At 39.3% G+C, this 72,089-nt stretch overlaps 1 protein-coding gene and 1 pseudogene across 1 annotated transcript; both read left to right on the forward strand.

The window, feature by feature from the left end:
* Nucleotides 1-7,944: 7,944 nt before the first annotated feature.
* LOC149029317 (putative N-acetyltransferase HLS1-like) lies at nt 7,945-8,791 on the forward strand (annotated as a pseudogene).
* A 16,671-nt stretch (nt 8,792-25,462) lies between these two features.
* LOC149029318 (uncharacterized) lies at nt 25,463-26,750 on the forward strand. The gene is made up of 4 exons (XM_089142878.1): nt 25,463-25,575; nt 25,692-25,822; nt 25,961-26,167; nt 26,263-26,750. The coding sequence occupies exons 1-4, from the start codon at nt 25,463-25,465 to the stop codon at nt 26,748-26,750; spliced, it is 939 nt and encodes a 312-aa protein (XP_088999004.1).
* The last annotated feature ends 45,339 nt before the right edge of the window (nt 26,751-72,089 follow it).

Here is a 72,089-nt window from a genome sequence, read left to right on the forward strand (position 1 = left end):
AGTTATATGGTGCATCCACCAGTGTTGTGATGGGGCCGGTTTTAATCCATTTAGGAAGGAATAGTTTAATAAAATTTTATAAATTTTTTTGAAGCCACGTAGAAAGTTCTAGATAACGTTACGGAAGTACTAGCCATACAAGAGAGATGAAGGTAGTTGAGAAACATGTACCACCGCTTCAGTAGTAACCCGGCCATGCACCAATTAAGTTAATTAATAAATTATTAAATAATTAACTAAGCAATAATTATTATATAATACTTGAAGCATAGAATAAAATATTTTAAATTAACTATAATATATATGTTCCGTCACAATTGAAAATGATGCTCTATACTGAAATGCATGAAGGAAACCTGACTTATTAACAGGAGAAATAATTTATTATCATGCAAGAGTGGAAGAGAGAATATCTATCACATAGTCAACTCTTTTTTATGTATCTATCTATTATTGGGTCCAAAATTGAGTTTTCGGATAAATCAAGGATTCTCGTAATAGAAGAAATAATTTATTATCATGTAAGGATGTAAAAGAAACAAATATCTGTCACGTACTTAATTATTCATTTTTTTTTTTTTTTTTCTTCTAATGTATGTATGCATTTTTGCATCCAAAACTGATTCTCCAGGTGAATTAAGGATTGGTCCGAGAAAATTTATTGTCATGTAAGAGTGGAAAAACCAATTAATGTTTATCATGTATTTAATTTTTTTTTATGTGGACCGAAAGTGTACATCGGTTTATCCGGTTCGACCATCAGTTGAAGACCGAACGTGGAAACTACACAACTTATACGTACAATTAGTTAGTACTAGAATGAAATAAGCAAATATCATTTTATTACCCATTTATTTTAGATGAATTCGTATACAGTTATCTAAGATAGACGTCAGAAATGAGAGTTGACAATGCTTTTTTGCATTCAAAGAGCACCAGACATGACATTTTGAATATGTTTTTAGTAATACTAAACCTTTAGCCATGTAAGAGTTTGAGTCTCACTACACAACCATTCCCAAGAAATAAAACCGAAGCTGACATATAAGAAAGTTGACCTGCCTAAAAGTCAATGATCAACGTATTTACCGTTGACCACAGAAACGAAATCCAATTCAAGTGAGATCTTGGACTCGACCCATTACGTATCAGCCAAGTGTATGAATGTTCTTGTTTTGGTATAAGTGCCCAAATACGTATATCAGATATATACATAAAGCAGCTAGGGTTTTCTCAGGGAACGTGTTCAGCAAGGTCTTTGTGAGGTGGCTTACTGTCACCCATGCTTGCGTTTTGAAGGCACAAGAGCTTACGTTGATGATGGTCTCACCAAGAAACCCAGATAGACCTAGTTGTCGTCAGATGTGACCCCATGCTTACAGAGACGGGGAAAGACTCAACGTTACCCGACCAAATGAGAATATAATTTCATGATGTCATGACTCATGACTCATGAGTCACGGGGACCAGAAACCCACCGACCCAACAAAAATTCTTATAGGTTTACACACCTGACCCGGTTCTTGATGAGAGATTTTAGTTGGAACACAGCAAGTTATTGTTCAAATATCATACCTACCTAATGTTTGTGAAAAAGCCTAAGAGAAAATTTATTTCTTTTGACTAAAATTTCTTTTTCTTTTTTTAAAGCTTTTTAGCAAATCTTGAAAACTTATCCGTGCCAGCTGAAAACCGTTGAAAGTTGTTAGCTCTGAGAGCACTATATATAGAAAGTGAATTAAGAAACTCGCAGGAAGGAGAGTAATCCATCTTTTTATTCAGTTTTTTTTCACTTCAAATATAGTGCACCCGACATACTTTTATCAGCAGCTTCTTCGAAGTTTAACAATGTTTCTGTCTGCTCCAAGACTTCAAAACTGAATGCAGCTCTGGTTTTAGCTCCTGGTTTTCTTCAACAATTTGATGTCTTCACGACACCCTTGTAATGGATTTAAACTTTTAGGTCCTTCAGAGACAGCTTTTAATTTACAGATTTCCAATGCCTTTAGATGTTCGACAGCTGCTCTCTTTGAGATTTTTATATTCCTTTCTTAGGTGACAAGAATTTGGACTCGAAGCAGGATATATACATTGGATTGATGAAGTCTAAATAGAAATGTATTATTTATTAGATTAGGTAATGGTAGCAGAAGCCTGTGGAAGTAGTAGTTACAAATAAAGGAAGACAGTTCATAAGCATAAGAAGAGGATAATTCAGATTTTTTTAAATGGGAAAAAGACAGTGAAGCAACAACCCGTTGTGAACTAGTTAACAAGAATACACTTTCGGTTTAGTTAGGATGGACTAAAAAAAGGAGCAAGACAACAGCCCGTGAGAACCAATCGTGAGCTGCGAACTTGCTGGGAGACAGATTTGTCAACTCATTGACTACGAAAATCAAGATAGGATAAAGAGGTTAATTAAGTCAACATATAGCGTGGGACATGCATGGTGTTAGCACTGGATTGCATGTTAGGTGGAGCCCCAACTCTTTTAATTTAGGTTGTGGGTCCCGGAATCTAAGTCCCAAGAACGATGTTGGCACTGGAATCTACTTCTAAATTTCCGGGTTCATACATTTCTTTCTGAATCGAGGTTCACCTGAGCCAGACTATCCCCATCAGGTTTGGATGTTCTATTCATGAGATACTACCTTCACTGAGGTTCATCTGAGCCAGACTATCCCATCAAGTTTGGATGTTCCTGTGCCATCAAAATTTTCTCTTACAGCCTCCCTTGCAAAAGTGGGGCGAGATACTGTATGTCAGGTGAGCTATCATAAGGATTTTCTGGGGGTAAGGGACTAGTGGGGATAGAGGATCTGTTTTCTCTTGTAAATAATTATATATTTTTTTACTACACATTTAGGAGGGATTTTATTTTTAAATATTTACAGTATAATTAGTGATGGACCACTTTAATATGTGGTTGAGGTGGGTAAAGGAAACATACTTTAGCTTTGTAGATAAAGGATCTCAACTCACATCCACCTCCCTAGTCTTGGGAGGGGGGGGGGGGCATCCACCTCTTATGTTCAATTAATGAAGTTTTCAGCTTCTTACAAAAAAAAAAAAAAAAAGGATAATTACTTTTGCCCCCTGTACTTTGATTTATTACTACTGTATCTTCTGTATTTTTCAAAATTACTAATCCAACCTTTAACTTTGTCTACAATTACTATTGCCCCCTACCATTAAGCTCTGTTAGTTTACTGATGATGTGGCATCTTTATATTTTCTCAAAAACTCCAAAAATATCGTTATACTTATCGCTTTGTTTATTTACCATTTTGTCATGTAGTACCCTTAATTAACTCTTATAATCCGTTTTATTCTAAAAAAATAAAATAATAATAAATAATAAATAAAAAAACTACCAAATAAAGAAAGAATTATTGAATAAAACTCAAATAGAAACCAAAGAAGAAGGAAAATCGAATTCAACTCAAATTGGAAATTGAATATCACCTAAAATATTTTCAAAATAAATGAAGTTTAGTGAAGGTGAGAAACCAAATTGGATTTGGATTTGGATTTTGTCCATTTCTTTAATTCAAAATAAATGAAGCTAAGTGAAGGTGGGAAACCAAATCAGATTTGGATTTTGCCCATATTAATTAAAAATAAATGAAGTTTAGGGTAAATTGACATTTAATCTAGTTTATATAAATGGGATAGCAACGTCTTTTGATTTCTTAATTTTAATGAAGAGCAAATTACACATTACATATTCAAATTTTACGGCTATTTAACATAGTTATAAGGAAGGGGGGCAACAGTAATTTCGTAAAGAATAGGATTTTATTAGTAATAAAATCAAACTGCAGGGAGGCAACAGTAATTATCCCTTAAAAAAAAAAAGCTTCTTTCTCTAAAAGCTTTGAAGTAGACGGCTTTCTTTCTCACGTTGAGAACCGTTGACACTAAATCATGGTGGTCCGAAGAATAGTATCACTCATATAGAGCCAACACCATCTAGAATGATGACGATGATTGTTGTATACATGATGCATTTTTTTTCCGGTGAGATATATATGATGCATTGATTACATAGAAAATAGAAAAGAGGTCCATCTCCTTCCCCGGGCTACCTCAATCTCTTGAAAAATAAATTATAGATATTACTATTTCTAGCTCTCTTTTAAAATCCAGTACATCCAGTCCCCTTCACCCCGATTTTTTTAAAAAATTTCTCGAGAGAGACTAGCCCTCCTCCATAATTAAATTTTAAGGTATTGGAGAACTTTGTACAAACCAAGATGTACAATTCACCACTATTCGCCCAGTCGCCCTCCTTCTCATGATGTTAAATCCTGACTCCACCTTTGATTCGAACCCAAAGCTCCAACTCATATAACATATTTCAACCCCAATTTGCGAAAGTTGAAAAACAGTTCTAAATTTGAGGAAGAAAAAAAGAAAGGGTAAACCATAAGGAGTGTTGCTTAGGCCAGCATCTGTATGAGTATATTGCCCCAATAGGAGCAAACACACGAGGATCTGAATTTAATAAGAATTCTACTTTCTCATAAGGATAGATTATTACTTTTCAATTGAAGACATTCTTTTGGTAAACTTTCAACAAAGACATTATTATGGTAGTTTATGTTTTGGTGTAGAAACTACATTCTTTTAAACTCAGCCGTCATATGAGTAAAAAAAATATAAGCCAACATCCAATAGGACAGTGCCAACTGGCCCAGAAAGTTTCCTTCCGTCGGCTGGCGTAGAAAGTTTTTCCTGGACAGCTGGCGTAGAAAATTATTTTTTCGGCAGCAGGCGTAGAAAGTTGGTCTGAGCAGTCTAAAGCACTTTTCACCTCTTTATGGCCGGAGAAACCTTTTCACTTTAATTGAGAGTGGCTCTGGACTTACGTGGACCCAAACTGAGCCCACGGGTTTTTACCCCACTTTAATGGGCTGAACTCAATATATCTAATCATCCATAAGTACATGGTTTTAGACTTTTACGTATCGGTTACGTGTCGCCCCGTATCAATGTATACGACCGATACCGAATTGTTGAATAAATTAAAGACTCTTAGCGTTTTCCTTTTCTTTCGGTAGGAAAGGGTGGTTGTTGGCTCAAAATGCCACCCGAAGTTGGACTCACTGAAGCTTTTGGACCAACCGAGGACTTTAAAAGGATCAAAGTTAGACCTGTGGGGGCATCTGAAGAATACTGGAACCAGAGGAAGTCAGTTAAGAGCTTCTTCAGGACTTAACTCAAAACCAAAGCCAATAGAGTCAAGCAATCAAGGATCCGTTTGATAAACCATGAAGCGTTGCTGCTTCATGAACATCAGAAGCATTTTTGAGTATTTCTCGTTTAATAAAACTTGCTTCTAGAAGCAAAAACAGTACCGAATGCATTTTATTGTAATAATCAAAGATAGAGAAGTGTTCACCTGAAAAAGAAAGGAAAAAGAGAGGAATTTTGGTTACCAAAGACAGAAAATGAAGAACTGTATGGACCCATATTATTAGGGTTGAAAAAGCAACAAAATGTAAGAGTGTTTTGTCATAGTATGAGAGGGTTTTAGTGGGATTCTTGCACTTAGAAAGCCAAATTCCATGAACAACCTTCATTAAAATTGTTTTACTTAAACCCATTTTGCATCCAATTTTTGTTTTGTAAAATAGATGCAACAATTCTCTAAGAGGAAATTTTCCCAGAACTCACCAGAAACTAAACAAAATTTTATCATACATCTTTTGACTTTTTTTTTTTTCTCGAATCAAGAAATACTAGAAATTGCTTTTCAGTGACTTATCAAATGAGTCTTAAAGGTGACAACTTGTTTCAATTTACATTTTTTTTTTGGGTAATCAACAACACATATTGAATCAAACAGAAAACAAAAAGGAAGCATTCATACTCGAATGCAATTTGGTAGTGGAACTTGGCCAAACAATAGTGCTTGAAACCAATTGGGCATTTTGAGCTAGGAATACAAGAAAAAGATCGAGCATGAAATAAAGGCACACTAGAGGTGCTGGGTATCAGCCACAATGGTTGAAACATCAAGGGGTGGGGTAGAGTTCGACCGTAGGTTAAGAAACTTGACCAGGAATTGACAATTTGATTCCACCAATATATGTTCTATTCCTTCTGATATGGCATGCGATAAAGTGCATCCATATTTAACTTGTAGAAGCCTTGTGTAGGAGGAAACCACATCTGCGCCTACTGTATTTGGCCTTGGGCGCTCCTCCTCTCGGCTGACTACGACTCCATATGGATCGATAGATGGTTTTCTCTGGTGTAAAGCCTCTCTGGTAGGTAATCCTTCAGCTAGCACACGCTCTCCAAATAAAGTGCCTCACCTTAGGTAATGTATGGGATTTCTAAATTGTTCTCCACACTTGGTTTGACATTGACTTCTACTTTGGACGATGAGTGAGATGAAGAACATTGCTGTTGCTTTAGCTTCTCCTTTATTAGCATTAATCTGTGCATTGTAAGCCGACTTCACAGAAAATTTCCCAACCTTATCTGTCTCCCACACTTGCTAATACTCTTGGGGAAATAAAGATAGCTTTATTTTCTTTATGGCATCTGCTTCAATTGACTATATACCCTATTGTTATATAATAAGAAAAAAATATATGTATATTATTATTATTCTTATATAGCAATGTGTTACATGAAATTGATTAATTGTTTCCAAAGATCTATAAGTACTACTTTTGAAACAATTGCTAAGCCGACATGCAATGAACTTCGACAGATTCATTTGAATGACAGCAACAGTATTTAATTTGCCATACTTAATGTAAAAGTTTCCTTCTCTCTCTTTTATTAATTATTTATAATTAAAATATATATTCATTTATTTTTTGTCATTTTCCGTTGATGAGATGGGTTGCATGAACCAGTATCAAAAAGGGATCTAATGCATGGATATTATAACAAGGGAAAGAGTCATTTCTTGATTAATTACTTGGCAAGTTTGTCTCAATTTGATTAATTTAGTCATGCATAGCCTTAGATTGGTTAGTTTGGTACAAATGATTACCGATAAGTATATGAATTAAATAAATTATAATATTTTTAAAGAATATAAATGTTGTGAGAGGACCTCGAAGAGTCCTAATTGGAATAGGACTCACCTCTCCTTATAATTTTAGTTCCTATTTACTTTTGATTTCTTTTCTAATCTCAGTTGTACTCTTATTCTCTCTCTCTCTCTTTAAGTTGGTTTTAACTTACATGAAGATACGTCCATGGCCAAGCTCTGTGATGATTCCATTATAACGAAGAAAAACTGATGACCGGAAAAAAGATAGAAAACAATCAGCCTTACAGTTTGAATTGCGTCCCTTAGTTATCTCCTCAACCAACTATTCAAAATAAACAAATCCAATGTTTTTGTAACGCCTCAATTTCCATGTAGAGGAGAAAATCGTCACTTGTTAAGGATTGACATTACTAATGTAGTGAACTAAAACACATTGAGGGGTTTTATCCATAGGCAATGTAAATATGTAAAATCCACCAAAAAAATATATTAGGTTGCAATCAAAACTATTCAAACATAAATAGAAAACATTGCCATAAAAGATCTTATAGTTGTCTAAAATCCAAAATAAACTTCTATATCCCAAGAATTATAATCAATAAAAATTTTAAAAATTAAACTATCCTAAGAAATAAATTAAACATGTTCTTGGTCTTCATCCTCCAAGTATCCACTATGCCTCTAATCGAGTCCATCATCTCAAGTAAGGGGCAAGTTTTGGGAAGAAACTTAGCGATTACAACAAAATACAGATCAACAGTTTCTTTTTGTATTTATTTGTTTAACCTCATAATAATTCTTATATAAAATTAATTAATGACATGTAACAAAATAACCATGACATGCTCTATGACATCGAACAGACTCAATCATGCTAACAAAACATAAGTAAACCAACTCCCCAACGGTCTAAGGTAGATAAGATGTCCAATGTCATTACCTGGCCTAGACGACACGGCCCAACATCTGAAAAAGATAACCAAGCTTCAATGAAGCTATTTTCCGGCAAACTTGGGTATGTCAGGTTTCAACTCCAGCCATACTAGTCTACCTTGTGGGTTTGCGAAGGGTCCATATCTCACCAATAGTCAAAATTGCAAAACTGAAGATAGAAGATGCTGAACATCTCCACGGAAAATTCATGGGCACTACTGAGTTCTTTCTAGATGAAATCGATTGAGTCTTAAGACAAACAAAGTTTGGGGACTTGGGTTCATATCCACGTTGATATCAACTAGAGTTGACTCCCAAGTAACTAGGAAATGCTGAGTGTGTAGAATAATGGAGGTTTGTACAAGTTGAGGGTAGATAAAACACCTTTATCATGCCTCAAGTATGCCAAGAGCTCATGATTGATCGATCGAGCTTTCCCGTGCTTGAATAGTCCTATCTCCCCTAATGTGCTCCGGCCATTTGGGTTCGAATTCATGTATGTATTACACTAGCAAGGGCCAAGGTCAGGTGTGCTTGTTCATTCCTTGTGCATGTTAGTTTATAACATGGCTGAGAGATTGGAAGAGGACAATAGGCTAATCATGACGGAGGTTGTGAGTCATGACTCTGAGACTTCACATCTTACATTGGATGTTGTCCTACACACAAGACTTTTGGTGTATATAGGCCTTGAAGAAAGAAGCACAAGAAAGCTTGTTCGAGTTAACATTCGATAGGATGTCCCATGACACGTGGCTTGCATACGTTACACAGCCAACACCTGGTATCAAAGCTCAACACTTGGTTTATGACACTCTATCGACCCTAGACCACTAGGAAGTTGGTTTTACTTATGTTTTGTTAGCATGATTGAGTTTAATCCATATCATTAAGCATGTCATGGTTATTTTGTTATATGTCATTAATATATTGTTAAGGCAACCTAGAGGGGGTGAATAAGTTGCAACTAGTGGATTTGCCTAATTTTTCAGTTTAATTTTAAATTTCAATCAACCTCAAGACAAATATTTTATAGTGGTTCGACTTTGTAAGTCTACGTCCACTCCTCTCTTTGCCTCAAGAGAGTATTCCACTAGTGACTCTTTCTCAATACAATGTGTCACGCCCTCCCAGCCGGTACCATATCTGGCATACCCGAGAGTGTGATCCACAGCCCGAAGATCAGGTATCGAGTGATCAACCTCCCACATAAACAATAACATAATCATGAACAATCATAACAAAAGTGCGGAAGATAAACCATAGATCCAATAAAGAAAGAATGAATCATAAATGAATCAGAATAATAGATATAATCAGAGTATCAAACAGATAAGTAAAGTGAGGCAAAAATCCCACTTTACAACCAGCGGAAAAGTAGCTCTAAAGAGAATAAACTAAATAAAATCTAATCCCAGTAGCTAATACATTGGGTAACTAAATTGTTCTCCACTTTATAGACAACATCCTTATAAGTGTAAATCTCATAAATGGCACAAGGACGCTTCCACTCGATGGTCGGACTAAGCATCGTACGGAGCATAACCACTTGCGGGATCTTCAAAGTAATTGTGGTAACCGCAATCACCTTCCTGGAGATATGCCTCTTCGCCTTGCGCTTCTTCATAGGGACCGTCATAGTACTCAGTACCTGCAGGATAGTCTAACAAACATTGTACAATAAAGGAATGAGTTTCAAAGAAACTCGGTAAAGCGATTAAAATCCATAATAACATAAATGGCGGGATTCCGGAACAAACATAAATGCAATATGATATGAGACAAGCAATGAATGAATGAATCTAACTCTATGTATGCTGGTCTCTATTGGCAGACATGCTTTAAATCATAGCACCGTACTTCTTTAGGAAAGTCCACTCACATCCTCAACCATTTAAGATATCTTGGATTCTCTCACGGATCATTTCACCGGTCTTGAGCAGCCGATTGGTAATGGGTCCTTCATCCCTCGGGACAAACCATGGCGAGGGGGTTAAGTCAACACACTCTCTCACAACCATTTGGTATAAATCTTGGTGCATGTCGGGGTAAAACCTAGCCAAATGCAAGTCTTCTACTTAGTTACATCAAGTCGGATCCGGATACTTCCATTCCTCGTCCCTCGACGATCCTTTCCGGTATCCTTCACACTAGAGTCCTCATAGTCCCTGACTACAGACTCATCAACCCTATTGATCATCCACATATGGTAAATAGGAAGCTCTCACGTCCTCTCACGGGTTGGTTACCGGTCTTAAGCGCCCGTGAGCCCAAGTCTAACCATATGCAACCCTACCAATAAATGGCCCCCACAATGTGATTCCTGTCCTCTCACGGGTTGGTTACCGGTCTTGAGCACCCATGAATCCCCATTGCTACCACGGGTCGTTCGGTCTCAATACCCCTCCGATTAGGGTCTGACATAACAGGACATCCTAGCCAAACACTACTAGGCAATCCTAGATATGTCATCCAACAGTTTAGGAAGGTGTCCAGAGGGCATCTCCGGAAACATCCCATAATATTCCCGTAGTAGTCCAAGGACAGAAGTGTCAAAAGGACACCTCTCCTTTCCAAACCATACTTAAGCATACACATGCATCAATTCATATCATCACATATATGGTAACCTCATATATGGAAAGAAATCAATAATTGCAATCACCTTGTATATAATTGGTAAGTAAATCATACATGAGTCAATTCAATATGAATAAGTAATGCTACTGTAATCAAAGTTATGCAACAGTAGTATATCATTGTAAGAATCTAATTTAGGAATCATATCTATGATATTCAAATATAGAAACTAGATTCATGCTAGCTATGTAATTAAGGAAATAACCATCCTTACCTTTTATAACTCGCAAAGGAATCCTAAGAAATCAAGTAAGATCTTGGCAAACTTGAGAAGAAGGTCCTAAACAAGTATATACAACATATTAGGAAAGATCCCTAACAGAAAAGATACCAAAACATCCAACACGGACCAATTCTGGAGTTGCTTTGTACTCATTGGTCGAGTGGATTGGTCGATCTGGTCCAGTCGACCAATCGATCGACCAATGCGAGACGATAACCCTAAAAAACAGAGTTTTAAGATATGAAATCCGAATTTGGTGGTTCAAAAGGGTACTAATCAAGGGGTAAACTACATCAGTAGTATTCTAACATATAGGGGACCTCAAAACACCAATCAAATCAAGATATCAAGATCCAAATTAGGAAACAAAAAGTTACCATAATTAGATCAACCATGGATCTTGATGAATTTGAAATAGAAAACAAAGACAAGAACAATAGGAGGATGGATCATTGCTTCAGGTAAAGGTGTCATGAAAACATACTTAGATCTTCAAGGAACAAGGCTTAGAAGCATAAATCTAAATAAGGAAATAAAACCTACCATATATGTAACTACCATGCATCATGAAGAACACATAGTATGGTAGAAGAGAACAACTAGAAATTTATAGATTATGGATCATGGAAGGAAAACACAGTAATTAACTACTAATATGATCAATATAGAAGATCCAAAGAGATCGGAATTCAAATCAGAAGTTTAACAAAGATTAGATCATGGTTTGATCATGATTCCCTCAAAAGCTTGCAATGATCATAGTTAAGATCATTGTTCTAGCCTCAAATCCTTAGGATGATCATGAGAACATGTTCGGAGATGTTTGCAACGAGAGAATGCAGCATCTCTTCTACTGTCTCAACTCAAAAAGGAAAGAAAAACAAAGATGGAGGAGAAGAAAAGAGAGTAGACATACCTTTTGATGCAAAAAGAAGAGTTTCGACGAAGATCCGTCAAGAAAGCACCAAGGATGCAAGGGAGATGACTTGCAGAGGTCTTTGGTTCGTTCCAGAGAGTTTGGAGGCAGCAAATACGAAGTGGACTCGAGATTGGACTTAAATAGAGCAAGAACAACCTAATTGCCAAAGACATCACTCATTGGTCGAGTGGATTGGTCGATCGCCCCGATCGACCAATCGGTCGACCAATGCGACAAACAAGTCCAAAACAGGGAATTGAAGGCCCAAATCAAATCCAATCCTAAAGGGGTTTTGCACACAAGTCAAGTGACTTACCTAATAGGTAGAAATGCCTTCAAACCAAGATAGAGAGCACTCCAAGTCCATCAACTAATCGGATCTTCATCGGGATTCAGTTTCCATAAATAGAACTTCATCATCAACTTTCATGGATTCAAAGCCGGACACCAAGTCCTCCTTTGGGATGGCCCAAAGCTGACTTCTTACTTTACTTCGGGTCATCGGACCTACAAATAACAAGGTTTCCGGGTCAAGGTTAGGGCTGGGTTTTACATTCTCCCCCCTTAAAGAAATTTCGTCCCCGAAATTGAAAGCGTACCTGTGCTTCCAAAGAGGTAAGGAAACTTCTCCTTCATATCTTCTTCCTTCTCCCAAGAAGCTTCTTTAGGGGTATGGTTCTTCCACCGAATCTTCACCAAAGGAATGGTGCGATTCTGCAGCTGCTTGTCCTTCCTATCCAAGATTTCGGCCGGTTCTTCATCATAGGTCAAATCAGCACTAAGTCCTTCGGGTGCTTGCTGCAAAATGTGTTCCGGATTCTCTATGTATTTTCGGAGCATCGAAATATGAAACACATTGTGAACACCAGCAAGAGGCGGAGGTAATGCTAATCGATACGTAACAGGTCCAACCTTTTCCAAAATCTCGAAAGGTCCAATGTAACGAGGGCTAAGCTTTCCCTTAACATTGAATCTCATCACACCCTTCATTGGTGAAACCTTGAGAAAGACTTTCTCTCCAACTTGAAATTCCAAATCGGTCCTTCTCTTATCGGCATAAGATTTCTGTCTTGGTAGGCAGACTTAATCCTTTCTCTTATCATATCTACCATAGCACTCGTAGCTTCAATCATCTCGGGACCTAAGACTTTTCTTTCACCTATCTCGAGTCCAGTACAAAGGTGTCCTACAAGTACTTTGCCATACAAAGCCTTGAATGGAGCCATGCCTATTGTTGCTTGATAAGCTGTTGTTATAGGCAAACTCAACCAAAGCTAGGTGTTCATCCCAATTACCACCCATATCCACCACACAAGATCCGAGCATGTCTTCCAATGTCCGAATTGTCCGCTCGGATTGTCCATCAGCTTGTGGATGATGAGCTGTACTCAAGTTCAATTGGGTTCCCAAGGCCTTACGCAAACTATTCCAAAACCTTGAGGTGAACCTGGGATCACGATCCGAAACAATACTCAATGGCACACCATGCGGACGAACCACATTATCCACATAAAGCCTTGCTAGCTTATCCGAGTATGAGTGATCTTCATAGGAATGAAATGGGCTGATTTGGTCAACCTATCAACAATCACCCACACGGTGTCATTGCCTTTACTTGTCCGAGGCAAGCTAGCCACAAAGTCCATGGAGATATCCTCCCACTTCCAACTAGGAATAGGAAGAGGCTGAAGTAATCCAGATGGAGGTTGTCAAACGGCTTCCACACGTTGGCAAGTCTCACACTTGGCAACAAAATCATCAACATCCGCCTTGAGACCAATCCACCAAAAATGTTCCTTCAAGTCCTTGTACATCTTGGTGCTTCCGGGTGTATAGTAAAGACCGATTTGGTGTGCTTCCTTCAATATTTCTTTCCTAACTTCTTCATTTGCAGGCACACACAGTCTTCCTCTAAACAACAAAGCACCATCCATGGATATACCAAAGTCGGGGTCCAACTCAGGATTCGAAGAAATCTTCTCAACTTTGATCAAAAGCTCTTGATCAGAACTCTGCTGAGCAACAATCTTATCTCTAAGACCAGATCTTGCCGTCATGGCGAGAAAGAATAAAATCGAGAATTCTCGGGGACGATTTCCAAATCAAAACTCTCAATAGAAGACCACAATGGTAAACTCAAAGCATTCAAATCCAAAGTCTTCTTCGGTTCTTCCTACTAAGAGCATCAGCAACAACATTTGCTTTCCCAGGATGATCTTGAATATCACAATCATAATCGGAGACTAGTTCCAACCATCTCCTTTGCCTCATGTTCAACTCCTTTTGGGTAAAGAAGTATTTCAAACTCTTATGATTTGTGAAAATGGCAATCTTCTCACCGTAAAGATAATGTCTCCAAATCTTCAAAGCAAAGACAACGGCGGCAAGTTCTAGATCGTGAGTGGGGTAATTCCGCTCATAATCCTTCAATTGCCGAGAAGCATAGGCTACGACCTTGCCATGTTGCATCAGTACACAACCCAAACCAATCTTTGACGCATCGGTATAAACTTGTCATACCACCGGAACTATCGGGTATAGTCGAACCGGGGCACTTGTCAATCTATCTTTCAACTCTTGGAAATTCTTCTCACAAGCGTCAGACCAAACAAACTTCTCTTCTTTCCTGGTCAACTTAGTCATAGGAGCAGCCAACCGAGAAAAATTCTCAATAAACCTTCTGTAGTAACCCGCCAATCCAAGAAAACTTCTTATTTCCGTTACTGACTTCGGTCGTTCCCAATCAGCCACAGCTTGGACCTTTTCAGGATCGACACGAATACCTTCGGCTGAAACTACATGACCAAGGAATACCACTCTCTTAAGCCAGAAATCACACTTGCTAAACTTAGCGAACAACTTCTTTTCTCGCAACCTTTGCAAAGTGAAACTTAGATGACTCGCATGCTCTTCTTCGCTCTTCGAATAGATCAAGATGTCATCAATGAAAACAATCACAAACTTATCAAGCACATCATGAAATACTCGGTTCATGAGGTCCATGAACACCGCAGGAGCATTGGTCAATCCGAAGGGCATGACTCTAAACTCGTAGTGACCATACCGCATTCGGAAAGCTGTCTTGAAGATATCACTAGACTTCACTTTCAATTGGTGATATCCGGACCTTAAGTCAATCTTTGAGAACACAACTGCACCCTTCAACTGATCGAAAAGATCATCAATTCGGGCAGCGGATATCTATTCTTGATAGTCAACTTATTCAACTCACGGTAGTCGATGCACAAGCGCATACTACCGTCTTTCTTCTTGACGAACAAGACCGGAGCTCCCCAAGGTGACACACTAGGCTGTACGAAACCTCTATCAATGAGCTCATTCAACTGATTTTGCAACTCTTTCAACTCAGTAGGAGCCATCCTGTACGGAGCTTTAGATACCGGAGCGGCACCAGGGACGAGATCAATAGAAAATTCGACATCCCTGTCCGGAGGCACTCCGATAGATCATCGGGGAAGACATCAACAAAGTCGGAGACAACTCGACTTCATCGACTCTTTTCTCCACTATACCCTTGCCTTGAGATGAAGCATCATCCACTAGGGCATAGACTTGCATCGGTCCGAGACAGACACCTTCCTACAAACCCTTCTCTTTTCACCCTGAAATTCAAAGACCGGACTTCCACAAATATGGAACTGAATCTTCTTTGAGGAACAAAGGAACACAGCTTTGTGGGCTGTCAACCAATCAATTCCCAGAATAACATCGAAGTCCTTCATGTCAAGAATCACAAAATTGGCTTCCAAGTTCTTCTCACCAATCAACACGGGACATTTAGATAACCCCTTATCTAGTTTCTATGAGGACCAGTAGGTGTACTAATCAATAAACAACTAGACAACTTCTCGGGGATTAGGTTAGTCTTCTTGATGAATGCGAGATGACATGAACGAATGAGATGCACCCGTATCAAATAAGACAAATGCGAAATAGAAGCGACTAACAATGTACCTGTAATCACTTCATGGCTTGGATCCTGCTCAGCCTTGGAAATCTGAAAACTCTACCGGAGGGAGGAGCGGGAGCACTCTTCACCACCAGGGGCGGCTGCTTTGGGCGGGCCGCTCGGACGAGCACGAGCAAAATGACCAGCTTGCTTGCGGTAGAAACAAACGGGATTCTTTGGATCCAACGGGGGTGGCTGCAACGAGAGGGCTTCGAACAAAAGGCCTTGCACTTGCACTTGCACTTGCACTTGCTGGTGGTCGGTTTCCGCCATCTTGTCCTAAACTGGCCGGGCTGCTGAAAACCCATGTTCGACCTACACTCTTAGCACGAAAGGTAGGAGTGGGGTAGGGTGTAGGTCTCACAAAACGACGGTCATTACGATCCACCAAACCAGAATTCCTTGTTGCCAGGGGCTTTTGCACACGAGCACTTTCCTTCTCTGTTTCTTCCAACTTCTTCGAGTTCTGCACCACTTGAGCATAGCTCACTATAGGCTGGATTGTGAGGTAAGCTTTAATGGCGGGGAGCAGTCCTTTGAAGAACTTCTTTGCTTTCGCGAGGTCATCCTTCGGAGAATGCGGAGCAAAGAAATGAAGCTCCTCGAACTTCTGTTGGTACTCCAACACGGACGAGTTCCTTGAGTCGAGAATCATGAACTCGGCTTCCTTCGCATCTTTCACCGCCTCGGGAAAGTAGTTCATACAAAAAGCCTCTTTGAATAACTCCCAAGTTACAACTCCTGCATGCAAACCTTCCAAAACAGGCCGAGTGGAGATCCACCATGCATCGGCTTCTTGTTGCAACACGTTCAGCAAACAAAATCTTACGAGCTTCCGAGCATTGCGGATGTCGGAAAGCCTTCTCCAACTCACGAAGCCACTTGTTAGGAAACAAGGGGTCCTTGGTAACTCCGGTGAAAGTGGGTACTTGCATCTTGAGAAAACTCTCCATCGGGCGAGTATGAGGAGTTCCAGCTAAACCTCCCGCATTCGGGGGACTGCGGCATGAGGATTCACATTAGCACCAGCCCGGGTCTCATTATGCGAGTCATGAAACCCACCAACATCTAGTTGAATTGAGCTGCTTGCTGCTGCATCATATTGCCCATAATATTGGCAATATCTCGAAAACTTCCAACATTCGGGGCACCAGGGATCTCATGAGTACCCTGATCAACATTTGGTATCTCACCACCTCCATGAGGTACTTCACCACCTCCCTGAGGTATTTCACCACCTCCATGACCACTTTGGATTCACCACGCCCACTTCTCGGAGTAACCATTACGCAAAACCGAGAACATCAAAATACCGAATTTCGAAGATTCAACATAAACCACAAGTCCAAATGATTTGAAAACTTAAATCATGCTCAAATATATCCATATAGTCATCAAACAATATTCCATAAGGCAAAAATCACATTTTCCAAAAATTCAACAGCAATTGAGGTCTCTGTGACCATTGGTCGAGTGATTGGTCGACTGACCCCGTCAACCAATGAGTCGACCAATGCAGACAGAATGCGAAAATTCGCATTATAAGCTTCACTTTCACATTCCAACCTCATTCTAACTTCTTCCAAAGGTGAGAGAGCTCTAGGGAAAGTCTCCAAGAGTTCTCACAAGTGTTCTTGAGGTGATTTAGTGCTTCAACAACAACACCACAACACACCATCTTCACAAACAAGGTAAATCTCTCATTCTTTCTTCCATTTTCATCTTCTCATGCTTGCATTTCAATAAAACCATGCTTTACTTGTATCCAATGCTAGAAATCATGCTTAGGAATGCTTAGAAACATATTCCCTAAGTTTTAAATACAATGCCATGCATAGACAACAAGTTTTAACATAATGGTGTTCATCTCGCAAAGTTTTATACCGAAATCGATATCTTTAGAAAAATTCCGTTTTCTCTCAAACCGCTTGAAATTTTCGCACGAGATCAAATGCTACATGCTCAAGATGACATTGTAGATAGGTCCATACAATTTGATTTAACCAATTTCAACTTTTCAAAAATCCAATTTTGACCTAAATTGCAAAATCCCCAAATTTCCTTCTTGCTGAATTTTTCGCTTTAATCCAAGTTTTCGATCGATTTTCATCAAACAAACTTCATAGACATGAAATTCCAAGTATTGCGCACATGCTAGTATGTTCAAATCAAATTTCTCCCAAATTTGAAATTTTCCAAAAATTACGAAAATACCCTTTTGGCTCAAATCTTAAGATAGCACTAACTGGAATTGTCTCTTGTCTCTTTCACAGATACACTATGCAAAGGGGAGGGCGAGGACGAGGTAGAGGTCGTGGTCGCATTGTAGGTGCTCTTAGGGGGCGAGAGGTCGGGTTCCTTCGAGCCTAGACGGGAGGTTAGGAGACCGGACATGTTTGACACACCTCGGGCCGAGTTCTGTACGAGGCCTACTTCAGCCTCTTGCAATATCGAGATGGGACGTCTACTTCACTTACGCCAGCTCGAGCCTTTAGGATTCGGCGGAGGTTCGACACATTGCGGTGGACTCATCTCTTCACCGAGGATCTGCCGGTATACCGGAACTAGTGAGGTTGTTCTTTAGCAACCTTACTTACACGAGAGGAGGCTCGAGGCCAAGGACATCCACTTAGACTTGTCCTTAGGAGCGGGGTCTTCCGGACTCGGATTCGCTTCTCTACCCGGACACTTGGCTGAGATCTTGCGGGTTCCTTATTATCCACGGCGGTGTGTGTGGATACCTGCAGGAGCAGATCTGGACAGCCATCCGATGCCGTACGAGCTACGCGAGATATGCTCTACGCTATGGGATAGCCGTCGATGCTTCACACCGTGGACCAGCGGACGGATGACGGATTCTGCACGGATTATAGGTCGCATAGTCGGCCGAAACATTATGCCGAGCCGGACATCACCATCGGGTCACGGTGATGGAGGCCTTAGTCATCTACCGCATCTACATGGGCTTCGAGATCGATCTCTCCTACATCATTCAGCGAGGTCATGCTTTGGACTTAGTTCTGCGGCCTAGCATGCGGAACCTTTGCTATGGGAGGCTACCGACTTTGATCTTCGGGCATTTCGGGGTGAGTTTCGAGGATACACCGGTGGACACTTTGGATCACGGGGATACTCTATTGGGACTCGGACCATTCGTCGGATGAGACTACAGCGATCGAGAGAGATCTCCTGGTCCGGAGGGTGAGGATGATGATGAATCGAGAGGATGAGGATCGGGGGTCGGAGGATGGAGGAGAGGATATCGGTCCCGATAGTGATGATCGGGCCGGAGATGATGCGAGATATGCACGAGGCTGAGCCTGTGCATCACGAGTTTCCTTCATCACACTTCGAGGCGGGTGGCCCTTCACATGCGGTTCCGGAGACTTCGGATCTTGGAGCACGAGATGAGATCGATGACTTCCATGCTAGAGAGAATGGAGGTCGGACGGGGAGCAGATGTACGAGAGGATGGAGTCACGACGGGGATAGGATAGAGCATCGGGTGACTCGGCTAGCGGAGGAGTTCGGAGCATACGAGAGATCGGAGAAGATCACCTAGATAGACTGTACCTTAGGATTTCCATTTTTGCATTTCAGATGTAATCGTTGTAAAAAGAAACCTTTGAAATTAATGAAGTTCATTCTGTTTCACTTAATTATTGTATGTTATGCACTTTTCTTTTCCTTGCATTAGTGACATTTGTTCAAGTAAAATTATGGTATGTTATTCGGAAATGTTACGTTAGGCCTCAAATGTCAAGTTTCTAATTCGGTGTTCTATTATTCACTTCTAAGAGTAGAAGAGTCATTTCGGATCAATGACTCGGGAATGTTCAGTTGTTGTCTTTTGTGGTTAGGATCTCCTCGAACCTTGGGCTCCGATACCAATCATCACGCCCTCCCGGCCGGTACCCTATCCGGCATACCCGAGAGTGTGATCCACAGCCCGAAGATCGGGTATCGAGTGATCAACCTCCCACATAAACAATAACATAATCATGAACAATCATAACAAAAGTGCGGAAGATAAACCATAGATCCAATAAAGAAAGAATGAATCATAAATGAATCAGAATAATAGATATAATCAGAGTATCAAACAGATAAGTAAAGTGAGGCAAAAATCCCACTTTACAACCAGCGGAAAAGTAGCTCTAAAGAGAATAAACTAAATAAAATCTAATCCCAGTAGCTAATACATTGGGTAACTAAATTGTTCTCCACTTTATAGACAACATCCTTATAAGTGTAAATCTCATAAATGGCACAAGGACGCTTCCACTCGATGGTCGGACTAAGCATCGTACGGAGCATAACCACTTGCGGGATCTTCGAGTAATTGTGGTAACCGCAATCACCTTCCTGGAGATATGCCTCTTCGCCTTGCGCTTCTTCATAGGGACCGTCATAGTACTCGGTACTGCGGGATAGTCTAACAAACATTGTACAATAAAGGAATGAGTTTCAAAGAAACTCGGTAAAGGCGATTAAAATCAATAATAACATAAATGGCGGGATTCCAGAACAAACATAAATGCAATATGATATGAGACAAGCAATGAATGAATGAATCTAACTCTATGTATGCTTGGTCTCTATTGGCGGACATGCTTTAAGTCATAGCACCGTACTTCTTTAGGAAAGTCCACTCACATCCTCAACCATTTAAGATATCTTGGATTCTCTCACGGATCATTTCACCGGTCTTGAGCAGCCGATTGGTAATGGGTCCTTCATCCCTCGGGACAAACCATGGCGGGGGTTAAGTCAACACACTCTCTCACAACCATTTGGTATAAGTCTTTGGCGCATGTCGGGGTAAAACCTAGCCAAATGCAAGTCTTCTACTTAGTTACATCAAGTCGGATCCAGATACTTCCATTCCTCGTCCCCGACGATCCTTTCCGGTATCCTTCACACTAGAGTCCTCATAGTCCACGACTACGGACTCATCAACCCTATTGATCATCCACATATGGTAAACGGGAAGCTCTCACGTCCTCTCACGGGTTGGTTACCGGTCTTAAGCGCCCGTGAGCCCAAGTCTAACCATATGCAACCCTACCAATAAATGGCCCCCACAATGTGATTCCTGTCCTCTCACGGGTTGGTTACCGGTCTTGAGCGCCCATGAATCCCCATTGCTACCACGGGTCGTTCGGTCTCAATACCCCTCCGATTAGGGTCGACATAACAGGACATCCTAGCCAAACACTACTAGACAATCCTAGATATGTCATCCAACAGTTTAGGAAGGTGTCCAGAGGGCATCTCCGGAAACATCCCATAATATTCCCGTAGTAGTCCAAGGACAGAAGTGTCAAAAGGACACCTCTCCTTTCCAAACCATACTTAAGCATACACATGCATCAATTCATATCATCACATATATGGTAACCTCATATATGGAAAGAAATCAATAATTGCAATCACCTTGTATATAATTGGTAAGTAAATCATACATGAGTCAATTCAATATGAATAAGTAATGCTACCGTAATCAAAGTTATGCAACAGTAGTATATCATTGTAAGAATCTAATTTAGGAATCATATCTATGATATTCAAATATAGAAACTAGATTCATGCTATCTTTGTAATTAAGGAAATAACCATCCTTACCTTTTATAACTCGCAAAGGAATCCTAAGAAATCAAGTAAGATCTTGGCAAACTTGAGAAGAAGGTCCTAAACAAGTATATACAACATATTAGGAAAGATCCCTAACAGAAAAGATACCAAAACATCCAACACGGACCAATTCGGAGTTGCTTTGTACTCATTGGTCGAGTGGATTGGTCGGCTGGTCCAGTCGACCAATCGATCGACCAATGCGAGACGATAGCCTAAAAAAAACAGAGTTTTAAGATATGAAATCCGAATTTGGTGGTTCAAAAGGGTACTAATCAAGGGGTAAACTACATCAGTAGTATTCTAACATATAGGGGACCTCAAAACACCAATCAAATCAAGATATCAAGATCCAAATTAGGAAACAAAAAGTTACCATAATTAGATCAACCATGGATCTTGATGAATTTGAAATAGAAAACAAAGACAAGAACATTAGGAGGATGGATCATTGCTTCAGGTAAAGGTGTCATGAAAACATACTTAGATCTTCAAGGAACAAGGCTTAGAAGCATAAATCTAAATAAGGAAATAAAACCTACCATATATGTAACTACCATGCATCATGAAGAACACATAGTATGGTAGAAGAGAACAACTAGAAATTTATGGATTATGGATCATGGAAGGAAAACACAGTAATTAACTACTAATATGATCAATATAGAAGATCCAAAGAGATCAGAATTCAAATCAGAAGTTTAACAAAGATTAGATCATGGTTTGATCATGATTCCCTCAAAAGCTTGCAATGATCATAGTTAAGATCATTGTTCTAGCCTCAAATCCTTAGGATGATCATGAGAACATGTTCAGAGATGTTTGCAACAGAGAATGCAGCATCTCTTCTACTGTCTCAACTCAAAAAGGAAAGAAAAACAAAGATGGAGGAGAAGAAAAGAGAGTAGACATACCTTTTGATGCAAAAAGAAGAGTTTCAACGAAGATCCGTCAAGAAAGCACCAAGGATGCAAGGGAGATGACTTGCAGAGGTCTTTGGTTCGTTCCAGAGAGTTTGGAGGCAGCAAATACGAAGTGGACTCGAGATTGGACTTAAATAGAGCAAGAACAACCTAATTGCCAAAGACAGCACTCATTGGTCGAGTGGATTGGTCGACTGGCCCAGTCGACCAATCAGTCGACCAATGCTGACAGCAAGTCCAAAACAGGGAATTGAAGGCCCAGATCAAATCCAATCCTAAAGGGGTTTTGCACACAAGTCAAGTGACTTACCTAATAGGTAGAAATGCCTTCAAACCAAGATAGAGAGCACTCCAAGTCCATCAACTAATCAGATCTTCATCAGGATTCAGTTTCCATAAATAGAACTTCATCATCAACTTTCATGGATTCAAAGCCAGACACCAAGTCCTCCACTGGGATGGCCCAAAGCTGACTTCTTACTTTACTTCGGGTCATCGGACCTACAAATAACAAGGTTTCCGGGTCAAGGTTAGGGCTGGGTTTTACACAATGGGTATAGATCAAACCCTTTACAATCTATGTTCAATAAGATAAGAGCACCATTTACAATCTTTGTTCTAAATAGTGCAAGAACACTCTCTACCAATTCTAATCAACCTAGACTAGAATTGAACAACAATACAATTAAAAGAAATTGAAGATATTACCTAACAAAGGGTGTGACACTTTACCCATTTGTGAGTGTGATGCAATGATTGATGAATGCTTAAAGGAAGGGATGCACCACTAATGAAGTACCAATGGCTTTCAATCACTTCAAACTTTACTCCAATAAGCTTGCTTGACAACTTTGGAATGTCCTTCAAAGTTGAGTGAAGTTGGAAGGTAATCAATGCTTGTTCACCAATTTGAGAACTCGAGAATTGTGCTGTAGTAAATACTTAAGACAAGGTAGAAACTCTCAAATGGGGTTGGTTGGGCTTAAAAGATGGCATTCAATTGCTTGGCCCAACTTCCCAACGGATAGAATTTTTCATCCTGTTTTTAGTACAAACGAACATCCATCTGAATCTGTCAGAGATCCGTCTAAAAAATTAACCGTTAAAACTAGTTGTTGGCCTTAAGTTGTACCAGATAAACATCCGTTGATCAGACAAAAAATCCGTCTAGACTTCTATAATCAGATGGACGTTTGTCTGCAGCACAGAAGCAAATATGGGAATTCAGGGACTTCAAGGGGTTTTTAGGGATTCTCGCCATCCATAAGCTTCATACAACTTCCTAAAAATGTCCTAGGTCAATCTAATGTTATGATATGTGTATAATTAAATACAATCTCATATGAATGCATGTGGAGGTGTCCTAAATCATGAATTCTTTTAAGTCTTGAACTTGACTTTCACATCTTTTTGTGCTTTGATCTTAATGTTCATCTTGACTTTGGTTCCATACCCAAGTTTACTTGATCTTGACTTGGGCTTAAGCATCCAGTGAATTTGGTTCAATGAGTTGGATTTGGTCCACTTGCTTTCGTAATGAGCTGGATAATCACAACTTAATATAGATATTAGTAATTCATGTTTATCATATTCAAAACTAATGGAGGCTGATGTGGCAATGCTAACATAGCATTTCCCAACACTTATTTTGTATAAAAATTATTATGTGGATAAATAAACAGAAGAAAAAAATATGTTGATTTATATTTGGTTGTACTTGCTAAGTCTCTTTCCAAAACCTACCCCTTATTTACATAGATGTTGAACTCAATTAGGGGGATGGTGGATACTTGAAAGGTGAAGATAAAGGACATGTTTATTTTACTTCTTAGGATAGTTTAATTGAGAAATTTTAGGAGATCGTAATTCTGAGGTGATAGAAATTTATTTTAGATTTTATGAGAACTATGAGACTATTTATGGAAATGTTTTCTATTTATGTTCAAATAGTTTTTGCTGCAACATATATTGTTTTTTGGTGATTTTACAAATTTACATTGCCTGTGGATAAAATCCCTTAACTTATTTCAGTTCATCACCCAAGTAATGTCAATCCTTAACAAATGATGACTTCTCCTCTTCATGGAGTGGGTATTACAGAGGAAGAGCAATGAAAGCTAAATTATATTCTAAATTTGCAGCAAATCACAAACATATATACCAATTCGGTAGCCACTTTGTTTTTTTGGGCTAAATATAGCCAGCTTATGTGTTTACAAGGGAAAGGTATCCAATCAAAGGAGGGGGGGGGGAATCCATCTTCTAAGGATCAAATTCTTCATCGAATACACATCAAAGAGAATCCAGAGAAAATGGTAAATACCTATAAGAATGCCCCTACTAAACTAGAGCTCTCCGAATGCCAAATATCTATCCAACGAGCTATTCTAATCTGCAGAAAAATACACCAAGAATCATCTTAGCAATATTCTCAACTGCTCTCAACATTAGGAGATAAAGAACTCACAAGGGAAACCAATTGAAATTTAGTTTAACATAATCCAACAGCTCAGGCGACGATGATTTCAACCCAATAGCAAAACGATAAGGATCTACAACTCTTCAACTCTATAGCGCTCCTCCCAATGGGTAAAGGCTCTTGAATGTTCCCTTGCCCTGATATTTGAAGAAACACATCAAGGCATACTTCAAATCTTCTTTAAGCTTCTTCTTGAGAGCTTCTTCAAGCTTCTTCCCCAAAATCGATTTTGCTTCAGAACAGAAATGATCAAAATGATACCCCTCCATTTGCTTATGTCTTTCATATTGAAAGTGATTGCAAAATTGGGCACGATCTTTAGGAGTGGGGTCAGGTATTTCACATTAGTTTGTTAGTTGGTTACATCAGATATGCTTATTAATCTATTAGTCAGTTACAGCAGGTGTGCTCCTTGTTTTTAGGTGAGTTTGTTAGTCAATTGAGGGATACGTGTATTCCTTGCGTTTAGGAGAGTTTTTTGAAAAGAGTCGTTCAAGTGTGGCCTATATTATTATATGTTGCATTCAGTATTTTCCATTGAAGAAACAAAGCAGAAAAAGAGTGCAGCAGCAGCGTTTTTTGTTTCAATACGTTTTGCTCAGTTCTATTGATTTTTGGAGGTTGTTTATCATTTTCAGTGACTCATTTCTCTAACATTTGTGGTATCAGAGCCAAGTTAGTATTTTTTTTATTTTTGATTTCATGGCTTCCAATAGAGTAATGGGGCAGCAGTCCATGATACCAGTCTTCAAGGGAGAAAACTATGATTTTTGGAGGATTAAAATGAGAACCCTCTTCAAATCACAGGAATTGTGGGAAATAGTTGAGAATGTGTATTCTGAAAATGAAGTAGATGAAGCCAAACTAAGGGAAAACAGAAAAAGAAAAAAAAAGACGCCAAAGCTTTGTTTTTCATTCAACAAGGTCTACATGAATCAATCTTCTCCAGAATTTCTGATGCTATGACAGCAAGGGATGCATGGAATACTTTAGTGGAGGAGTATCAAGGCTCAGCACAAGTAAAGATAGTAAGGTTGCAGTCACTTAGAAAGGATTTTGAAACACTGCAGATGCAGAATGGTGAGTCAGTGCAAGATTATATTTCAAGATCCAAAGTTATTGTGAATCACATGAAATCATTTGGAGAGCAGATGCCAGATGCAACGGTGGTGGCAAAAATTTTGAGGAGCTTGACATAGAGATTTGATCATGTTGTAGCAACAATAGAAGAGTCTAAAGATTTGACAAAGCTGTCTTTTGAAGCACTTATGGGGTCACTGTTGGCTCATGAGGACATGATTAATATATCTATGGAGAAAGGAGAGGAGAAGGCTTTTCAAGCCAGGACCACCATAGCTTCACAAAGCAATAGAAGCTCCTTTGCAAGAGGAAGAGGAAGATACAACAATCGAGGCAGAGGAAGGGGTTGGCAACCAAACAATAGAAGATGCTTCAATTGTGACAAAATCGGTCACTTTGCTAGGGACTGCAAGGAAAAGCAAATCTGGTTGATTTTGCAGAAGAAACTGAACCAGAAGAGGAGGAGGCCTATTTGTTTATGGCTGTTGAGGTCAATAACAAGGATGAGAACAGTCTTTGGTTCATAGATAGTGGATGTTCTAGTCACATGTCAGGCAGCAAAGACATGTTTTATGAAATAAATGAGTCTCATAAAATTCATATTAAACTGGGAAATGACAGGAAGATCAAAGTAGAAGGAAGAGGTACCATTGTATTCAAAACAAATGAAGGCAAACTCAAACACATTACCAATGTGTTATATGCACCTGAGCTTGTACATAATCTGCTGAGTGTGGGGCAACTTGTTTCTGGAGGATACTCAGTCTTATTTGAAGATAACATGTGCCAGATTAAGGAAAAGAAGACTGGAGTGCTTATCACTAAGGTGTTAATGATAGAGAACTACATGTTCTCTATGGAGATGAACAACATAGAAGAACATGCATTCATTACCAAGCAAGATCAAGCATCAAGGTTTGGCACTTGAGGTATGGTCACTTAAATCTTCAAGGCCTCAAATTGTTGAAGGATAAGGAAATGGTGGAAAGACTTCCACAGATTGACACCAACAGATCGATATGTGAAGGGTGTGTGTATGGAAAGCAAATTAGAAGATCATTTCCAAGAGGATAGGCATGGAGAGCTCAAGCACCAGTTGAACTTGTACATGCTGATGTATGTGGTCCCATGAAGATAGAAAGCCCAGGTGGAAGTAAGTATTTACTACTATTTGTAGATGATTATAGTAGGATGAATTGGGTTTATTGTTTGAATCGAAAGTCTGAGGTCTTTGAACACTTCAAAAAATTTAAAACCATGACTGAAGTGGAGAGTGGTAAGAAGTTGAAAGTCCTACGTACAAGACGAGGGGGAGAATTTACCTCAACTGCTTTCAATAGCTTTTGTGAGTCTCAAGGAGTGAAAAGAGAACTCATTGCACCTTATACACCAGAGCAGAATGGTGTTGCAGAGAAGAAGAACAGGACAGTTGTAGAAATGGCAAGGAGTATGATGAAGGCTAAACAACTGCCAGATGTATTTTGGGCTGAGGTTGTCACAACCTCAGTGTACTTACTCAACATATCACCAACAATTGCAGTTCAAAATCAAACTCCTTATCAGGCATGGTATGGCATTAAACCCTCAGTTTCTCACTTAAAAATATTTGGATGCATTGCATACTCTCTTCTACATTCACAAAATAGACATGAGCTTGATGACAAGTTTGTTAAATGCATATTTGTGGGTTATTCATCTCAATCAAAAGCCTATAGACTGTATAACCCTGTGAGTAAAAAGATAATCATCAGTAGAGATGTGATCTTCAATAAAGAAGAAAAATGGAATTGGAAAGGAGACAACAACGAAGTCTTAAATAATTTGGATGTGGGAGAAGAAAGAATAGCAGGAACAGAAAGTGGTTCAAGTTCAGAATCATCCCCTTCAACTCCTTCCACACCAGCAAGCTCAAGTGAAATATCTGAAGGACAACCATGTGAGTCTCAAGGCAGCAGTCCAGAAAGCACTCCACCAAGGAAGATGAGGTCCCTTGCAGATGTATATGCAAGGTGTACATTTGCTTTATTTGCTGTAGATCCCACCAAATTTGTAGAAGCAATTCAAAAGGAAGTGTGGAGGAAGGCTATGGCTAATGAAATTAAGGCAATTGAGAAGAACAAGACTTGGGAGTTAGTTGAGCTACCAGAAGGAAAGCATGTAATAGGGTTGAAATGGATTTATAAAACCAAGTTTCATGCAGATGGGAGTATACAGAAGCACAAAAGCAAGACTTGTAGCAAAAGGTTACAATTAAGTAGTTGGCATTGATGTGGATGAAACATTCTCTCCAGTGGCAAGGTTTGAGACTATTAGAATTGTTCTCTCAGTTGCTGCTCAATTGAGATGGGAAATCTTTCAGTTTGATGTAAAATCTGCCTTCTTGAATGGGGACTTAATGGAAGAAGTATTTGTTGAACAGCTAGAAGGATTTGGCGTTCCTGGAGAAGAAGGCAAAGTCTACAAGCTAAGGAAGGCCTTGTATGGGCTAAAGCAAGCCCCAAGAGCCTGGTTTATGAAGATAGATGCATACTTTATACAATGTGGGTTTGTCAGAAGTGAAAATGAGCCTACATTGTATGTAAAGTACACTGCAGCAAAGGAATGCATTGTGGTTTGTTTATATGTAGATGATATGATTTACATGGGATCTAATTATTCTCTAATATCAAATTTTAAGCAGAAAATGATGATGGAGTTTGAGATGTCAGATCTTGGGAAGCTTAGTTACTTTCTGGGATTGGAAGTAAGGCAGACAAAAGATGGAATATTTCTTTCACAAAAGAAATATGCAGAGGAATTACTCAAAAGAACTGGAAAGACCAAGTGTAGGGTGGCTACCACTCCAATGAACATGAATGAAAAGCTGAAAGATAATGATGGAACTGGCTACGCAGATGGCAAACAGTTCAGAAGTCTTGTAGGTGCACTGATGTATCTCACTCACAGTAGGCCTGATCTTGCTCATTCAGTGGGAATGGTGTCAAGATACATGCATAGGCCAAGCAAACAACATTTTGGAGTAGTCAAAAGAATTCTAAGATATTTAGCTGGGTCAACAGATTATGGCATTTGGTATGCACATAAGGAAGATCTTAGAATGATGGGTTTCTCGAGACAGGATGGTAGGCGGGGTCGTTGGATGATAGGAAGAGTACATCGGGCAATTGTTTTGAGCTTGGATCGGGGGTGGTGACCTCGAGCTCTAAGAAAAGAAGTGTGTTGCATTGTCTTCTTGCGAGGCGAGAATATGTGGCATCGGCTTCAGCAAGCATGCCAAGCAATGTGGATCAAGAAGTTGTTGAATGATTTGAGAAAATCACGGAAGGAAGCAATCTGTAATTTATCGCGGACAAAGATGTCAGCAGTGGCTCTAGCAAAAAATCTTGTTCAGCATAGTAGGAGTAAGCATATTGAGATTAAACATCATTATGTTCGTGAATTGGTTGGCACAGGAGAGATTCAGTTGGAGTATTGTAGCACTACTGAGCAGCTAGCAGACATATTCATGAAGTCCTTGTCAGCAATGAGGCACTGTCATCTTAGGAGCAGGCTTGGCGTATCCAATTATGAATCAAGGGGGAGTATTGAAAGTGATTGCAAAATTGGGCACGATCCTTAGGAGTGGGGTCAAGTATTTCACATTAGTTTGTTAGTTAGCTACAGCAGATATGCTTATTAAACTATTAGTCAATTACAGCAGGTGTGCTCCTTGTTTTTAGGTGGGTTTGTTAGTCAATTGAGGGATACGTGTATTCCTTACATTTAGGAGAGTTTTTTGAAAAGAGTCGTTCAAGTGTGGCCTATATTATTGTATGTTGCGTTCAGTATTTTCCATTGAATAAACAAAGCAGAAAAATAGTGCAGCAGCAATGTTTTTTGTTTCAATACGTTTTGCTCAGTTCTATTGATTTTTGGAGGTTGTTTATCATTTTCAGTGACTCATTTCTTTAACATTTCAAATGTTATTTGAAAACGTATTTTTCTTTTGCATTCCTTTCTTCAAGCTTCTTATTCTTCTTCTTCTTCTGCTTCGGAGCTTCTTCTTCTCCAAAATCGATTTTGCTTCAGAACAGAAATCATCTAAATGATACCCCTCCATTTGGATTTTTGTTTTTCAAACGTTTTTTAAAAATGTATATTTTGAAATCCAATTTTAAAAACATATAAATGGTCCAGCGGTTTGTAGCCGCTGGACCGCTTGGCTTGGTTGATTTGTTGACCGAACCATCGATTCAATCAATTAAATGTATTTTTTAACATTAAAAAATGAGCCAACAGTCACAATCTTGCTAGGCAAGATTAGACAGCTAGCTTGACTATAAATGCACAGGATTCAAGCAAAATTTGTAGATTTGCTAGATCAAAACTGATATGAAGGGAAGCCCCATAATCTGGGTACCAATTTGCATCAATGGATGCCGTAGGGGCTACCACTAGAGCTTCAGCAGTAGCTGGAGCTGTGTTTGATGTGTTATAAGCATGGAGCTTAATTTCGGCGAAATTCGCCAGTTTCGCCCCCTAGCGAAACGAAACCAGGGGGTAAAACGATATCTACATAATATCACCGAGATATCAGCGATTTCTCGGCGATTTCTCCTGATATATCGCAATATATCGGAAAATATCATTTTTTTAATTTTTTTTCTATCTTTATATTATTTCTTGCACTTTTTAAGCGACTTCTCTCACGATTCTATCCCAATCTTACCAATTCTATCCCAATGATTTAAGACTCAAAAGTTAATGTGTTAAATGTAATTAGGAAGAGAATCTACATAGAATAATTTATAGATAAAAAGACATTTTATAGCAAAATCTTCAAGATTAATGAGCAATCTTACCAACTATATTCTAGTGATTTAATCCTCAAAAGTCAACATGCCAAATGTGGTTAGGGAAGAATATATACATGAAATAATTTATGGAAACAATTTAAATTATTAATGAATCTTATAATAGAATATTCAGAGTAAATGGATAATCATTCCAATTATGTCTGAATGATGTAGGTTCAGAAGGTAACATATTAAATGTGGCTAGGTAGGAGAATTTAAATAGAATAATTTTTAGGAAATAATTCAAATTTACCACATATTTGCATTAGATTAGGATAGGCATCAAATTTACCAAAATTATCGAATAAAATACCCAAAAATCAGGAGGCGAAATTTTCTATATGGGGGGCGAAATATCGCGGAGATTTTGGCGATATTTCGCCAGTTCGCCCGGTTGGCCGGGTAGCGAACCCGGCGAACCGGGCGTAACTTCGTTCCATGGTTATAAGACTGGTTATATCTTTTACAACAAACAACTGAATGGTTGAGCGGCTACATATCTGACAGACCATAGCTGGTCTAGGCGGCAGATCAGCTTGGTTAGGGACATGGGGGGTAGTCTTGCGACTTCTCTGATTCATGTCTCATCAATGTCCATGGACGCTTGTGTAATTTTGAGGTTGTATCTTAGCAGCAACATGAGCTTCGATTGTAGTAAGAACGGTTGTTCCTGTAATATTTCCTGGCTTAAGAGATGGCCACTGAAATCATCTAATGGAAGAGGGCTGATGCGTGTCGTGACTGAAGTAGCCATAAGCTTCATCTTCAGACCCAAGTTCACGTAATATGCTTGGGATAATATCTGATTCGTCAATGGGGAGCTGCAAGTGCTAGGTTATCAACCAATGATTTCACACATTGAAGGTTGTTGGCCATTGTGAAGGTGCCTTTTTTTTTAATTTGAAACAATTGAAATTTCAGTTGCATAAACCTTGCCTGTGATTGAGAGGCGTAGGTCATTTCTAAAGTGACCATGTGGGGTAGTTGCTCCAAAAAATTTAGCTAATGGTCCTTCAGTGAGAGAAGAGATGATCCATGATAGGATGATTTGATCTTGCCACCTCCATGCAAGATAGGCTGGGTTTGGTGTGGGAGTTTGAGTGCAAGAAGACGTCATTGTAGCTGCTGGAGGAAGGTTGCTGCCATCTACATTTTTGTTTAAGTCATGTGTATGAAGGAGAGGGAGAAAGTGAGATCGCCATAGAACATGGTGGGATCTGTCAAGCTTTATCGGCAACAGATAGATAATGTTGAAGGGATAAAACAAGGAAGAAGAAGAGTTCGTGGTCGCAGTAGAAGAATAGAAGTCTTCCACTCACCCAGCGTTGATGGTGCAAGGTTATGTATAACTGCTATTGTTACAACAGATTCTCAAAATTTAAAATACAAGATACATCTCATGTACAAGAGGTAGAGGTTGAGTTGAATACAAACTGTACGAGATGAGTCGTATTGAGGATAACGTTCGCTATTCATGTTTTTTTTGCTAAAAAGTCAAATATTATTTAAAAGCAAAATTTATAATACAAGTATATGCAGACGGCCGGGATCAAGAAACACAAGCCTGAATTAGTTTTCCTGTGCGAAACCAAATGCCGGGATCATCAAATACTAGTTCATGGAAAGAAGAAGCTTTTTGATGGTTTTTACATTGTTAAATATGAGGACAGCTGAGGTTCAAAGGGGTTAAAGGGGGGCTTGCTGGTTTTAGCTTCGTTAGGTTTTCAAACCCAGCTGATTACTCTAATCCTTCAGTCATTATAATCCGATGTGAGTTGAATGCTTTTCTCGTTGTGGTAGTGTTCATTTATGCCCCCCCCCCCCCCCCCCCACAATACCATGATCGCAAAACATTTTGGGCCCTATTAGCACCCATTTTACAATCTATTCAGGACTCATTCATCATTATGGGGGACTTTAATGAACTTTTGGAAGCTAAGGACAAGATGGGTGGTCCCTTTAAACCGTTGGGTGCTTTATCAGGCTTGAGAAAAATCATTCATGAAGAACATCTTCTTGAGAGTGTGGCACCAAGGTGTCCATTCACATGGACTAATAGACAAAATTTGCCAAATCTTGTTAGAGAAAAGTTAGATAGGGTCTTTTTCTCTCCTATGTGGGTTAGTAGTTTTCCAAATCCAAGGGTTACTAAATTACCAGCGACTGGGTCCGACCACAATCCTTTGATCTTGGAACCAATGGCGAAACCAATGCATGACCGGAAGCTATTTCATTTTCAAAATGCTTGGTTTTCTCATCCTAAATTCTTTTTTGACTTTCAGTATGCTTGGGAAAAAAAACCATTGTTATTCCTTTCCCGGAAACTTGGCAAATATGTCACGTTTTTTGTAACATTGGAATAACTCAATATTTGGTAGAGTGTATATTTATTTGTTTCACAGAACTACTCTGGAAATTGAGGTCATGGATCATGATAGGACAACAGATTGGCATCTTATAAATAAATAAAAACAAATGTTGGATTGGGCCCTGAAAGCTAAAGAAATGTTTTGGTTTCAGAGATCGTGAAGTAAGTATATCTCTAATGGGGATCGAAATACGATATTTTATCATCTTTCATGCAAGATTAATCTTCACCAAAGGTGGATTGATTCAATTGAAGCTAATGGTAGGCTATATTCCAATCCAATCCAAGGGATATAGCGGGGGTTTTTGCTGAACACATGAAAAAAATTTATCAATCCCCGAATTCCTTGGATCCCGAGTTTGTAAAATGTCTCTTTCCACTCACTGAAGGGTCTCTTGGGGGTCTCTCGACAACTCCGGATCAGCAAGAGGTAAGAAATGTTGTATTTTCCATTGCACCCTTTAAAGCTCCAGGGGTGGACGGGTTTAATGCCTTCTTCTTTTATAAATTCTGGGAGTTGATTAAAAATGAGGTGGTTAATTTTGTTAAATCTTTCTTCTCTGAAGAATGCTTACCCCAAGGAGTTAACCATACCCTTTTATGTTTTATCCCTAAGAAGGATGAGTTGAAGGAAGTTTTTGACTATAGGCCTATTAGCTTGTGTAATGTGTCTTATAAAATCATTGCAAAAATTTTGGCCAAAAGACTAAAACCTTTCTTCCCAGTTTGATTTCTCCGAATTAGGGGGCTTTTGTGGCAAATCAACAAATCACTAATAATGTCATCATTGCCCATGAAATTTTTCATGATATGAAAACCTCTCAAAGCATGACTAGATTTTTAGCTCTTAAGTTGGACATGTCCAAAGCTTATGATAGAGCTGATATGGATATTCTTGTAAAACTCTTTAATTTTCTTGGGTTTGATGAAAAATGGTGCACGCTTATCAAGGCCCTAATCTCTTCACCTACTTTCTCAATTAAGTTTAACGAGTCTCCTTACCAATGGTTTTCTGGATCCAAAGGGTTAAGACAAGGTTGTCCCTTGAGTCCTTATCTCTTCCTTTTTATTATGGAAGTCTTATCCCACTTGCTTGATGAGTACAGGAATCTAAACCTTCTAAGTGGAATAAAGGTGGGACGTGAGGCACTAGAAATTACCCACCTCTTCTTTGCTGATGATCTGTTTCTTTTTCTGGAAAGCTGAGACGAAGGAAATACTTGCTTTGAAAGCCATATTGGAACTCTTCTCTGATTTGACAGGAAGATTTTAACTTCGACAAAAGTGGAGCCTTCTTCAGCAGGAACGTACCTAGAGAACATAGAAATCGAATACTGGCTATTTTGCGAGTGTCAAAAATCAATAAGGAAACTTCATACTTGGGTACAACACTGCTGACAAGGAAAGGAAAAACAAGATTGTTACAATCTGTTTTGGATCGGATGGCTAGGAGGATGGCATGTTGGAAAGCAAATAACCTATCCTTTGCATGAAGGGGAATATTAATGCAGTTTGCAATCCAATCAATGGCACTCTTTAAATGCAATGCCTCAGATTCCCAATTAAAGAATATATGCACAAAAATAGATGCGATATGTCGACGATTCTGGATGGGAATCCAGGGAAGCACAAGCAATTAAACAGGATCTCATGGAAGAAATTTTGCCAACCTAAAGAAAAGGGCGGATTGGGTTCAAGAAAATAGATGATCATAACTCAGCTTTGTTACTAAAACAAGGTTGGCAATGAATCACTCAACCGCAATCTTTGTGGGTCAGGGTTCTGAGAGAAATATACTTCAAAAATTGTTCGGTTTTCGATCCCAAAGTGGGTAAAAGAAGAGGTTCATGGATGTGGAATAGTATCTCAAGTATACCCACAACTAAGAACAATGGTGAGTCGATGGCTGGGGAATGGAACTCAGACTTCCTTCTGGTTTGATCCCTGGTTACCCCCACAACAAGAAATGCTGTCAAATTTACAAGACTTCTCTCTATGGAGAAGGCAGCCCACGGTTGCCGAAGTTTTCAACGATCTACAAATGATTGACAGGGAGATTTCTTCAAACTCTTCTAACCCCATTCCCATTATAAATTTACCATTCACTTTGATTGACCAAAATGATGTATGGTCATCACAGCTGTCCCCAAATGGAGAATTTTCGGTTAAATTAGCTCTCCACGCGATACTTAATGCGAGATCTTCACCAGAGGCAGATCAGTTTGCTGTATGGTGGAAGTTCATGTGGAAACTACCAATTCACCCAAAATTTAGTCTTTTTCTGGCGTGTTTTGCATCCAAGGTTACCAGTCAGAGCCAAACTTGCTCAATGGACAAATATCCAACCTAAATGTGTATTGTGTGGGAAGAAAATTGAAACCATATAGCACATTTTGATATCATGTGATTGGACAAAGAGAATTCATGCGGCCAAACCATTAGGCTTGCGGACGGAATATTGGAATGATACATCTCTATTGAGCATGTGTCAGAACTTCCGTTATCAAATGGATAAGTCAACGGCTACATGGATATTCTCAATTTTTATAATCACCTGTTCTTTTATATGGCAAGAAAGAAACTCAAGGGTATTTACACAAAAGAGACCTAACCCAATGCTTGTACTCTCTCGAGTAAATAGATGGATTGTAGCACTACAGCTACAAAAACATGTGAATGAGGACCCTGATACACTATCAAATGCCACAAATAATGATACTATGTTAACTGCAACAACCCCCGTAATTCTAACCTGGAATCCGTATTACAAGTTCGATAACCAGAAGGTCTAGCCAGGTTAAGTTGTGGAGTGTGCAGATAGAAGACCATGATCCATATCCAAAACCCATGAATCTAGATTCTCTTAATGATGAACCTGCCTTGCTGAGAAATTGGATCTCTAGTGGAAGGCAAGTGGCATTTGGAGATGTCCGGAATGAAGGTAAGACCTCCCCCATGTGTTGAGTAGGGTTAGGTTGAGGTTGGGTGTCAATCCCTTGAGCAAAGCACCCTTTGTATAGCAATGTACTAGGGGGCGATTGGTTAAGGTGGTTGATTGAACCAATCAACCGCCCCAAGCGACCGCTAGGTCCTAATTGCGGGAAAATACCCTAATTTGCCCCTTGTTCTCTATAAATAGCAACCATCTCCCTATTAACGTATTATTATATTTGGGATTGCTATTTTGGACGGTTAGGCAGTAGTGGAGACGTGCTGGAAGGTGAGCGAAGTGCAGATTGAGATCTGGAACCTCTCCTCCTCTGTTTTTGTTGTTCTGATTGAGGTAAGCGAATTCCCGTCTCACTCATTCTCTTCATTCAACTTTGGTTGGTGTTGATTTCATCTTCACCGTGTGGGGGTGGCTTTTTATGATTAACTGGTTACCCTAATCAATGTGTTTGAGAGGATCTTGTCCGAAAACGAATCCTTGCATCCGTACAAAGGATGGATCCAATCAAGGGAGATGATTTGGGTGACGGATCTATGTTAATTTAGGGTTTCTCATTTACCGCTTGGTTATAGACATGTTAGGTTCGAAATTCGGATTGAGATCATTCCAAAACCGGATTGAAATCAGATGATCAAAAGCCTGAGTTTTGGATTAAAAACATTCTATTTTTGGGGCGGTTGCTCAAGGCGGTCGAGCTTAAGCGGTTGGGTCACAGTAGGTATGTGACTTTTGGCTTTTAGTCTATTTGGCTCATTTGTCTTATATGATCTTCTAACCCTGTTTATAGGTGTTCTCTGTTTCTATTGAAAGTCTTATAATTGTTATTGGATTGCATTCTAAAGAACTTCTACTTATTTACAGGTTTGGATATACATTCTTGTCTTTATGCAATTATATATACATGATGAATCAACTGTTCACTTTATTTATTCTTTAATCATGTATCTTGCCGTAACTGTATAAAGCATGTTGATTTTATTGTATACTTGTTGTTTGTGATGATCTTTGATGTATTTTATCAATTATGATATTGAACAACTAGTTGTGGTATGATGGTGATTGTTGTAATGTAGTTGAGATGGAAAGGGTATTCCATTGGGATATCTTGGCTTGAGATATCAGAGAGCTATGGTATGGGACACATGCTCACTGATGCCTCCAGCACTATCATACTACTGGATAACATACCTAGGGAGTCTAGAATTGCATGGCTAGGTACCCCACATACTACTACCCTTTCGGTAGGGGAATTGAAGCCGGATGACCCGTGACAATGGTGACGTGACTCTATTTCATCCTACAGTAGTAACCAATCCACGGAGACTCGGTGATCCATCGTTTTTTATGCAATTGTAGGGTTGCATATGTTAGGGTTGGGCTCATGGACGTCCAAGGAGCGGACCAGGTGTCGTGAGGAGTTATGAGAGCATTCCGCCCAAACAATATGTGGATGACCATAGGGTTAGGGAGTGGAGTCCAACAGCTGTAGCCAATCCATGAGGATTCTCATTCCTAGGTTGCGAAGGATACGGAACCGAGTTGGTTGGTGCCATAGGAAAATATCTGGATTTCATGTACTGTGTTACCAGTATGACATGCGCCAGTACTCATTGCCAATGGCCGTGGTAAGAGAGTGTTGACTTATTCCTCAGCCATGGATTGCCTGGTGTGGACTTACCCCTTTACCCAAGATCCCAACAGAGGTAACCAGTCCGTGAGGGATCAGAGTGACTAGACCTACACAGAGGAGGGTTGGTGTTATATCTTAAAGCATGTCAGTTGTCTAGAGACTTGCATGGTTAGATCTTAGTAGCATTCATACTATTGCATATCATTCACATCATATATGCATTGCTGTGTTGACATATGGATGAGAAATGTGTTATCCTTACTGAGTTCGTCAGAACTCATTCATTTTCCTTGTATGTATTATATAAATTGTTCAGATGGTTGCACAGCGTCGGAAGTTGGAGTGGATCCGTATGAAAGACCTCTCCCGTATGAAGAAGATGTGGCACCGTCAGTGGGAGATGGAGATAGCTTGTGCGGGAGCTCCAACGGATGCATGGAGTGCGCTTATAGCACCCATTGATAGGCGGAGGAGACAAATTGCCCGTCATTTTGCTGATCATATAGAGAAGAACTGGAGAACCACCTTCCTTGCTAAACATGAGTTGCAATTTTTAGCTTTAGAGAAAGAAACTGGAAAGAAGATAATTTAGTTTATTTTTATTTGCTTCCGCTGAACTGTTATTCTTTTTGAACATTGATTCCTTCCTTTATCATTTTATTGGAGTATTTTGGACTCCTGTAATCCTTTGATTAATTATTTGAACTTGCTCGTACTTTTGATTTATCTATACTTTCATTTATTATTATTGATGGGTAAGACCGTGGATCCTGTGACGAATTGCAACCATGGGTTGTCGGGCGGGTAACTGAAACCGGCTGGTGGGGTGTGACATTGATGAGTCCAAAATCTGCTCAGCCCTTAGATCTCCTCGTGATGACCTGCAAAACGAAAGCGTCAGATGTGGCTCGACCGCTGGGGTCGGGAGTCCACCTCCGAAGGCTAAGTCAGTTGATGAACTTAATCACAAATGGCTCTGCTAGAAGCACAGAGCTAAGGAATGAAGAACTGGGAAAGGTGATCTAGATAGCAGGGCGCTGATAGTTTAAGTCTATCAGTATGTATCTGAACCTGAGTCTCAGATTGTGTGTTTTCCGATTCCCCTCACCTCGTATGGTAGTGAGGTTTATATAGAGTGTACCTTCGAATCTCCTTCGTTGGATGCACTTGAGCCTTCTTCGGGTAGTCGTTGGATCTTAGCAGATAGATCCGTTGAGCAACAGACTTCTACTAGTTTGGGCTAGTAGAGGACTCCTGAGATAACTCTTTAGGTTATGCGATGATTATCCCTTCGATAATGATTAGCCGCAGCCGTCAATTCGAGTCTGCCATCATTAGGGTAATTACCCTAATCCATAAGTAGGATTAGGGCGTGCTTGTAGCTGAATCAGTTTTCTTCTTCAGCAAGCCATCTTCTGGATCCAGTTCGCTCGGGAGCAAGTCGGTTCCCTCTGTCTCGACAGGGGTCGAGGGTCGAACCAGGTACGAACCCGGTTTGATCATAATTTCTCCGTATCACGAGCCCCCCAGACCAAGCGTTCGGTCGATCCCGAGGGCTTGGTTTTTAACTGGGTTCTTCGTCAGGCGATAATCTCTGCGTGCTTCATTAAATGTCATATCACATTTAATGCGGTGGTCACTTTTCCTCGAGCGTTGTGAGGGTAAGGCCACGTGTCTCCTTGCAGTCGATCTGTCGTGGCTCACGTCATCCAAGCGACGGTTTTCGAACGCCTATTTTGGATTCGTGAGTTCAAACTTTCAAAACGTCTTTCAATTTCGATCGTTGATTTTGAATCAATCTCGATCGTCAAGATTCCCGAACACTCGTGCAGGAGTTTTAAAAGCGGTTCGTTGTCTTCGTAGGTTTCATTCTTCCTGTCTGGAATTTGAACCTTTGTTGTCTGCTTCGCGCCTTCTTGCTCTCAAGCTTTTGCCTCCCTGAATCGGTAAGTTTCTTGGTCTTTTTCTTTTTGTAGTTTACTGAAACAAGTAATGGCGGACGACGGGGTTTCTCTGGTACCCAGTGTTGGTAATAGCAGTGAGGCTTTTGCTTCTCCTGCTTCAGAACAGTCGGATAGTGATAACAAAACCCTAACTGTCCTCTGGCGCGAGTTTGCTGAAGTTTCTCAAAAAGGTTTAGAGAGAAAAACCGAAACTCCTCCTGCCCTCCTCGAGTCTGGATCATCCAAGATTGTCGAGTCTTCTAGGCAGCCTCAAACTTCCAGGTCCGATGGTGGACCTGGCTCTGTTCCCTCCATTTATAATGAGGAAACCCTTCTTTCAGCCATCCAAGATTTTGATTTTCCTTCCTCTTATCAGGTTAGGGCTCCCCTTTCTGATGAGAGGGTTGATTCAACCCTTTCGGGTGAATTTTCTCTGTATATAGATGCACTGGAAAGCGGGGTTCGTTTTCCCTTTTTTAATCCTTTGTTATCCGCAGTTCTGAATCATTGGGACATTTGTCCCAGAATGCTCCTTCCCAATAGCTGGCGTCTCATCTTCGGCTTCTTGGGTTTGTGTTTTGAACTTGGCATTACGCCATCTCTTTCTCTCTTTGTACATTTTCATGTTCTTTCTATCTCTCATCCTCCCGGATGGGTTTTTCGTTCCAAACGCAATAAGGCTGAACTTGATTGGAGGGGCAGCATCCTTGCCAAAGGAACTTGCCCTTCTAACCACAAAAGATGGCACGAACGATACTTTTTCTGTCGAGCGCCTCCATTGGATCTTAACTTCCCAACAGCCTAGAGGTGGTGTACTTATTCTTCCGAGAATAACCGAGGCCTCCCCTTATCCAGAGAAGACGAGGCGGCCGTCAGGAAGATCAAATCCATTCCATGGTATCAAGAAATACATGGATTTGAGGTGGAGTATAACTCCATTCTTCAGTATTGGGGCTTGGCTCATTGTGAGCTTCTAACCATCATCCTTTAATTTTACTGAAGTGATATGTCTTTAATTCTGACTCTCGTAATTCTTCTTTGCAGTGCCTCCAAGAATGAACCCTGAGAACCTGCGAGTGAAAGCCGCTAGGGCCATTGTGACAGTCGAGCAACGATCACCCAGAGCCTTGACCGTAGATCAAGAGGCTTCTGTTCCCTCTCCCAACCCCTCTTATAGGGGTATCAGGAATATCAGGCCCGTGGCTGATGCTTCAGGTAAAGGGAAGAAGCCAATGGTGGAGAGGTCTAATGTCTCTTCCTCCGCCCGGACCAAAAGGAGGCATGACACAATTGATGCTTCCTCCTATAAAAAATCCAAAGCAACGGATTGTGAGGAGGTCTTCACCCCCCAGTGGACCCTGAAGTTGACCAACAGGGTGACTCGGGACCCTGAGAAAGCTGCAGAGTGGAGCTCCCTCAGTCTTGCTCCTTCTGATCGCAAGGAATTAGAAACCCTGGATGACATTTCCCTTGTTAGTCAATCCACAAGGTACCAGTCTTCTTGCTTACTTATTTTTTTATAATTTCTTATGACTTCTTCTGATATTTTCCTCCTTCCCAGGAATGCTGTGTTGAGCTTTTATCAACACATGGAAGCATTAAGCCGGGTTGGTCGCACCAGCTCCTTGCTGCAAACCTGTGAAGAGAATTTGGCCAAGGCCAATTCTGAAATAGATCGGCTGACTGCAGCTGCTGAGGAGCTGCAGAAAAAGCATGAGGAAGAAATGATCTCCCTCAAGGAAGCCCTCGATGCTTCGAAGATTCGTGCCGCTGCTGCCGAGCGCGAGGCCAGGAAGCAAAAAGCAGCTGCCACGTTGTTTGGTGACAGGCTTGAATTCCGATGTAGGGAGAACGAAGAATATCTGAAGTTGGCAATCCCTAGCAAGCCCGAGCATATAAAGCCGGAGCTCGGAAGGAGTGTGTTGCGGAAGGACGGGAGCGAACCGCAGCAATCCCTTCCTTCGATACTGCTCCCTTTCGTGAGGTGTGCCATAAAGAGGTCTTCGGGAAAGTTGGCATGGATCTCCCAGACTGGGCTCGGGAAGAAGATGATCCTTTTCCAGCTGACCCTCAATATGAGGCATACCTGGCTGACGAGCCGGCGCTTCCAGAGGAAAAATCACAAGCCGAGTCTCAAGTTGCTGCTGTAGAGGACTCAGCCGATGCCATTCTTGAGGAAGGCTCTTCTCAAGATCCTAAGAAAAGTCCTCCCGACCAGGGTCCCTCGGGCAACAATGAAGAAGAGGCTTAGGGAGTTATCTTTTGTTTGTAAAGATTGACCTCCTTGTTAATGAATAGACATTTCTTTTTCATGTTGGCCTTTCCATTTCCCTGTCTCCTGCCGAAATCTTGCCTTGAATATCAAAGTATAAATGATAAAACTTATCACTTAACTTTACATTCCTCGCCGAATAATAATCTTGTAGAAATATTGTGAAGATGCGTTTCGGAAAGATGCATTAATCTCCCCACTACTTCATTTATCGCAAAGTCCACACGTTTCCCTTCTGCGAAGTCCAAACGTTTTCTTGCTTTTGTATACCATTCACTGTTTCCAATGAATCAGAAATACATCCATTATTATAATGGCGGTGCGACGATTGGAGGTATCTTTGCATTGGGTGCTCGCCTCCATATGTTTCCATGTGGCATCCCTCCGGCCGTTGATCTTGTTTTCTTTCGAAGCGTTATTTCGATCTGGGCCATTGGTTGTCCTTAGCTTTCAACCGTCGTCTTAATACCTCAGGCTATTTAAAGCCTTCGTGGGTACTCTTCATCTATCGTGCTATCTGCAAGTTAGATTTGCTAAAGTGCTAAAGCGACATTCCATCCTTCTGCCTGCTCCCGTATTCCTCGTACTCCAACAATAGCTCCATCAACTTCTGAACAAGTGAGTTTTTGTTTTTGATTATTCATCTCTTTCCCCACTTCCCCCCTGAGTAAACTGCATATAGTAATACTTGGGGTTTAGTTAATCGGGTTTGTCAGAAGTGATAGAGAACTAGGGATTTCCCTTTTTTCTTTGTGTCGTCGTTGGATTTCTGTACTGATATGGCTTTTCTATTTGCATAGTGGCTCCCAAGATCAACCCAAACTTTATTAGAGCGAAATCTAGCAAGAAAATCGTTCCGTCGGCGGTGGTTGGGGCCAGTGAGGTGGTTTCAGCTAGTGAATCCTCCAAGCGTAAGGCGACTGCTGTTGGTGAATCTTCAAGTCAGATTCCCACAATTTCTATTGATGCCGCCCCTACGCCTCTTTTGCCCGAAGTGATCGCTCGTCTTTCCCAGGAAGATCTTGATCACTCCGTTGTTGATGGCGCTACTGACGCCCCTGCTGCAGAGACCGTTGGTGCACCCCCGAAGGACGAAGGAGACTCTTCGGGCATCTGAGGCAACTATGTTGGCATCTGATGAAGGTGTGGTCACAGCAGGTGCTGCTCCTATTTCCAATTCTAGTGCTTGTTTGGCATCTTCCTCCTCTCCTTCCTAGTTGGAGGATTTTGCCTCCAGGAAGCGCCATCGGGTGACAAGTGATGCAGCTCATCCTTCTCTTGATGTAGCTCATCCTTCTCATCCTTCGCCTGAATTAGTGTCAAACGAGTTTGACAGAGCGTTGGAATGGTGTACTGCTGCTCGAATGACTTCTAAGAGCGCAGTTCTTTCCAAACTTCCAGATGAAGTCCTTACGAAGTCACTGGTGATGTAAGTCTTTCTTCATTATCTTTTGATTCTGAAAAATTACTCTTCTGCTCCTTTTTAACTCGGAAGTTGTTTGCAGGAGTCTTACTGGTAACTTCCACAACCAAGTGGAAGCGGTTTCTAGGCTCGATGGGTTGAGCAACGAAGTTTCCAGGCTTCTTGGGAAATATACGAAGCTAAAGATGCTTGAGATTGCTCGCCTTCGGAAACTAGCTTGGGAGGTGGCAGGAGAAAAGAATTCAATGATCGGTCGTCTTCGATCGGACTTGGATGATGCCGGGGAGAAGATCCGACGACTGGAGCGAGCAGTTGGAAAGTCAGGAGCCAAAGGATCTGAAACGTTACCGCAAAGGCAAGCTGTCGTTCCTTTGCCCGAATCCCTTCCAACTGATGTTCGCAGAGCCTGCATCTTCAAGTATTTACACAGTAAGCCCTTTGTTGATATGCTGAATGCTTATAACTTGCAGGCGTACCGGGATGGTGAGAACGAAGTATGGGAATCAATATTAAGGAAGGATCCTCATTTTGATACGACTCCCTACAGTCTTGTTTGCCATCATGAAGTATTTACCAACCTGGGTATTCCTCCTCCCGACTGGACCAAAGATAAGATTGATCCTCCACCTTCCGATCCAGATATTATGCATTATCTGGAAGATTCTCCTGTTTATTCTCCCCTGGAAGAAGTCAATTATGACGAGCTCGTCTTGAATGCAAGTTTGGTCGAGGACCATACTTCTCCTAGACAAGCTGGACAAAGAGTATGAAATTGCAGAGGATTTTATGCATACCGAAACATTTTTTGTAATCCTCATTTCTCCTCTTCTTTTCCTTGAATCCACACCAATGGTTGACTCATATGTTTATTCTAGCAAAGTCGTGTCGATCTTGTATAACTTCTTAACAGTCACTGATGATGACTTTCTTTTTTGACCGAAGATTGTATCCAGCTCTTGTAATTGTTTTGATACTAGCCTCTTTCGATCTTTTGAAGAAATAAGAAATTAACTTCATCTTGAACTTTGCAAGCCACTTGAATCGCTGTTGAATTAGGTCTTAGTTGTTTGAAACAATGCCTGTACTTAAAGATTTCCGGAGAAATACAATAAGTCTGAGAAGGAACTCACTCGGGTTTTAAACCGATGCCTTTACTTAAGGATAATTCAAAAATTCAATAAGTCTTGAAGGAACTTACTCGGGTTTTAAACCGATGCCTTGCAAAAGGAACTCACTCGGATTTTCATCCGATGCCTCGACTTAAGAAAGTCCGAAAAAATTCCATAAGTGTTGAAGGACCCACACGAATTTTCATCCGATGCCTTATAGTTGGATCTTGTTCTTGAATGTGGTGTATGATGCCCCCCAATCAAAAGATAGTTTGTTGAAAGCCAAAAATTGCATTGATTGAGTTGAAAATGATTACATCGCGAGCAAAATTGAAATCATCATCAAGGATAAAACTTTTTGAGATGCCTAGCATTCCACGAACGATCCAACTCTTTCTGGGTGTTGATGTTCTTCAGCCTGTAAGCTCCTGAACCGACTGGTTTTACAACCATATAAGGTCCTTCCCAGGAAGGGTCCAATTTTCTTTGGTGACGCGGGTCGGAAGCTAGGGTGTTTCTCAACACCAAATCTCCGGCTAAGTACCGACGATTCTTCACTCGAGTATTATAATGAGACGCTATCCTTCTTTGATAATGTTGAGTTCGTGCTATTGCCTTTGCCCGAACTTCGTCCAACAGATCAAGACTATCAAGCAGTCCTTGTTCATTTGCTTTTTCCTCGAACTCATGATCCCGTAATGTCCCCGCCATTATCTCCACTGGTGCCAATACTTCGGATCCATATGCCAACCTAAATGGAGTTTCTCCTGTGGGTGTTCGAACCGTAGTTCTATAGGCCCACAGTACATTATGAAGTTCTTCGACCCAAGAAGCTTTGTCAGCTTCGAGTCTTCTCTTTATTCCTTCCAGTAGCGTTCGGTTAGTAACCTCTACCTGTCCATTGCTATGGGGGTATGCCACTGAGGACATACGATGCTCGATCATATACGTTCCGCAAAATTGCTCAAATTGCGGACAGTCGAACTGAGTACCATGGTCAGTGACGATAATCTTTGGAATCCCAAAGCGATATATGATTGATTCAAGCACGAATTTCTCCACTTTTTTCTCAGTAATTGCTGCCAGTGCACTGGCTTCAACCCATTTCGTGAAGTAATCAATTGCTACTATCAGATATTCCCGCCGCCTGACGCCTTGGTGAATTTGCCCATGATATCAATTCCCCACATCGCAAAGGGAATGGGATCTAGAATTGAAGTCATGGTTTCCGCCGGGCGCTTCGATACTGTAGCATGAATTTGACAGTTACCACACCGACGAACATATTCCATAGCAGCCTCTTGGACCTTAGGCCAATATAACCCAAGTCTCAGAATTTTGTGAGCCAGGGCTCGTCCACCCATGTGAGCTCCACAAATTCCTTCATGCACCTCAGCCAAAGCTGATTTTGCTCCTTCGAGGCCTATACATCTCATAAGGGGTCCAGAATAAGATCTTTTGTATAGTCTCCCATTCTGAATGACAAATCTAGCTGATCGAATCTTGATCAACTTTGCCTCTTTCGGATCCTCAGGTAATTTATCATCTCTCAGATACTCGATTATCGGATCCATCCAGCAACGTTCTGCTTCAATATAAGAAATTTCTTTCTCATGATAACTTGGAAAAGTTATCTCTTCAATATAGACCGAAGGGTCTAGATTCTTTTCTTTGGCATTGGCTAGTCGGGATAGCTCATCTGCCACTGAATTTTCATTCCTCGAAATCTGAGATATCTTCAAATTCCGAAATTGGTTTTGAAATGCCTGCACTATCTCTTGATATTTCTGCAAGCGTGGTTCTTTAATACCATACTCCCCCTGGACTTGGTTGACTATAAGTTGAGAGTCACTATAAATAGTAACATCTGCAATAGACAATGCTTTTGACAACCGAAGTCCAGCTATCAGAGCCTCATATTCTGCTTCGTTATTACTTGCTTCAAATGCAAATCTCAAAGCATATCGAATAATAAATCCTGCTTGGACTTTTTAATAGAATTCCAGCTCCTGCTCCATCTTTATTACTCGAACCATCCACATATACCTCCCAAGTGGTTGGTATAATGGGATCCTCGATGGTGGGTTCCACCGGTGCAATAGTTTCTACTACAAAATCGGCTAATGCCTGAGCCTTGATTGCAATTCTGGGCTTAAAGCTCACTTGGAACTCACTAAGTTCAACTGACCAGGCCACCATCCTTCCAGACAAATCAGTTTTATTAAGAACTTTACTAAGAGGAAAAGTTGTAAATACCTCAATTGGATGAGCCTGAAAATATAGCCTTAGCTTCCTGGCGGCCATCATGAGTGCAGAGCACGCTTCTCAATCTGCGAATATCTTGTCTCTCGCATCTAGCAACACGTGGCTTACATAGTAGATCGGCCACTGTTTTTTATCTTTTTCACGAACAAGTACCGCACTGACCGCTGAAAGGGACGTCGCTAGATATAGCTGTAATATTTCCCCCTTCTCTGGTCTGGACAAGATCGGTGGTTGTCCAAGTGCTTCTTTTAACTCCTCGAAAGCTTTCTGGCACTCTTCAGTGCATTTTGCTTCCTTGCTTGCCCTTCAAGTCTTTAAGTGCCTTGAAGAAAGGCAAACATTTTTCTCCGGACTTGGAGATGAATCGATTCAAAGCGACAACTCTCCTGTTAAACACTTGCACATCACGAACAGTTTTGGGAGCCTCCATATCAACCGAGCTCGTATTTTGGCGGGATTAGCCTCAATTCCCCTCTATGATACCATGAAGCCCAAAAATTTGCCCGAGGAGACTCCAAAGGCGCACTTTTCGGGTTTAGCTTCATTTGATACTTTTCGCGATGCTTGAGAATACCTCGGTCAAATCTGCAATATGATTTGCTTTTGTAAAGCTTTTCACTAGCATGTCGTCAACATAAGCTTCAACATTCTTTCCTATCGGCTCTTTGAAGATCTTGTTGACGGCCCTACGATATGTTGCTCCTGCGTTCTTGAGGCCAAAAGGCATGACCTTATAATAATAGCTTTCACGATCAGTCATGAAAGCCGTAAACTTCTCATCCTCCTTATTCATAAGGATCTGATTATACCCTGAGTAGGCATCCATGAAACTTAGAGTTTCATATCCTGCGATCGCATCTATCAAGAGGTCAATCCGAGGCAATGGATAGCAATCTTTAGGGCAAGCCTTGTTAAGATCTGTGTAGTGTACTGTACACATCCTCCACTTCCCATTCGCCTTTTTTACCATTACCACGTTGGCCAACCAAGTTGGGCATTCAATTGGTTCTATGAAACCAGAATTCTTGAGTTTTTCAACTTCGCTACGAACGGCTTCATATTTTTCAATGGAGAAATTTCTCCTTTTACGTATCCTTGGTTTTCGCCTTAGGATCTATCCGAGTTTATGCTCTGCGACGACCCGATCGATTCCTGGCATGTCTTCATGAGACCATGCAAATACATCTTTATTCTGTTGAAGAAATAACTTCAACTTATCTTTAAATTCCTCCATTTGTTCAAACCCGATATAAGTAATCTTTTTCTCATCCTCGGTACACAGCTGGATTTGTTCCAACTTCTCCTTTGGTTCGGGTCTTTGCATCTCTGCCTCTTCCCGATCGTCTCGAACTTCTATAGGTAGGGCGAGTTACCTTCCTCGGGCCCTCCTTGTCTTTTAAATAGGCAACGTAACATTGCCGAGAGATCTTCGGTCGAGAGGAGACTTGACCAATTCCCATATCAATCGGGAATTTTATCTTCGAGGTGTTTTGTCGAAACAATAGCACCTAGCTTGGATAAAGATGGTCGCCCGAGGATCATATTATAAGCTGGCAGTTCCCGAACCACCAAAAAATTGATTCGGACGGTTGTTTCCTTAGGAAAACTTCCAATAGATAAGTCCAACTGGACCGATCCTTCCGCCACTGCAGATGACCCTGCAAAACCATATAGATGTGTGGATGAAGGTTTCATCAAGTCCTGATCCACCTTCAATTTTTGATACACTTCGTAAGAAATTAGGTCAGCTGCAGACCCTGTATCAACCAAAACTCTATGCACTTCCCGACGTGCAATCTCTACCTTGATGACTATGGCATCATCATGAGGTAAACAAACATCTCTTTCGTCCTCCTCGCTAAAGGTGATAGAATCTTCACCATTCAGCTTCTTCCGCTTCTGCGTCTCTCCGGTTCCAACAAATTTGGATTTTGTTTTCAGACTCCGGAGTGATTCGGGCTCTGGTCCCCCGAAGATGGTAAGGATCGGTGACCGAGTAGCTTCAATCACCTCCTTGCCCTTCTTAGACTTCGGGGCCTCCCTTGATAGTTCCGAACTAACCGAACGATCCCTTTTAGGAGCAGCCGTACGTGGCTCACGTGGCTCACCTGGCTCCTCCCTCCTTTTGCTAACAAAACTGGACAGATGTCCCTGAGATATTAATCTCTCAATATCAGCTTTCAGATGACGACAGTCATTAGTATAATGACCATAGTCCTTGTGGAATCAGCAATACTTTTCTCGATCCTGTTTGCTCTCCGGGTTTCAAAAGAATTTTAGGCGGCCACTTCAAGATATTTTTTCTTTTGATGATATTTAAAATATCAACCCGAGGAACATTCAATGGAGTGTACTCACTTTTACCGGGAGACCTTTGGCGCCAAGCCTGAGATTTTCCAACCCGATCACGGACATTTTTCTTTGGCTTCTACTACGCTCCGGGAGCCTACGTTCCTTATTGGAGACTTTATTATCTCCTTGGCGCGCGTCTAGAATCTCCATGACTTCAGCACTGCTTCGGCATCTCTGTACCAACTCGGCATAAGTCGCGAGGCATATCCTGTAGTAATAACTCCGGGAGTTTCCGATTAGTGAGTCCGTGAATAGAGCGAGTTTTGGCTACTTGCTCATCCAAATTTTCTATCTCCATCGTTACTTTGTTGAATCTTTTCGAAAATCTCACGATTGATTCGTTCTTTCCTTGTCCGACGGTAAACAAGGTTTCTTCCGTTTTCTTGACCTGTATTCCACCTGGAATCGCCCTATGAATTTGCGCGCCAATTCATCAAAGTTTACGATCCTTCGAGAGGAAGGTTTGAAAACCACTTTTGTCTTGCTCGAGTTAGAGATGAACCAAAAACCCCGCATAAAATTTCATCGAATTACCCGAAGCGCCATGGTGCATTGGTAATAGCCGATGTGAGCTGTTGGATCTCCAGAGCCATCGAATGTTGAAAAGGTAGGCAAACGGAAGTTATGGGGAAACTGATATCCCGCAATTGGCTCGGCAAAGGGAGTCTTCCGAATGACTGAGTAAATATCCTCAGTTATTCTTCCCTTAGCCAACTGCCCTAATTTCTCATTGATGTTGGCCAATTCCTGACCAATCTGGGTCAGGTAATCTTCAGCAATATGATCACAACCTCGATTAACACGATCATCCTGTGCTACTCGATCATCACGAACAGCCCGTCCTTCCCAAGCATTCCGCTCGTCGCGAACTGCTCGATCATCACGAACGGTTCTTCTGACAATGGGTGAGTGAGTTCTTACCCCTGTATCCAACCTTGTATTTGAATCAGTTGTACTCTCTTGCGGTCTGTCAAACGGATCGTCTCGCCTAGGTTGATCATCAATCCTCCTAGATCCTCGGTCTCCTTCACGAAAATTCTGACCGATATTCCAGTCTTCAGCCAATCTCTGATCACGTGGCAATGCACGTCTCCCTGAATCGCGTTGATCAGGTTCTTGTGGTAAAACCACTCGTCTGGTGAGCATGCGGAGTGCTTGGCTCACCTCCAAGAGTTGAATCTTTACCTGATCCAATTGATCTTGGAGTGTATCAGGAGGAGGATTACGTCCTCCCTGGCCACCATCTACCTCGATAGGATTTTGGCTTCCCTGGGGAATATCTGGATTATTCGCTCCAGGGATCTGAACACCGGAATTGCACTGTGCAGCGGCTGCTGCGGCTGCTGATCTAGTCACCATGGCTTTTCAAGTCGTTTCCCACAAACGGCGCCAAATGATGCGTCCAAAATCTGCTCAGCCCTTAGATCTCCTCGTGATGACCTGCAAAACGAAAGCGTCAGATGTGGCCCGACCGCTGGGGTCGGGAGTCCACCTCCGAAGGCTAAGTCAGTTGATGAACTTAATCACAAACGGCTCTGCTAGAAGCACAGAGCTAAGGAATGAAGAACTGGGAAAGGTGATCTAGATAGCAAGGCGCTGATAGTTTAAGTCTATCAGTATGTATCTGAACCTGAGTCTCAGATTGTGTGTTTTCCGATTCCCCTCACCTCGTATGGTAGTGAGGTTTATATAGAGTGTACCTTCGAATCTCCTTCGTTGGATGCACTTGAGCCTTCTTCGGGTAGTCGTTGGATCTTAGCAGATAGATCCGTTGAGCAACAGACTTCTACTAGTTTGGACTAGTAGAGGACTCCTGAGATAACTCTTTAGGTTATGCGATGATTATCCCTTCGATAATGATTAGCCGCAGTCGTCAATTCGAGTCTGCCATCATTAGGGTAATTACCCTAATCCATAAGTAGGATTAGGGCGTGCTTGTAGCTGAATCAGTTTTCTTCTTCGGCAAGCCATCTTCTGGATCCAGTTTGCTCGGGAGCGAGTCGGTTCCCTCTGTCTCGACCGGGGTCGAGGGTCGAACCAGGTACGAACCCGGTTTGATCATAATTTCTCCGTTTTACTCAGAGATAGCTAAGGCAACACAAAATATTAGATTTGATGCATTCCCATCCCCAGTGGTCCATCAATGGATCAATAACCTAGCTCTAAGGGCAACTAATTTTATGACATAAAGTAGTGGTTTGCAAGCTAATATTTGTAGGTGCTTTTAAGTAATATATATTTTCCTTTCTTTTATCAAAAAAAAAAAAAAAAAAAAAAAAACGCAGACATCTCTAGTTATCTCAATAGAACTAAAATATCTACTCTTTCAGAAGGCCAATTAAAAAGAAATAACTTTACATCCTATATCTTGGCAAATCCTATGTCTCAGCATCCTAGCGATCCCATTCAATTTCCATTTCCATCATCCTAGACCAATTCTTCACCTGATTTGATCTAGATAATGATTTACTCATCTTAAGAATGAGTTTGAATTCAAATTAATTCATATTTAAATTCAAATTTGAATTTAAAATTAATTTTGTTACAAGCACTATTGCCCGTAAACAAACCGCGTATAGATAAGGGTGTCAATTGTGTACCGAAATCATTTAACCATACCGAACTGCACCGTCTAAAACCGTACCTTAGTGTTCAAAATTTCATACCGAAACCTAATTTCTTCGGTACGGTTCCGGTTTCAAGTACTCATACCATCGGTATGTACTGAAACAGTACCAAATTGGTACCGTACCAAATTAAGGGATATAAATATAATTTTATAATTAAAACACTTTACCTTTACCGTTTTCCTAATTCCCTGTTTTAGTTTTTCGTTTCATCCTTCACTCCTCTTCTTAGATTTATTTGTTTTGTTTCTATTAATATCAAATTATATCAATTGTTTGATTGCAATTTTATTAGGATCTTAATGAACTAATAAGAAAAGTGATATGAGTTCATTCGTACCAAAATTGAACCTCACTAGATACCGTGTTTAAACTATTTCCCGCATAGATTTAATATAGAAACCGTACCAAACCGTTTTTGCAAATACCGAAACCGTACCGTACCCTGTAAATTCATTACGGTACGGTACGGTTCTGGTTTCGGTATTCAATGTTGGTACCTACCGAATTACCGAAACCGTACTGATTGACACCCTTATGTATACACCTTAATATGTTATCTTTAATGGGTTAAATTAAACCTCGATATGTTCCGGGGGTTTGGATCCTCTCCTTAAAGTGGTTCTCCCAATGGGTAATAGGATTCAACCACATGGAATATAACTCATCTGGACACTCACTAAGAAATTTCCCCCAAGGAGAGGAGCCAAAGGTTATCTCAATTCTCAAGTCGTTTGATCTCTTATTGTTGCTACCTCTTAAACCTAACAACTAACAAGGCTGCTTAGGCTGCTTCTCTCTCTCTCTCTCTCTCTCTCTCTCTCTCTAGAAGAGGTCAAACAAAATCAAGTGCAACATTTGGGTCAAGGCTTTCAAATTTTGAAATAAGACTTGACTTTAAATATCAAAGTGGCGGAAAAAGATTGAACTAGTTCAAGAATCTCACTAGCCCTTCCATCATGGGCTGCACTTCTGCGTTCATTGGAATGTATTGACTTCCATGTAGTTGAGTTCTGCAAGTAACTCAGGTTCACTTCTAACAATGGATCTTTCACATCAGTGGGAGAATCATGAGAACCTTAGAACGTTTCAAATTAAGGAAATAGCTATAAATAGGTCTGCATCAAAAAAGAAATGACCAAAACTCCCTCCCTCTCTCTCTCTCTCTCTGATGACCATTTGCTGCTGCTACTGAAGTGGAGCTAAGATTTTCTCAGGGATCTGTACAAATTATCTCCTTATGCTTTCTTTTGGAAAATTCAAAGTAAAAAAGCTAGGGATCTAAGTTGGAGGTCCCCTTTGGTGTGAACTTTTTGGCTTTAAAGACTTCAAAAGACGAGACTTATCCACTCACCGCCCTCAGGTATCTCATCGTCGGACCAATTCAAACCACCTTAAGATTACTACTTAGCTCACCCAACCCACCAAGCAGGGTCAAATTCAACCATTAATCTGATCACATTGGAACTTCCATATTGGTCGATTTTAACTTTTTTAATCTTCTAGAATCGCTTATATGGTTTGTTTATGTGACCTAGTTCCCCTTCCCTGGGCCAACCATGTGTTTCTGAACTACTTCAGACCCTTCTGAAGTTCTTCAGATTCACGCACTAGAAGAAATTCTTTCTGGCGTCCAAACCCGTCGTGAAAAAACATGAAAAAAAATACCCTATCAACACCTACGAGCTCTATTGGACAACCCCAGATCAACCAAACATTTCAAACCCTAATCATTAAAATATGGCAGTTTCTGTAGGTAGTCTGGTAGTGTGATCGATTGCGATCCAAGTCAGTGATTAGTCAAGTACTCCAGGAAAAGTAGAAAGTCCACAAATACAGAAGTCACACACACAGTGTTTCTGCTTCAGAACAGCAGAAATAATTTTAATTATTTTTGGAAAGAACCACTTCTTTGGGCATTTATTTATTTATTTGGTAGAAGGAGAACTTTAGGCAATTCTAAAGCATGTTTCTGGAAGCAAAGACACTATCATTGAGGTTTTAGCTAAGTTCTTAAGTTAGAATGTTAAATTTTATGAATATTGCTTTCTGAACTCTTTCACTTAAACTTAGCTAGTGTCTAACTTTTGCTTTGAAGAACAAACACAAAAACAAATAATTGTTGCATCAAAACTGTTATTGAAGTAGATATTTTTCAATTTAAGTTTCAAAAAATCACATGAAATGAATCAATTTTATCAAATGGTTTTCAGCTAATTTTTTCTATTTCTCATTGAAGAAACATCAGAAATTGTTTTCTAGTGGGTTATCAAGGTCTCTTATTATAAATTAAGGACCCGTTTGATAACCCACCAAGTACTGTTTCTACTTTGAAAATCACTAGTAAGTAATTTTGATCATTTCTGAAAGCATAAGCACATTTTTAGGTATTTGAGAAAATATTACTTCTAGAAGTGAAAACATTATCAGCAGGCTTTAGCAGAGTTCTTATGTTTAGAAAATCAAATTTCATGAATACACCTATTTAAATTCTTTTGCTTAAATCTAAACCACGTGCAACTTTTACTTCGAGAAACAGATGTTGTGTTAAAACTGTTTCTTGAAACAGAAACTTTCATAAATTTCAATTTGTATCTTAAAAATCACCTGAAACAAAGCATTTTTATCAAAAGGTTTTCGGCCCCTTTTCTTATGTGTCTTGAAGCAAAAAACACTAGGAATTATTTTTCGATCAGTGGGTTCTCAAATAGGTCCTAACTCAATGAAAGTGCAGGAGAGGCCATGGAGAGATTATGGCTGTTGTGTATACTTTGAATTCCTATACTATGTTCAAAGAAATATATGCTTTCATCTATTTTGATGTGATTCAAATGGATTTGTTCCCCCCTGAGACGTAATGATTGTAAAGGAACCATGCAAATAGACCCATTTGGAAGAGTATGTATACTATGTTCAATGAAAAATATGCTTGATTGTGTAAAATAAGTGGAATTGGGGTTTAGTTGTTTTACTTAAATAATTGAAAAACCCTGAAGGTCCAACGTATTTCCGTGGATTTCTGTCTTTTTGGTGTGCTATTAAGTGATTGATGCGAACTCTAACATATACAAAACCACTGCTATTGAATAAGAGAACAAGTGACTGTATTAATTAACAGGGGAAAAAGGCTTCTAGGTTACGATAAGGTCAATCAAGGGCAACCTAACCCTATCTGGCACAATTAGGATCAATTAGGGCTTAGTATGGAACCCAGTAGGGTAGGTTTTGGGTTGAGGGTTTCTAGGCCTTGATCTGGTTGACAATAATAGGCTTAAGTTCAGGTCCCTATGGTATGATTAGGGTTTAAATAGGCCCAACCCAACCTAGTCCATTGAAATCTCTGATGTCAATTCCCTTTTTTTTTCACGTACTAGAGATGGTATTCCTCTTTTGTTATTAACAAAAAAATTCGAAAAATTTTAGAGATACCCCTAGATATATGTTGAATAAGTACAGAACACCCTCAAAAAAAATTTCAATGACAACACCTTCCATCCCCAAAATGTCTCTTAAAATTGCACAATACATTGTTCGTAAACTCATGGTTACATAATTTTCTAGTCCCTAAACTACCCTTTCCTTCTTGTGACTTTACATGCTTGCCCTTAGTAATATGCAAAGGTGGCAACTTTAATACGTAGTCCTTCCGTTCACAAAGTTAGTGTATTTTCTTCTTCTTTTTTTTTTTTTTTGTACAAAGGGGTTTTATTAAGCCGAGGGATGGGATATTAATATGCCTCAGCAAAGTCGAATCCACGACCTCTTCACTAAGAAGTGTTGGTTTCAACCACTAGAACAGCTCTGCGTTGGCAGTGTATTTTCTTTATTAGCCTCTATAAATTTTAGAATTTTTTTTTGGTAACCCAATTGTAGGATTTAATCAGCAGAAGAAAACAAACCACCGTGAAAACTAGAAATAGCTTCTTCTTATTTCTTTCCATGGCTACTATGGTAGCTCTCAGAAGAATATTCTCACCTTACGCAATCAAAACCACTGACAGCAATCTGGACTGAAAACCCATTGAAACAAAGCAAGGCACCACCAGGAAAACCAAAACACCTTCTTCTTACCTGTTTGTATGGCTACAACGATACTTCCCAGTAGAAACTCTACCTTACACAATCAAAACTACTGAAAACTATTCAGCATTCAAACTAGAAAGAAAGCCTAATTGAAGATTAAACAAGAAAATAAACTCCAGGTCCCAGGCTGCTTCTTCCTAAACTAATCCCCAGTGGATAGGCTTTTGAAAGCCTGTTTTGTAAATCATGAGGGAGCTTCCAAATCAGGGTATATCTGTTCATCGATCTTGCTTGGTATGAGGAAGGTATGGAACAGGTTGGTGCAGTGTAACGGACAGTGGAAAAAGGAGATCAGATTTCTTTCTGGACAGATAGGTGGATTGGTTTCCATGGAAAAAAATGCAAAGGTATGTGATTTCATTTGTCATGGTGTCTGGTGTCATCATTGATGGAGTCAAAGGCTGTGAACAATGTGGCTGCTGTTGTAAAGTGTTAATATTCCAGGGGCTTCACTGTCTATATACGGATGTTTAGGACATGAGAGTATTATGTATTTGTTATTGGGGGCAGTATAGTCATTTTGTTGGTTTGTATATAAACTTCTTTTAGAGGTTTAGGGAACACAACTGTCCATTCATTGCCTATTTCATTCGAGTGAGAGAGGCTTGCTCTCTGGTGTGTTCGACGGCGAGCTTTCTGGTTTCCTCTTTGATTTGCTCTAAATCGTGTGGTGATGGAGTTTCCTGGCTACATCTCACATCGAAGACGCTGATCCTTAGTTGTTCTTCTTCCATGGTGAAGAGTACAACAGATTCTTGTGTTCAAGGTGTTTTCTAACCTTGTTTGTTGTTATACTTCTTGTTTTATGTTTTGAGGGTTTGTGAGGGTAGATTCCTAGTGTTGTAATTCTTCTCTCTGATATCGATTAGTGCAATACCTGATGAGTCTTAGTGCTCATCCTTGGATGTAGGTCTTACGACCAAACCAGGTAAATCCCTGGGTCTCTTGTTATCTTGTTGTTTCTTGTTTGATTCTATCTATTCCACTGCGTTATTAGCTACTGTTTCTTAACAGATTGGTATCAAAACCATGTTATCTTGCATGTTCCTTGTTAGATTTGTTCTTATATGCATCTTGTAAATAGAAATCATTAAAAGAAGAGTTCTAGATCCTTTCCTTAGTGATGTTCTGCAATGGATCTAGACACAGGAGGCGCATCTTTGCGTTCCCTTTCCCTTCTTTCAGCTTGTGTACTCTATAGGTTATTTTCACGCTTCCAAATCGGCGAACCACAGTAATGGAGGTTCAAGATTAGCTTGGAGAATTTGCAGAGCATAGGAGAGTATTCTATAGTCGATGGTACCCTGTTTGGTATTCCATCCCTTTATTTATAATATTTTCCCTCAACCCTAATTCCTTAACTAGGGTTTTCCTTAGACTCATCCAAGAGAGGGAAATTAATTTAGAGTCTTGCTTAGACTCAACTAAACAGAGGGGTAGTCATCCTAGACTATAACTGTCTTGCCGCCACCTATGGCGCATTTGTAGTGGGACCCACCCACTATGATTAACATCTCCCACTCGCCACAAGGTGGCAGAATTATCCAAATGTTCTCATCAACTCTAATCCTTTCAATGCATAAATGGAACGTGCGATCTAAGAGATGTATTTAGGGTAGGAGTGCTATATCAAGTCTCCATCTAACCAACATAGCATATCACTCAGAATTATCTCATTATACCCTAAACAAGTCAATTATACCCATTTCCACACTCTCGATCCCTCATAGTGAGCAATGTGAACTGTCCTCATATGATGTACTCATGACTTTATCAAATGACAAGTCGCCTGAGCAATGAGTCACACCACTGTTGGTATAGAATGAAGAGTTTTCCCATAGCTCTCATGCCATTTGGATTATCCTCAACTGCTTTCCTAGTCTTGTCCTTCGAGACCGCATCATCCATGATCCTAAGGAACAAGCTAAAGTAGCATCATTGGGTATCCTCTTCATGGCATAGTCTAAAGTAAAGGGTACAAGTAGGATCAACAAAATGTGATCCTGATGGCTCACACAATGATGAAGGAGGGATCCATTCAATCATTCTCATCATCAATCGACTTCAGCACATGCAACAAACTTGCATGTTATGGCGTAACTCCCACTGATATGGGCATGTCACAAAAGAAAGAGAGAGAAAAAACGCCTTACGAATCTTGGTTTAGAGATTTAGAGAAATTGTCTCCAATTTCTCCACTGGTTCTCCTCTTTGAATTTTCTCCTCATCTCTATTATCCATAATTTCAACAGTTAGGGCTAGAGCTTTACCTTGAGACTTTGAGTCCTTCAAAAACGTTGTATAGCATTGTTTGGAAAATTTCTAATCAGATCTGCAATCTCCAATGCCTGCTTCTATTGGAAATTTCATCTTCAAGTGTCTCATCGAGACTACAACACCAACTGAATTCAAAGTTTGTCTTCCCAGGATTACATTATACGCTGACTGATTCCTTGTCAGCAAGAATTTAGTCAATGTGGTTACTGTTTGTGGATGAGATCCCAATGTCACCGTTAGTTCAATGGTCCCTTCCACAAGAGTTGATTCTCCAAAAAATCCAAACAACCTAGTCCCGCACAGCTTCACCTTCACAGAATCCGGCTTTAAACGCATGAAAGCTTCGTAAGACACGATGTCTACTGAAGATCCCGTGTCAATCAAAACTCTATGAACATCTCGGTTCGCCAATAACCACAATAGCATCATTGTGTGGCTCCTGGATCCCAGTCATTTCTTCCTCTGTGAAAACTATCTCCTTCATCTTTTTTATTCTTTTTGGAACAACATGAGATTCAACAAAATGGACAAACTTGGCGTGAGCTCTTAATTTTGAAACTGAATTTAGATCTAAGCTCCCCAATATAGTCATAACTGGAGACTGCTTCTGTTGAACTCTTTGATTTTCCTGGTCCCCAAGATCTTCTACTGGAGAATTAAACTGAGAGTCTTTCCTTGCCTGGTCCTCTCTTTCTGGTCCTCAATTGTTCCATCTCCGAGGCTGATCAACAACATTTCTCTGTTGTCCTCCATTTCTTCTTTAAATGTACCGATCCAATTGTCCTTGACTGATCAGCCACTCAGTTTCATTCTTCAGGACTCTGCAATCATCTATGTCATGGCCATGATCTCTGTGGAATCTGCAATATTTGTTTGGATTCTGCTCTTCTGCCTTCGCAATCATTGGTGCTGGCCATTTCACAAATCTCTGGTTCTGAATCTGCATCAGGATTTCTGATCTTCTAGAATTCAAAGGTGTATAGTTTTCTGGAAATGGCTGTGGAATATCTCTTCTGATCTGGCGATCTTTTTTTGGATAATTCATGTTGCTTCTTCGATCCCTCTGATTAGATCACACTATTCCACTTTCCTTTCTCTTGCTGCTATCACCATCAATTTCCTTCCTCGCCTGCAAAATATCCTTCATATTTGCGTATTGGTCACATTTTGATGTCAACTCCGCAATATTTGCTGGCTTGTTCATGATTAAGAACTTCAATAGATGGTCATCGGTCAGTCCTCTGAACATTGTGTCGGAAGCTACTGCTTCATTGAGGTTCTTGATCTGAATTGATTCCTGATTGAAACTTTTCATATAATTTTGCACTGACTCACTTGGCTTTTGACAATTGCTGCCAGGTTATCTACTATCTTGCTGCTCTTCATACTACTTTGAAATCTTGACAGAAAGATTCTTGCCAGATCTCTAAAGTTTCCAATTGAGTTTGGTTGTAGGCTAAAGAAACAAGTCATTGCAAGACCTTTGAGGGATGAAGGAAACGACCGACACTTCATTACATTTGAATTTCCTGCTAGCATCATGATAGAATTGAATTGCGCCAGGTGCTCCAATGGATCCGTGCTTCCTTTGTACATCATAAACACTGGGAGTTTGAAATTATGCGGCAATGGTGCCGTCATGATTTCTCTTAAGAATGGATTTCGATCCATAGTCTCTTCTACATTTTCCCCGTTATCCTTGTTTGTCAGTCGCAGAATCTAATCGTTTAGGATACGAAATCTTTTGTTGATTTCAGATTCGTGAACTTCAGAATGGTTGCTTACTGATTGCTCCCTTTCTTTACGATCTCTCCTGCTTCCTAGAACTTTGCTCTTTCTGCTTTGACTTGACTGATCCTTTCTACTTGAAAATTGATCATCAGGTTTGAATGGATCGAAATCTGGATCTGTACTTTCTCCCTCGCCTTCTCTAAAATATAATTTTCTTTGGCTCTGTCTTAACTCTTGCATCCGAGGAATTTGGTCAAAGACCGCCTCAACTCGAGAAAGAGTATGAGATCTAATAGCTGGGGAGACTGGAATTCTTGTTCCCTCTGGAATTCCGACCTGCTTTGTGTATGATCTCATTAGATTTTGTGTGTCCAGAATCTGACGTTGCATGCTTTCGAACTAAGAAGCAATTTGATTAATCGAGTCCTAGCTGAGAAGCTGTAGCAGGTGCTTCTACGAGTTGCTTCTCCTGCCTATTATGGACTTTGATCGGGTGAGGCGAGCAATCATCCGTCACCTTTTGCATATGTCGAGTAAGTTTGTATTGTCGGAACTTGCAGCAATGGTGTTGTTTCCTTCGTCTTCCTCTTTGGATTGATCCTCCTCAACTCCCCTTGACTAGCTTCCACTGTTTCATTTACTAGAATCAATTCCTCTCGCTCAGGTGACTGAGCCATAACTTTTGTTCTGAATTTTGCTTAGAAAGTTCCCACAGACGGCGCCAAATGTTTGTGCAGATTTTTTCGAGATCTGTGAACCGAGAATCTCACACCAAACACACAGATCTGGATTGATCTAGTTTGAACTCACGCTTCCTATAAACGAGCGAATCTGTTAGAAACGGAGCCAATCAGCTGGATCGGCGTTTCGTCTCTGACAATTAAGTCAATAACTGATCTGAAGAAATGCTTCAAAGCTCACCAAGAGCCTCTGAAGAGCTTTAATGAAAAAAAGCAGGAAGAGTGTGAGTGTTTTTGAGAATTTGAATGTGTTACCTTCTACATGTGTTTCGTCCCTATTTATAGATTTCCCACGTGACTCTTCATTGTTGATAACTGATAACTCTATGAAATAGAGTTAAGATTGGTAACTTTATACTTGAGATGGCTTGATTGTATTTTATCTTTGTTTTAGTGTTAGTATTCATTAGATGTTGTCTTATTGAGTCTTAACATGTTGCATCTTGTATAGGTCATTATTGTCACTCTTACATGAATTTTCCTTCAAATTAATGGATGAATTTGATTAATACTCTTTCTCTTGAAAAATGTAGGTGAAGATCCATAAGAGAAGAAGAATTTGCATGTCTTCTAACTTTGCTGTAAGTTTTGCTATAAATACGGAGCAGAATATTCTTAGATTCAATTCAAGTGGAAATGACCAAAAAGGGCTAACTTAATGGACTTTCTTCTTGTCATTTCATGAAAGATCTCAGCCGTTGATATCAAAAGAAAATGTTCTAATCCTACAAGCCACTTTTAACCTAGCACTTTTGGGGGAAAAGAAGGGTACAAAGGAGGCAAAAACGTGAAAGAGGAAAAGAGGAGAAGAGAGGAGAGAGAGCAATTCGTGGGAGAGTTGCTGGAAGCAGCTCTAGAGCTGCTGGAGAAGAAGGATTGATGGAGAAGAAGAACTGGTGGAGGAGAAGGCTGGAGTTCTTGTGAAAGCATTGAAGCTCTTAGTTCTTTTCAATTTTATAACTCTATCTTCTTGTCTTCAAGCTTAATGATAATTATATCTATCTCTTTGTATTTGATTTCTGTTATGGGCTAAACTTGTGTTGTGTTGGGAAAATAGTAGTACCTAAACTTAAATTTTAAGATGTAACTATCATGTGTTCTTTAGTTTTATTGCAATACAATTTATTGTCAATGAATTCAGCATGTTATATTGATTAATTTCGGTTCTTGAATGATCTTTCATGAACGATTGTTATGATTTTGCTAACTGAAAAGTTAATGCAGTCTAGATGTTTGCTGAATTGTGTGAGTTAGCATAATCTTTAATTAGTTTGTGTTAATTAGTAGATTGGGTAGGAATACCCAATTACCTCACATTGTCATGATTGGAATTGGGTTTAAATTGCATTCATATTTCAATTCTTCATAGGAAATGCAGATGTTGAATTAGGATGCTAAGCATGTGTGTATTGGAAAATATCATATTGCCATTCATTCCAGGTTCTTGATATATTTTGGGGTTGTAGTATTACTTTAGTATTTGCATTATAAAATTCAAGGGAAGGGAAACTTGACTCCCAACACTCTTTTCACTCACTAAGTTCCTTCTATTGCTCAATCTCCATTTTAGTTCGTTAGTTTAATTAACTGTCATTTGGTCATTTAGTTAGTCAATCACAAATCAATCTTTTTAATCTTGTTTAATTCAGTTTTACTTTTACATTGAAAGTTAAGGATAAAATTCTCCGTGGGATCGATACTCTACTTAACATTTATTACTTGATTGCGACACGTGCACTTGCGTAACATCTAGGTACACAAGCAACAATAACCGTCGGATGGAAAGTTCGGATCGGATGGTCATGACTTGAACCTTGTCTAATTTATGGGCGGACCCACAATGTGACTTGTGTCACCAGTTGAATCCGGTCTAACCAGCGTGAACCGGAGCTGGGGTAATTTATGCACAACACGGAGTTTGTCATTTTTTGTTATATCAGAATCGGATAACTGCAAAGAGTAGAGAGACTTCAGAGGAGGAGAAAGATTTATCTAACAAATATCTTCTTTCATTTTATATATCTAATTGTATTTTACTAGTATAAGACTTCAACAAGAGAAAACTAATTAAGAGTGTTGCAGTCTCTATAGTTTGAAGCAAAAGGCTAAGTCGTGATCGCTCTGCTCCCTTTTTTTATAGTTCAATTGTGTTTCTCCCTATGATGATATTTTTCATCTTTCTTTTTTCATTTCTTTTTTTTTTTTTTTTTTTTCTTTTTTTTATCCCGAATCAACCCCATGAAATCACCTAGAATAGATTTGATAGGATTGTTCCTGGCACACGTCAATCATAATAACTAATTTGATCAAATATAAATACATCTTTTCTTAATGATAACATAGACATTAGAACAATATCCCATTAAACATGGGAAGGTGTTTTCAATCTTAATCGATTCTTTTCAAATTGTGTTGTTTTAAGGAAATCTTCTATCACTCCCTTGGATGTGTGTACGTTATTTATTCAAACTTCCTTCTCAAAAGTTAAGCAACAGATTCCAAAAAAGGTGAACTCTTTTATATTGATTTTTTTTTTTTTTTTTTTTTTTTTTTTTTTGAGGTGCAAACTTTTACATTGATTTTCATTTTGTAGTTCTAGAAGGTTTAGAAGATCCATTCCTTTGGAGAAGAGAGAGGGACATTTATCTCACCATTTTTTTTTTTTTTGGTAAGAAGAGTAATTTTATTAAAACGAAAAACCATGCTTACATCCTAAGGACAGAACATCAAACAACAACAACCAACGTAAATGCCGGGGAGGTACCCGGGTGTACAAAAAAACATCCTGCGATAATGCACCCTCCTTTGCTAGATTATCAGCGATCATGTTTGCTTCCCAATAGACATGGGTGATGGAAGTGTGATCGAAAGACTGAAGCATTCCCAGAATATCAGATATGATGGGGAAGATTCTCCAAGGAGCCTCTGTAGCTGGTTTCTTTAAGATGGCAATGAGAGCTTGGTTGTCACTTTCGAGTTCTATATGAGTCAAAGCATAATCCTTTGCCCATAATAGAGCTTGTCTCATGGCCAAAGCTTCCAAGGTAAGAATATCCCTACACTGCGCTCCATTGCCAAAGCCAAAAAGCATGTTCCCCATGTGATCACGAGCAATGCCTCCAAACCCTGCTAAATTCTTTTCCTTGTAGAAGGAGCCATCAACATTGATTTTGATAGATTTATCTCATCGTTATCTTCTTTCACTTTGTATGTGCGGATGTATTTTTTTTAGTGGATGACTCAAACAAGAGACATCTAATTGAGAGTGTTGTAATCTCTATCATCTGAAGCCAAAAAATTAAGTCAAGATGGCTATTCTCGATCCCTCTCTTAGTAGTTTATTATACGTTTAGTAGTAGCAATACATAGAAATACAACATAACTGACTTCAAAGACCCACTCCTTTAAGGGTGCCATTTTTTTCTTTCTTTTTTTAGGGGGTGGGGGGTGGGGGAGGTTTGTCCCAAAAGTATCTTCTTTGTCCAGGGGTGCTTTTATTAGTATAAGACTCAAACGATCGAGAGGCATCTAACTGGGGCATTGCAGTCTTTATCGTCTGAAGTGGTAAATGTAACTACAAAAGACTTAGAAGAGCCACCCAATTAAGAGAGAGAGAGAGAGAGAGAGAGAGAGAGAGAGAGAGAGAGAGAGAGAGAGAGAGGGGGGGGGGGGAGGGGGATTTATCCCACAAATATCTTCTTTCATTTTAGAGCAAATTGCACTGGTACCCCCAAAATGGAGGCTTTAAAGCACTGACACCCGACTTTATGTTTAAAAAGCACAGAGACCCCAAAATTGGATTTTCATTGGATAAATTTGTCAAATTTATCACTGAAAACAGTTAAATTACTGTTTATTTAAAAAAAAAATACCCCTATAATAAATAGTGTCTAAAAGGTTTTCAGTGATAAATTGGACAAATATATTCAATGAAAATTCAATTTTCGGGTCTCTGTGCTTTTTAAACATAAAGTGGGGTGTCAATGCTTTAAGATCTCCATTTTGGGGTGCCAATGCATTTTTGTCTTCATTTTATGTCTAATTGTACTTTTATTAGTGTAAGACTTGAAGGAGAGACGTCTAATTAAGAGTGTTGCACTCTCTATCTTCTAAAGTAAGAAAAGGTAAGTCGGGATGCCTCTCCTCCCTTTCTATGTTGTCTGTATGTTTAACAAAAGCAATACATATTAATATAACATTAAAGACTAGAAGACCTACTGCCTTAAGAGTAGGGGAGAAAGAGAGATAGATCTTTCCCACAAATATCTTCCTTCACTTCATGTATTCGACTATGCTTTTATTGGTGTAAGTCTTGAACGAGAGGCATCTAATTAAAAGTACTGCAATCTCTATTGTCTAAAGCAAAAAAGGTAACCATTAAAGACCTCACCCATTACCTTAAGAGTAGGAGTAGGAGACACAGATTTTTCTCGCAAATATATTTTTCACTTCATATGTCTGCTTTTATTAGTGTAAGAATCGAACAAAAGGCATCTAATTAAGAGCATTGCAATCTTGATCTATAGTTTGAAGTAGACTTTTAAATCATTTGTGCCATCTCCCTTTGTGTTTGTGTTTTGTATTTTCTTTGATTTTCATTCTAACAATGGCTCACATGCTAGGGATAGTATGTCACTTTTTCTGTTTTACAAAAATACTTAGACTTTCAGTGACATAATCATGCATTTTGGGGGAAAAAAATCTATCTTTACATCTTCAATAAAAACCACCCTATCCCCCACCCCCAACCAAAAAATTTTTTTAACAAATTGCATGCTTCAGTAGGGTTTAAACTCTGGGTTGTGCCTCAAATTACAGATTACACACTCTCAAAATTACAAGTTGCACTCACACTCCTAACATCTCATCCAAAATTTTGTTAAATCATTAGTAAAATGACCATATTCCCCTCATTATAGTATAATGCATGACTATATTACCTTCAATTCAAATTTGAATGTTCAATTACTCAAATACCCTCCTGATGATAAATTACTTAAATCCCCCCCCCCCATACACTTCATTTAAATTTATAAGTTCAATTACTCAAATACCCTCTTGAGGGTAAATTGCTGAATTACCCCCATACACCTCATTTTAAATTTACATGTTCAATTACTCAATTACCCTTTGTATGGTAAATTACCTAAATACCCCCGTCATCGATTCAATCATCATCTTCACTAGACCCTTTTCTTCATTCATGTACATGCTCTATCGCTTCCCCACTGTCTTCCCCCGACTACAACCACCATGCGCGGCAACCACCACTGCAACTCTGTCATTACTTGCATCTCTCTATAGCTCCAATAGATTAGTACAATAGGATTTAATCTTGCTAGATCTTCCTTTTTTCTATCTATCTAGCTATCTATCTCAGCTCATTCCAAAACACCCACCAAAACGGAAAAAAACAGAGAAGGGGAATAAAATTTTGCATGGGTAACAAGTATCATCAGACAAAGATCTTCCAAAGACTGTTTTAAGCATAGACAGAGCCATAAGAGAGACCCATCAGTAGCATGGCTGCCTGTTCTACCTCTCCCAACTTCCTCTATTTCTCCATTTTTGATCTTTCCAGAAACACCTCTTTTCCTAATTGTACCAATCAAAGCTTTAGAGATACGCCGCCTAGTTGCTAGTTGAACTGTTCAAGCCAAGGAGAGCCCTCCCCTTCCTTCTATGTCTGATCCCACAAGCATTATAGAATGACTAGAAAACCCCCAAAAAATCCTAAATCAGATTCAGAATTGAAACCAAATATCTGAAAACAAGAACAAGAACGAAAGAATTGAAATGAATAAATTTCGTGATCACCTTCGGCCCGACTAGAGCCCCTCACCACAAGGGGGGTTTTCGTAGTTCCACAGTCAGTACAGCTCTTCTTTGGGATAATTATTGTTGCCCCTTTATATTATAGCTTAATTACTAAAAGGACCCTGCTCTTTATGAAATTAGTATTGCCCCCCTTAGTTCAAACAATGTTAAAATATTGTTATATTTAGGGGTGTCAATTTATAGCCCAAAACGGCCAGAACCAAACATCAATGGGTAGTGTTTGGACTGAGGGTGGCAGAATCCGCACTAGCCCAAACCCAAACCGCAACCCATTATAACCCGTTTTATAGTTTTACATTAAAGATTGTTTGAAACATCATATTACCACTAGGTAGTTGGTATAAAGAAAAACTGAGCATGAATTTCAAAGATCAAATAGTCATTCTACTACTTGTAAGGGACAATTGGAAAGACTAAGTATGAATGCCCAATTGAATGTACCAAGTTTGTTTAAATTAAGTAAATACTTATCCAGTCCAAAGGTATTTCTTTTGCATATCAAACTAAATACCAACCCAAAAGACGGGTTTCATAGAAGGAAAAAAAAAATATCAACATTCTCACAAAACAAGAACCCAATTTCAAGACAATCAATCATAGCACAAGTTAGGATTTAAAAAGGTTTTTGGTTTGAAGATTTGTTTCAAGAGGACTATCCGGTGGAACCTGAGGAATGAGCTTGCAGTTTCTAAGTTACTACTTACTATCTGGGTTCTTGATTTCTATCCGGTGGGTGGGATTTCTACAACGTGGAATGACTTTTCATTTTTTTTAAGGGAAATTGATCAATAGCAATTTTGTTTTCCATAGAATTTTGGCTCTTGTTACAGGATGCTCAACTGTTTATTTTTGTTCTTTTTCTTGCATACCATAAATTATTAGTCCAAACCGTTAGTCAACCCGAGTATAGACCGTTAGCGCGAACCCAAACCGCCCTAAAATCATTATTATGCTAATGGGCCATGTTTGGGCTGGGCGGTTTTAAGGTCGAAAACCATTAAGTCCAACCCAAAACCACCCCAAACGGCACTGTTGACATCCCTAGTTACATATGAATGTTTAATGCCTATTTTGTCCTTCTAGAATTAAGAAAGTCAAAACACAATATTATCCTCATTTAGAAAAGAAAAAAACCATATCTATACTAATTTTGCACTTGTATTTTTATCATTTAGAACTCCAAAAAAGAAAAGACTATTTGCTATAAATAATATTTATTTATGGACGTCCATTACCCCCAAAGAGATTGTACTTCCAATTGAAGATCTCAACTACCTCAGGATGCAATATTGGTGAAGATCATAACCATCTCATTACACAATGTTGGTAGTCAATATTTCTATTCTATACACCTTTTATCTTGGGTAGCAATTTATCATTTCATATCAAGATTATCTTATTGTGTGTGAGAATCATATATTCTATTTCTTTGTAGACTTTGATATTACTATATCAGAGAAGATCCTAGTTCCATTATAAATATGTAATGACTAACTCAATAGAAGTGCTGAATTGATATTGTCTTTCTTATTTGTATTCTATATTTTCTCTTTATTTTATAACATGTTATCAGCATGATTCCGCTCGAAGTAATTGTGAACGACTCCGCTCAAAGTATTGCGTTTTGAAAAGAAAGACGAGAAACTATATATCATTATGCTTTCTACTCCAAAGTGAAAAGATGATCGACCTCCTCGCGCGTTTTTGTAAACAATGGAGCTTACCTTGTCCATCTTATAATGTAAAGGCATCGTGATAAAAAAGTATGTATTTTATTGAATATAAGAATCAATTAAAATATTAGATTACCTTAATAGTTGAGGTTTGTCATTAACCAATAATGATTTTATTTATTGTATATAGTGGTTGTTTGGCTTGCACCACAAATATTGTTAAATGCACCTGAAGTTGCAAGATTTGAAACTGTAAATGAGTACAGTTCTACAGATGCACATGAAGTTGCAAGATTTGAAACTGTAAATGAGTACAGTTTTGTGCACATGAAGTTGCAAGATTTGAAATTGTAAATAAATACAGTTTTGTAGTTTTTAAAATTAATTCTCTATTGAAATTCTGTAGAAAAAATATTATTGATGAAGACTTGCCAGCAAATTTTCAAGCTTCAAATCTATTGTTACAGTAGCAGTATTGTAAAAAGGGTTTTAAGAAATACTCTGAATGATATCATGCTTATTTGTGGCTAAGTAAAATAATGGACTATTAATAAAAGTCATAAAGCTGGTCTTATTAGTTTTGCCCCATTCCCTGAAGTGAATGCAGCAATTCATGATATGCCTCAAAGAAGACAAAATTATAATTATGGTTATGACTATAGAAGACAACGAGGCAAAAGTCGAAATAATTATCGTTATTATGATGGAAATAAATAAGAGAATAATAAAGATTCTCAATATAACTCTTCAAGGAGTGAAGACAATATTTGTTATCGATGTGGTATGAAAGCCATTAGACATTTATTTGTCGTACTCCACAATATTTAATTAAGCTTTGTCAAACCTTAATTAAAGAAATAGGAATAATGTGGAGATAAATTGGATTTTACAAAATCATGATACTCGAACAATTTTTGCCTGTAAAATGGATGATTTTGATGGCCTCACAGATACTACATATCTAAATGTTGTAAACTCCTTTGAAGATAATAGTTGAAGATTTGATTATGTGAGTCGAGTTCAAATAAAATAAATTAATATTATATTAGTTTGTAAATCTTTTCTCTTCAAATCTCATCTCATATGTTAGTTTATCTTAATTTAATTTTTTTTCTTTTCTAATTTTTTTATTAATTTCTATATATCTTTTGATGTATTTTGTTTCATTTTGATAAAGAATGTGAATATTCTCTTATATGCTACGACGCATATTATACTGAAATATATATATATATATATATATATATATATATATATATATATACCATCAAGAGTGCGTGGGTGACATAGCGCGTATGCGAGAGCCACACACGGGCGGGAGCGAACAAATCGTTTAATCTCCTCACCTTTGTTCACGTGATTTTTTTTTTTTTTTTTTTAATTTTTCTTTTTTTACCCTCAAGATATTTTGAAGGTCAGGGCTTTTGTGATCCGGCTGTCCAAATTACCAACCTTCCTGTCCCGTCACCAAGAATACAACCAAGTCACAGACTTTGTAACTGAATAGTCGAAACTCTTCCTGGAAGGACCACTTACAGTGTTACACTCCACATAGCATATGCTAGCTGGTGTATTTCTGCATCCAAAGGTTTCCCCTTGGCGGGACCTATTAGAAATTATGAAACCGAGTTTCGTTCCTATCGATCCTTAACATGAGTCTGGCTTGAAGAAGTTCAAGAGACTGGTAGAAGAAGAAGAGGTCTAGAACAGACTTATAAGATACACAATTCCTAACGATCTCAATCCTTATTAGGTAAGTGAAGACATAGAGTAAAACACATAAAATTTAATCTTTTCAACAATTTTAAAAGGCAGTTACTCCGAATCCTTCGGTGCACCATCCATGCCTAGCTTTCAGAAGTCTATCAGAGCTAATGTCCAGCCACAACCAATTGCCCTGACGCACACAGCAAGCGGGACTTATGTTGGAATTTAGGACTAGCACATCAGATCTTAATAGTTTTCTAAAATTAAACTGGTCTTACAGGAGGAATTTATGCCAGATTCATCCTTGTAACAGTAATTAAAACGTGTTTGAAAGATTAAGAAAAATGAATACCAAAAATTTACAAGAATAGGAATTTACAGATGAAATGCATACCACTTTTCACCAAATTTAGCGGCAGAGCCGACCATTTATGGTTATGTGGTCTAATGAGATGCATGAAAAATTATCGAGGGGCCTAGGAGATGAAGGAAGCACGACTGTAGGCTATTCATCCCAAATCCTTCCTCGAAGAAATTAAAGAAAGAAATGAAAGAAGTAAATATACATATAAAGTGCATGATGATGCATGATGTCAAAGTTTAGAGGGGCCTAAGAGAGATGATAGAAGCACGACTGTAGGCTTTCATCCTCAAATCCTTCCTCTAAGAAATTAATAGAAAAAAGAATAAAAACACAGGCACAAGATTAGCTACATCTTAACCACTTAGGGTTCCCTTTCGGGATCCCCGAAGTGTTAACTAAATACTAAGTAGAGAAGAAAGGATCCAAACATACCATTATGTAAACTTGTCTTTATTTCTTCAAAAGGGAACCCATATATATATATATATATATATCATTTGATAATGCGGAAACCAATGTTTACATAATAATCGGTAGTACAACATTGATTAGAATCTCCGAAAGAGTTAATCTATTATATCTGGAAGATGAAATTGGCTATAAATAATTCATTATTTTGTAGTAAGTCTCAAAGAAACTTATTAAGTTTCAAAGCTATTTGCCAAAATGATTATCAGATTGAGACTACAAATAATGGTAAAAGTGAGTATACATCATTACAAAAGTGTTAGATATTTTCTCCCAATTTGTGATACATGAATATTCGCATGGTTGAAACACATGCTTGGATAAATCAAGTGAACATTGATTCCGATAGTTTTATTATTTGGCGTGACCGGTTGGACCATCCCGGATCAAGTATGATGCGAAATTTTTTTTATTGAAAATTCATTTGTCATCTATTGAATAACCAAAAGATTCTTTAATTAAATGAATTTTCTTGTATTGCTTATTCTCAAGAAAAATTTATTATTAGATATTCACTAGCTAAGTTAAAATTAAACATTCTACATTTTTGAAACATATAGAGGATGAAATATATGGGCCCATTCACTCATCATGTGGACCATTCAGATAATATATGATTTTAGTAGATGCATCTATAAAATGGTCACATGTATGTTCATTATGAACTCGCATTTGGTATTTGCGAAATTATTTGCTCAAATAATTAGATTAAAAGCACAGTTTATGGATTATAAGATAAAGACAAATTCTCTTGATAATGCTGGTGAATTTATATCTCAGGCTTTATGATTATTATATAACAACTGAGATCACAGTTGAATAGCCTTTTGTTCATGTTTATATCTAAAATGGTTTGGTAAAATCATTTATTAAATATCTCAAAGTAATAGCTAAACCATTGTTTATGAGAACAAATTATTATTTGTAAGCATCAAGCCAAAAGGTTGTTATAAATTCTTTCTATTACAATTGGCTTATGGTTAAAGTCAAATATTTCTCATCTTAAAATTTTTGGATGTGTGGCTTATGTTTTAATTGCTCCACCATAGCGCACAAAGATGAGTCCCCAAATAAAGTTGGGAATATATGTTGGATATGAATCTCCTTATATTATTCAATATCTTGCCAAGGATAGGAGATTTATTTAAAGCAATACTTGTTGAGTATTATTTTAATGAATTAGTTTTTCCAACATGAAGGGAAGAGAATAAAAAGTTGGAAAAAGAAATTGACTATAATGCATTATCATTATTCCATTAGATCGTCGCACTGAGCAATGTGAACTTGAAGTTCAAAAGTTAATGCATTTACAAAATATTATGAATCAACTGCCAGATTTGCTGACCTGCTAAGAATTACTAAATCTCATATTCCAACTACAAGTGCTCCAATCAGGATTGATGTCCCAGCAGGACAATCTATCGATGCAAATGAAATTAAACCATGGTTAAAACGTAGAAGATCAATCAATTCCAAGAATAAAATCCTAGAAAATGAAATGTAAATGATCAAGATGGTCATAATATGGAGACAACTGATTATGAAGATCCTTAAGACATAACTTTCTATAAAACCCCAGAAGAGGTTCAGTACCCTGAAAATAATGAAGAGA

Source organism: Hakea prostrata, chromosome 1, assembly GCF_041222555.1.
Source record: "Hakea prostrata isolate BN-2017 chromosome 1, UWA_Hpros_2, whole genome shotgun sequence".
In the NCBI taxonomy this organism is placed as follows: Eukaryota; Viridiplantae; Streptophyta; class Magnoliopsida; order Proteales; family Proteaceae; genus Hakea; species Hakea prostrata.

Bases quoted from the DNA above. Each gene is read 5' to 3' on its own strand.
- LOC149029318 (XM_089142878.1), top strand. From the start codon at position 25,463: ATGGGGCAGCAGTCCATGATACCAGTCTTCAAGGGAGAAAACTATGAT. The intron at 25,576-25,691 runs GTATTCTGAAAA...AATCTTCTCCAG, and splicing joins TGGGAAATAGTTGAGAATGT to AATTTCTGATGCTATGACAG. The intron at 25,823-25,960 runs GTGAGTCAGTGC...ATCATGTTGTAG, and splicing joins AACACTGCAGATGCAGAATG to CAACAATAGAAGAGTCTAAA.